General features: G+C 33.8%; 10 protein-coding genes across 24 annotated transcripts in view; 3 read left to right on the top strand and 7 right to left on the bottom strand.

The window, feature by feature from the left end:
* Positions 1-5154: 5154 nt before the first annotated feature.
* Positions 5155-7204, top strand: LOC18013689 (UDP-glucuronate 4-epimerase 6). Its single transcript, XM_006418770.2, has one exon. The coding sequence runs from the start codon at positions 5377-5379 to the stop codon at positions 6760-6762; it is 1386 nt and encodes a 461-aa protein (XP_006418833.1). The 5' UTR covers positions 5155-5376; the 3' UTR covers positions 6763-7204.
* Positions 7205-8189: 985 nt separating this feature from the next.
* On the bottom strand, positions 8190-9652 carry LOC18013793 (glycine-rich RNA-binding protein 4, mitochondrial). Its single transcript, XM_006418769.2, has 5 exons — positions 9521-9652; positions 9156-9278; positions 8982-9050; positions 8598-8704; positions 8190-8507 (listed from the first exon to the last, which is right to left on the bottom strand). Exons 2-5 carry the CDS (start codon positions 9274-9276, stop codon positions 8388-8390), a joined length of 417 nt encoding a protein of 138 aa, XP_006418832.1. The 5' UTR covers positions 9277-9278; positions 9521-9652; the 3' UTR covers positions 8190-8387.
* Positions 9653-17584: 7932 nt separating this feature from the next.
* LOC18013792 (protein ECERIFERUM 26-like) lies at positions 17585-19812 on the top strand. The gene is made up of 2 exons (XM_006418768.2): positions 17585-18056; positions 18684-19812. Exons 1-2 carry the CDS (start codon positions 17622-17624, stop codon positions 19536-19538), a joined length of 1290 nt encoding a protein of 429 aa, XP_006418831.1. The 5' UTR covers positions 17585-17621; the 3' UTR covers positions 19539-19812.
* A 479-nt stretch (positions 19813-20291) lies between these two features.
* LOC18013791 (serine/arginine-rich splicing factor 4) lies at positions 20292-23637 on the bottom strand. Of its 3 annotated transcripts, XM_024153963.1 has the most exons (5): positions 23398-23636; positions 22727-23258; positions 22195-22632; positions 21590-22115; positions 20292-21484 (listed from the first exon to the last, which is right to left on the bottom strand). In XM_024153963.1, the coding sequence occupies exons 2-5, from the start codon at positions 22791-22793 to the stop codon at positions 20386-20388; spliced, it is 2130 nt and encodes a 709-aa protein (XP_024009731.1). In that variant the 5' UTR covers positions 22794-23258; positions 23398-23636; the 3' UTR covers positions 20292-20385. The 3 variants fall into 3 exon arrangements, with proteins under 3 accessions (XP_024009731.1, XP_024009729.1, XP_024009730.1); XM_024153961.1 differs by having other exon boundaries at positions 22727-23637; XM_024153962.1 differs by having other exon boundaries at positions 21590-22103; positions 22727-23635.
* A 1628-nt stretch (positions 23638-25265) lies between these two features.
* On the top strand, positions 25266-28196 carry LOC18013777 (probable magnesium transporter NIPA1). Of its 2 annotated transcripts, none has more exons than XM_024153964.1 (9): positions 25266-25404; positions 26125-26374; positions 26485-26541; positions 26636-26726; positions 26828-26988; positions 27095-27222; positions 27307-27444; positions 27553-27645; positions 27743-28196. In XM_024153964.1, the coding sequence occupies exons 2-9, from the start codon at positions 26245-26247 to the stop codon at positions 27944-27946; spliced, it is 1002 nt and encodes a 333-aa protein (XP_024009732.1). In that variant the 5' UTR covers positions 25266-25404; positions 26125-26244; the 3' UTR covers positions 27947-28196. The 2 variants fall into 2 exon arrangements, with proteins under 2 accessions (XP_024009732.1, XP_006418829.1); XM_006418766.2 differs by lacking the exon at positions 25266-25404 and adding an exon at positions 25527-25811.
* On the bottom strand, positions 28124-29331 carry LOC18013776 (F-box/kelch-repeat protein At3g23880). The gene has a single exon (XM_006418765.2). It carries the CDS (start codon positions 29310-29312, stop codon positions 28197-28199), a length of 1116 nt encoding a protein of 371 aa, XP_006418828.1. The 5' UTR covers positions 29313-29331; the 3' UTR covers positions 28124-28196.
* A 1700-nt stretch (positions 29332-31031) lies between these two features.
* On the bottom strand, positions 31032-41961 carry LOC18013775. Of its 12 annotated transcripts, none has more exons than XM_024153460.1 (19): positions 41819-41961; positions 41620-41734; positions 40970-41051; positions 40591-40681; positions 40333-40508; positions 39791-40243; positions 39358-39453; positions 34882-34966; positions 34696-34798; positions 34477-34540; positions 34198-34299; positions 34028-34092; positions 33801-33899; positions 32954-33033; positions 32665-32881; positions 32446-32501; positions 31894-32022; positions 31596-31779; positions 31032-31349 (listed from the first exon to the last, which is right to left on the bottom strand). In XM_024153460.1, the coding sequence occupies exons 6-19, from the start codon at positions 39855-39857 to the stop codon at positions 31194-31196; spliced, it is 1503 nt and encodes a 500-aa protein (XP_024009228.1). In that variant the 5' UTR covers positions 39858-40243; positions 40333-40508; positions 40591-40681; positions 40970-41051; positions 41620-41734; positions 41819-41961; the 3' UTR covers positions 31032-31193. The 12 variants fall into 12 exon arrangements, 3 of the variants coding, with proteins under 3 accessions (XP_024009228.1, XP_024009229.1, XP_006418827.2); XM_024153461.1 differs by having other exon boundaries at positions 41626-41734; XM_006418764.2 differs by having other exon boundaries at positions 31033-31349; positions 39892-40243.
* An 892-nt stretch (positions 41962-42853) lies between these two features.
* On the bottom strand, positions 42854-43546 carry LOC18013676 (glycine-rich protein 5). Its single transcript, XM_006418760.2, has one exon. It carries the CDS (start codon positions 43468-43470, stop codon positions 43069-43071), a length of 402 nt encoding a protein of 133 aa, XP_006418823.1. The 5' UTR covers positions 43471-43546; the 3' UTR covers positions 42854-43068.
* A 2071-nt stretch (positions 43547-45617) lies between these two features.
* On the bottom strand, positions 45618-47750 carry LOC18013675 (transcription factor FAMA). The gene is made up of 4 exons (XM_006418759.1): positions 47733-47750; positions 47024-47623; positions 46530-46943; positions 45618-45707 (listed from the first exon to the last, which is right to left on the bottom strand). Exons 1-4 carry the CDS (start codon positions 47748-47750, stop codon positions 45618-45620), a joined length of 1122 nt encoding a protein of 373 aa, XP_006418822.1.
* Positions 47751-56898: 9148 nt separating this feature from the next.
* LOC18013674 (receptor-like protein kinase 2) overlaps positions 56899-59207 on the bottom strand; it is a 3777-nt gene continuing 1468 nt past the window's right edge. Inside the window, 3 exon segments of the mRNA XM_006418758.2 lie at positions 56899-57581; positions 57691-59198; positions 59200-59207. The exon segment at positions 59200-59207 is cut by the window's right edge and continues 1468 nt beyond it. Coding sequence (XP_006418821.2) covers positions 57061-57581; positions 57691-59198; positions 59200-59207 — 2037 coding nt within the window. The 3' untranslated portion in view covers positions 56899-57060.

Here is a 59207-nt window from a genome sequence, read left to right as displayed (position 1 = left end):
CTGAAATTCTCATACCTTACAGCTTTTCTTCCTGACAAAGCAATATCATTCACTGCTATGTCAGCTCTATCTTATATACATAATTACATACAGAAATTCACATTTTCGATGAAAAATATTTATAATATTGTATTTAGTTTATTCACGCGAAATTTCCTATACAATGGTTGAAATCGAATCCTAAGTTGTAACAAAATTGTGCTCTTGATAGTATTAGATTTACCATACATTTGTTACTCGAATTTGCAAATGGTTACCAAAATTTCAGTGTCTAATAGTGATCGATTTGCAACCAACTAACCATCAATTTGGCTCAATTGTTTTGGTAGCTATTCAGTGGCTAATCGGTGGTCTTTACGTGGCCACTGGCAAATTCGTTGTTCTCTTATTGTGCTACTATATATATCTATATCATCATTCTAGTATTCACGCTTCGGGTTATTTGGAAAATACAACACTATTGTCTATGAGACTACCAAATTATTTTTACGTTCTTATAATTTTTATAACTAATTTAATATCCCCAAAATTCAGAGACCCAAAAGAATATTCTTCTATTAAACAGTAGTTTACGACAATTGACATTTTACAAAATACTTAGTTAGTACTTAGTACACACGATGGTTTTGGATGACCAAAACGCATATTCCATATTCAATATCTATAAACCATCAAAATCATTCACAGAACTGTATAAGTGTACCGACAAAGAGTTCCGTTTTCAACATAAAATAGGCGACTCCACTACTTTACCAAGTCGCTTTCAAATTATTGGCGACTAATTTCAATTTGAATTCTTCGGAATATGGCTGAGACCACCGACAGTTTTTTTTTTTCTTTTTAATAATCATGTTGTGAACAAAATATTCCTATTTTTCACCAAAATTTTCCAATTCCGATTAGTAGTACATGACTAGCTAGGTATAATTAACTAGCAAAGTCAACTCTAAAGGGGTAGAAGCATGTCCCAAATAACCAATATTTTTTTGATGTTAGATATATGTTGCAAAGAAAATATGTCACAATTCGTATAAGATTTTAAAATTTGGAAATCTTCAAGGCAGAAATATTACTCCACATTCCAACGAGAGAATTAATTACAGATATTCATATAAATCTTATTAAAAGTTAAGAAAAACAATTTATAACAAAACACAGTGATCAAAAGTATTTCTAAGATTTGGAAAACGCCAACCCAAATACGTTTATCCACTTAAATTTGATAAACAAATTGTTTCACGGATTACAATTTATTAAATGTTATACAACTTTACCAAGTAAATTGTTTTTAACCCGATTCTTATTTAATTCTATTCTACCCAACACTTATTTCTTAGCTTCTGTTTCGTTTGAAAGTTTCAAGGTAAAACAATGATTTGCTGCTCAAAGTGTTAATCTAACCTCTTAGCAGCAAATAGATCTCCTTATATACCCAATACCCAAGATCCTAAAACCTAACATCTTCTAGTATCTCGATCCATGCGTATATACCAGATGAATATTTCTATGATTTTCTCCAGAATATTTTCGAATACTTTCATGAAACCTCTCTTTGGTAGAGCTCTAAGACGTGAACATTTTCCACCTTTGACAAATCTTTGCCTCCTGACGCGACTCTAGTGACTTCACTGGTTACTCAGAGAATTTGCATGTTCATCAACATGACATTCATGACTTTATTTGAACATCGAGGTCAATATAACTTATAAGCATACTATACTACGCAAAGTTTAGTTTTTGTGCTTTGAGAGACATCCCATAAATAAAATAGATCTGCTACTAACACAACTAGCTATTATAATTAATTAACTTAAAAATAATTATTTAAGCTGAACTTAGAGAATATATAATTCTGGAAGTTTTTGTCGGTGACATGCCCGTACATGATACAACCACTAATTGTTACAAAAAATAGTAAAACACATACCTATCTTTAACATCAACGAAATTATTTATAACAAAACACAGTGATCAAAAATTATTTCATTGTTATGGGTGTCCTCTGAAATAATTAAAAACCATTTAACAAAAAAAGAAGAAATAATTAAAAACCAATTAGCACGAGCTTCTGCATTAAATGTAGAACATGGTGAATCGTCTACGAAGGCAACCAACGAGGTTTTGGGCTCACTTTTTAGAGAAAACTGTAAAACGAAGTCAATTTATTTCTCTTACATACAAGAACGATAGAATCTTGAGAGATATACAAAACTTTTTTAAATTTGACAGCTTATAATTCTGACTCCTCGACCAATTTTTTATTGCTAGTAATCATACTGCATGAATGATTATTTTTGCTATTTGCAAAAACTTTCTATCTAATTAATTAGCAAGTAGGATGTCTCGTAATTAAAGAGAATATTGACACCCAAAATGAACGAAAAAAAGAAAAAAAAGGGTAATATCGAGGGACCTATACAATATCGCATCCAATGAAAGAAGCTTCGAATTAGACATTTTAGAGAAATGATATGATTACAATTAAGAAACCACATGTTTCTCCACTCTTAACTTTTACATGCACAAATTTTTCTTCTGACTTTGAAATTTGACCTAACGTTTTTTTCAACTTGTCCATACTCTCATTTCTTTTCCTATCTTTTTTGGTCTCTATAATATCCAGTGTCAGTCCAATAAACATAAAGGTCCAAATTAGAGAAAAGTATTTGTGGTTTTTTATGTATAATATTTAAAACTTTAAATAATATTAACCTTCAACTATATGTGAAATTATACTAAAATATTATTTACAGATAACTTTTTAGTAAAAATAAAATTGGTGATCCTAAACATAGAGTTGGTTTTAAATAACCTTCAAATATGGTTTTGATAAACTAAAAAAAACGTTAATGGTTCTAAGCCGTTGCATAGCCCGCTTGTCTTCTAGATCGAACTTGATAACATCACATAAAAAATTTGAATCAAAAAATTAATTCATAAATTCAAAGATATCAGTTAAAGCAAACCATTAATTTGAATTGTTTTCTCTGGATTTTTTCACTTCAATATAGATTTTTACTTCTAAAGTACATACTTATCTATATAAATACATGTATTTTAATCTTGCAGTAGAGTATAGAATATTGTTTTGCTAAAGAAAAGGTCAGTTTTGGCTCTACTGTTTTTGTGGTAAGTTTAGAAAAACAAAGCGGAGTTGTAAAGATAGAACTTAATTTGTCTTTTTATTTTTAGATTATAATGGCTAACTTATTCGCTTTTTTTTTTTTTTGTCGATTTCTCGAATTGAAGGTTCCTTCCATGTTTTTTTGGATAAAAGGTTCCTTGCAGATTTATTTCCCCAAATTTTGCATATATATCTATACTTGCTAATTCAATTCAGCTTATGCTTTTGCTGGAGATGAATATAAGAATATTGGTGTCAGCTTAAAACTATGATTTTGCTACATGTAAACTCCAAATATCTCTAACAAATAGTTGATATATATATTTTTTCTTTACATTACTTGATGCTTGGTTGTAGTAGATACTAGAGAGTCTATTTACACTAAACACATTAACTTAGTTTTAGGATAGAACCACATTATAACATTATAACATTACTTACAAAGAATTGATCGTTTAAAGTTTTGAACTCATACAAAGATCTATAACAAAAAAAAAACTCTATATCGATTTAATAGTTATATAAGGTTGGCGAGAAACAAACTCTAAAAATAATTATGGCAGAAGAAATTATCTAAGTGATAAACTAACGACGGTGATCTGATCAGATCTCTAATTTTAATATTTCAGGTTTAGCCTACATATAGTTTTATAGTTGTATTTGCGTAGAATATAAGCATCTTTAAGAAAACGCGTAGACTATCAACAAGTCGGCTATTTTACAGTTCTCTTGTTTTTTTTTTTGGTCTTAAAAAGGCTTCATTTATTTTCTACCTGTACTGTTCTTATAACTAAGTTGAACCCACCCAATTTCACAAATAAATGATTATAAAAACATAATGTGTAGAAAAAAATAAGTCAGCAAATAAAATTAGTCCAAATGTTCACACATAAGAACATGTGGAGGGAGTCACATGGGGCACTCTCCTGTCATTTCCTCACACCACAAGACAAACCGAAGTGGGGTTGTCTTCTTGCTTAACCAATGTGTTAAAATTCCTTAATTATTTGAATCATTTAATTAGTTATATACTTTGACAACGAAGGTCCATACTTTACTCATATTATAATTCTTAGCCAAAAAAAATCCATATTAAAGTATGCACACTTTACTGTTAAGTCATAGAACAGTCACTACTATTGTATTAAAAAAAGCCAGATAGTTAGTTCATCTTTTATAATCTCAAATATTATTTAACTTCATCATTTTTACATCTCTCAAATACTTTCTATTTTGATACATATATTAAAAACGCATTTAAGCATATTAAAATATATTTAGTTTAATATACCATTTTCATTGTTCATTTCTAATGTTGCTCTGAATATCAAATTATATATATACATCATATTTATTGTGTTTAAATAAATGATTTCAGTTAAAAGTAATCTTGAAAGTATTCATATTTATTTATCAATATCTCCTGAAATTTAATTTTTCATCTTTAAAATTATGAAATAAATATTAGATAATAAATGAGAATTTGATTGAGTACAACTTAAAACTTTTTTTTAATCATAACATAATGTGTCTCTAAAGATAAAGGAAACGACAAACTTTGATATCTAGTAGTAATGAAAACAAACTTAACAGTTAATAAACAGATCTTGACTATAAAAATAGGTAAATCGACAGAAAAAAAAGTAAATAACTAAAACACTTTTTAAAGATAGCAAAAGTGAACTCTGTTAAGAAGTTTCCATATGGTTTTTGTCAAAAAAAAAAAAGTTTCCCATATGGTATACTGGTATACTAATGGAGAACAAGCTAACTCTCTCCGATATTGGCATAAAGCCTAACTTGCACATCCTTCTTATATTTCGGGTAAAATCACACACACACACTCGTGTTAACAAAAAAAAAAAAAAAAACAACAACAACAGTACTTTTATGTTTTTTTGGGTAAAATACAACAGTACTTTATTATTTTATTATATTTTAGAAATTAACTCGTTTGATTTATATTATATCTTTATTAGGGAAAGAGAAAACAAAAAAAAAGGTGGTTTCCGACCAGGAAAATTTCTATCTTTTTCTCTTTATAATCATCAGATCGTTCCTTCACTTGATTTTCAGGGCTCTGAAGAAAGAAAAAAACTCTCTCAAACCCTCGTTACTAAAAAAATAAAATTTATTCATTTCACGAATCAAAGTCTTCTTTCGAGCCCATTCGATCTAAAGAAGAAGAAGAAGAATCCACAACAAGATCATCATCAGTTAAAGAGTTTCCTATTAAAACAAAAAAGACGAAAATGCCCCTGTCGGCGACGGCGGATACAAGCAAGACGGTGAAGCTGGAGAGATACAACAGCTACCTCCGCAAGATTCACAGCACAAAAGTCCTAAACGCTTCTTCCAAAGTCCTTTTCCGAGCAACCCTCCTCGTCGCTCTCCTCCTCGTCCTCCTCTTCGCCATCAACTACCCTCCACTCTCCGACAGCCGCGCCGCCGCCGCTCACCATCTCCACCGCCGCAGCTTCTTATCCACCGGCCTCTTCTCTTCCTCCTCCTCCTCCTCCTCTGCCTCTCTCGGAGCCGCTTGGGAGAAGCGAGTAAGACAATCCTCCACAGCCAAAAGACCACACGGCCTCTCCGTCCTCGTAACCGGAGCAGCCGGATTCGTCGGATCACACTGCTCAATCGCTTTAAAAAAACGCGGAGACGGTGTCCTCGGCTTCGACAACTTCAACGATTACTACGACCCTTCACTCAAAAGAGCAAGACAACAACTTCTTGAAAAGCAACAAGTGTTCATCGTCGAAGGAGACCTCAACGACGGTCCTCTCTTACGTAAGCTCTTCGATGTCGTCCCTTTCACTCACGTCCTCCACTTAGCAGCTCAAGCCGGAGTTCGCTACGCCATGAAAAACCCACAATCTTACATAAGCTCCAACATCGCCGGTTTAGTTAACCTCCTCGAAGTGGCTAAAGCGGCTAATCCTCAGCCAGCGATTGTATGGGCTTCTTCTAGCTCCGTTTACGGTCTCAACACCGAGAATCCTTTCTCTGAAGAGCACAGGACTGATCAGCCGGCGAGTCTTTACGCGGCGACGAAGAAAGCCGGCGAGGAGATTGCTCACACTTACAACCACATCTACGGTCTTTCGTTAACCGGACTCCGGTTTTTCACGGTTTATGGTCCTTGGGGAAGACCGGACATGGCTTACTTCTTCTTCACTAAAGACATCCTCCACGGGAAATCGATCGACATTTACAGGACGCAAGATAATCAAGAAGTGGCGCGTGACTTTACTTATATAGACGATATCGTTAAAGGATGTGTCGGTGCTTTGGACACGGCGGAGAAAAGCACCGGAAGCGGCGGGAAAAAGAGAGGTCCGGCGATGTTACGTGTTTATAACCTCGGAAACACTTCTCCGGTTCCGGTCGGGAGATTGGTTTCGATTCTTGAAGGGTTGTTGGGGACGAAAGCGAAGAAGCATCTGATCAAAATGCCGAGAAACGGTGACGTGCCTTACACGCATGCGAATGTGAGTTTAGCGTATAGAGATTTCGGGTATAAACCTACGACGGATCTCGCGGCGGGGCTGAGGAAGTTCGTCAAGTGGTACGTTGGTTATTATGGGATTCAGCCGAGGGTAAAAAGGGAAAACTCTCATGCCGAAGATTCCGCTTAATATCTCTTCTTTCTCTTTCTCTTTCTTTTTTCTTGCTTCATCATCATCACATGCTTGTTTTTTTTCTACAAAACAAAAAAAGAAAAAAATTATTTACAGGGACAGATTTCTGTATTTTTCTGTTTTTATTTTTAAATTGCTAAAACAAATCATAAATGTTTTTTTTTTTGTGGTGGTCCTTTGTTAAGGGGGATCAAATTTGTGGGGGAATTAAATTGTTACAGCTGTATGTTATAATAGAAAAGATATATAGAGAAAAAAGTGAAAGGGGGAGAGGAAAAAATGGGTAGAATTGGAAATATATGTGGGTTTGTTATGTAATAAATGATTTGGGGTTATGATCTTGCTGGAAAGTGTTTAGAGCAGATCTTAGCCGTTGGATTTTTGTAACCAAGGAATGAAACATGTGATCTATTTACCAACTGTAACATAAGTAATTTTATTCTCTCTTTTTTTTGTTATATCTCTTTACTATAATTTATTTTCTTTTACTTTTAATGTTTTTTTTTCTTTGCTATTTCATCCTAAAATCGGATTTGATGTCGACAAGTCAATTTAGAAACTGTATAAATCCGAATCGTAATGAACCAAAAAGAGAAAAGAAGAGAACCATTGACATTGGATAATTGGACCACAATTTTTTATCGTTATCCTCTTTTTCCTTTATGTTGTTTTTGTCTACAGATTTATAAATGATAATATAAGTTTGGGCAGTTATTACTTATTGAAATGTTCCCTTTTCAACTTTAACAAAAAAAAAGAAGAAGAGATGTTCCCTTTTCATAATACGATGCCTTGAAACATAATAAGTATTGCTTTATAATTAAAATTTTGTTTTATTTTAAATAGAAGTTTTATTTTCAATACAAATTTACATTGTCATTCATATTCCTTTAATTTATCAATTAGTAAAGTCACATAATATATATATATATATATTTTTGGAAACATTAGAATTGTATAATTTAAGCTTCCACAGTTCAGCATACAGTGTATAGACACCATACTGAACATCTTTAACACTGCTTAAAACAAACTTGAATTACTAGAGGCAGACCTTACACAATCATGTTATTAGAAAGGAAAGAGGAGTATTGATTTAAATAGCGAATTAATTTAGTCTCTTCACATTATGGTAAAAGCCTAAAACAGAGAGTAAGAAAGAAAGAAAAAATTGTTCTATCTTTTTTTTTTTTGGTAAGCAAAATTGTTCTATCTTTGTGAAACTAAAATATTTTAATATCTAAGTTAATTACTGAATTTCTTGTTCACGGGGGTGATAGAAAAGGATCGTATTCAATTCAGAATCTTAAGTAAGACCTTGTTCATTAAGATCCCAAACTTTTGTTCGATCCTTGAAAACTGGCAAGAACGAATCCAAAGCACCAAAACAAATAAAAGTCGAAGACCACAAATGGTAATATATAAACGAAATAAAACATCGAATCAACTCGATGCAAAATAGATTTGCAGAGAATGGAGCAACATTACGATATTCATTGAAAGATAAACCAAACACAGGGTTAACAAAGGTTTTTGTTTGTTGTAGTAACATAGATAGCTAACTAAATACTACTTGAAAGATGATTAGCAGCTCTCTCTCTCTCTCAAACCATCTAGCTGATTTAGTAGCCACCACTACCTCCACCACCATAGCCACCACCACCACCACCACCAAATGATGATCTTGGAGCACTAGGTCTTTCGTTTGCAAGGTTTACACGAATGTTCCTACCATTCAGCTCCTGAGCACACCCAAAACCCACAAAACACAATAAGAACCAAGCTTTTACAAACAGGACAATTCAACAACACAACACAGTATTATTTCTAACCTTCCCATCCATTTCTGTTATGGCAGTGTTTGCAGAATCCTCACTGTCGAAGCTGACAAATCCAAAACCCCTTGACCTCCCTGTCTCTCTGTCTGCAATCACCGTTGCTGCACATTCAAAGCCACACATCATTCGAATGAGGAACATCACCAAAATAAAGAACATTACTAGGACCCTAGGCACAACGAAGCTATAAACACTGAGACCATCTCACAAAACGTTCATCATCAACCTAAATCATGATTCCATCGTATAAGACTAAAACAATTCAAACATTCTTGAAATACCTTTCTATATACATGAAGTCACATAGCCATTTAGAATCAATCCAAAGGAAAACACTTTCTACTGTGTAATGAAAAGGAGACAGAACCAATGGCTTACCTTCTGTCACTTCGCCATAGTTAGAGAAAGCTTGCTTTAAGGACTGGTCATCAGTACCCCATGAGAGACCTGAACGCAAATGCGCATAAGAAAAACGTTTAGAAAACACATCAAATCAAAGCAAATGTACAAGCAACAAAACCAGTTAAGCAAGGGAAAATATACAAAACTTACCACCAACAAAAAGCTTGGTGGACATGTAACGAAGAGAGCCAAGCATAGATGTCATCGGAACATTTGAGCTCTGAGAAACCCCTTGTCTCAAAATACCACTAAGCTTGTTGCAGAAAGCCATTTCTATAAAACCAAATCAACAAGGCATTACTAATCAATCGGTTCCACTTTCCAGAAAACGATACTCAAACAAGCTATAAAACATCATTTAATTTTCAATTTGACGATCAAGAATCCAAAAAAGCTCGAGCCTTTACAAGAGCAGACAAAGATTCGATGAAAATCCAACGCACAAATGATAATAACAAAATGCGAGTACCAGCCATTTCTAAAGCTATGAAAGACATTAAAGAGAAAAGATAAACCTCAGCGAAAGGAAAAACCGAAAATTAGGGTTTTTTGCTGAAGAATCAGTGACTGAGAGTAAAGGAGGCAGTGAGAGAATGAAGAAGACGAAGTGTAGGGTTTAAGAGATTTTATATACAGAGCTCAGAAACTCTCATTTTTCTTAAAAAAGAATCTTTTGTTTTGCCCAAATTAATCACATGTGACTAAGTGTATTGTAGTAGTATGTACCACGGTCGTTTTAACGATACAATAAACTGATGAGAGAAATAACAGAGTCAAAATAGAAATGAAAGAACGGTGGTGTATAGAATATAGAATGTTAGCTGGTGTAGAGAAGCAAGTTCCCTGATTTATTTTTCTTCTTCTTCATTAGTGTCCACGTCGGCTTGTTTATCTATTTGTTTATTCACATAATTACATCAGCTTCATTCAACATAGACCCAAAGCCCATTATATGGTTGAATAATAAAAGCCCATCTGTAACTTCAACAAGAATTAAAAGGTCTACCAACTTTCTTTTTTTTTTTCTCTTTTTTTTTGTTAGCTCCAAACTTGTGTTTCAGTTCAGTGTATAATATTTTAAAAAAATATATATCATTTTATAATTTTGATTTCTTCTTACATTTCAGTAATTTATTCTAAAAAAACCTCTTAAACTTTCTGATGGTGTTATATATAAATGGTTAACAGAAACTAAAAACAATATACAACAAAGTGAATGTTTAAATTTTACATATTGGTTAAAAGTAATGTTTAAAGTTAGGTGCTGATTAGGTGTTCGGAGTAGGCTTAGCTGCTAGCAGAAAAATCAAGGATAGATCATAGATCAGACGTTAAATATATTATATAAAGAGTGAGTTGAGTCTCACAAATTTGACACCTAAGCACTTATCTTTTTGACACATCATCTTCTAAACAATTATTAGATTTTTATTATTTAATAATTTAAAAAAATCTTTTCGTAATTAAGCATCAATTTATTACTTAAATAATTGAATTCAGTGATAAACATATATTTATTAAGATAATTTCCTAAAAAGTGTGATTCATCTTCCTTAAATTAACTAATGTATATCTCCTTATATACAAGTTATTTTAGTTAGATTACTGAACCAAAAAAAAAAAAAATAGGAGCAGTCATAAGAGGTCGAGAGAGAGAAAAAAATAAATAAGAAAAAAAAAGAGGAGAAAGAGTCGTGAAAGGAGGAAAAAAAGAGAAGAGAGGACAAGCCTTGAGTAGGAGAGGGAGAGAGAGGAGGAGATTAATGACAAAGAAAAAAAAAGAAACAGAGAGAGCACATAAACACGAGGAAAGAGAACAAGTGTTAGGAAATCAGAATAGATGACGTCGCATAGAAAGAATGGACCATCACCACCGCAAAGGAGAAGAATTGAGAAAGGTATATCTGTTTGTGGAAGTAAGTAAAAAAGGAATCAAAGCAAATCAGAATGACTATTAGATACGATATCAGTTACTAACTCAACAGAGAATCAGCGATGACCTATAAAAGCTTTCGATTTCTTTATTTCAGTAGACATCAAAATATCTATGCGAAGGCTAAGCATCCACTATACAATATTCCTTTGCATGGAGACTGCCAATAGAGGTCTATATTCTATTAGTCTAATTGTGATTATGTGTAGAATATACTAGCTGGGTCAATAAGTAGCAGTGTTATTGTATAGCTTAAGAATTCTTTAATTATAATTTATCAAAAGTTTATTTATTTGCTTATAATATAAAGTTTATGTAAATGTTTGTGGATATGTATGACAGTTTGTTTAGCTAATTAAAATAAAAAATCTACTAATCATTTTAATACATTCTATAGAAATGCTTGTGACCTACTAAACAGAGGTTAAAAAATTTTACCATGTTCAAAAAAAGAAAGATTGTTGAAAGTTTGGCACCAAACATGTAGAAACTAAGTGGAACATAAGATGAAGAAATGAGTAGTAAAATGTTGTCGTTTAAAGAGTCTATTTGAGTGTGTGTGTGTAGTGTTTAGAAAGATTGGATTAGGATTGTGTTTTGGTGATTTCATTGGCAAACGTTATCGTATAATTAGGTTTTTTTAAGAAAATTACAAATCCAAAATACAAAAAGAGTTTTCAAAGTAGATTTAGAATAATATTTTAATAATGTAACGATAATTTTTAACAATGTGAAACAAATAACAACTATATCAGTGTGGTTAAAAGAGAACTAAGAAGTTTTCATAGGAGTTGAGAGAAGTGAGCACAACATGATATAATTTAAAATATATCAGTGCATTCGATTTAAACTATAGATTTTTAGAACAATTTAATATTTTTTAAAAAATCTTTCTATTTTTAAATATATATAACAGAAATAATAAATTTTTACACAGTATTAAGGTCACCAATTTGTTGTGAGATTTAAAAAAACACATTACAAAAAAGACCTCCGTGTATACGCGGGTATTCATCTAGTTAAGATTTATTTTAGGGTTATTATTCACATATACATTTATATTACTTTAGTGCATTTAAAACGTTGGTTTAGTCTTGTCCAATTAGTGGAAACATTTTTTGTGGTTTACACAGGTTTAATTTGGTCCAATTGGTTTACTCTGGTTGTGCTTTCAAGTCGATTTTCAAGCACCTATGCTCAAATTTTGTCTCCTGAGTTGTAGAGCAGCAATAAGTAGACAACAAATCTTTTTTTCCGAAAAAAATAAATTCAAAAATTTACTGGGATTTAACATCGAGAATTTGATAACTTTAAATCCTAGGTGAAACATAAATTATGTAAGCCCTCGCGGCATTCATTATCCCTTTTGGGGTAACATAGTCTGGCTATTGGCAAGAGGCGTTTCTCCCATATTATGTGAGAAAATAAATTCATGAGCTGATAGCTGTTCCTCATCGAGTAAGATCTATTTGCTTCTTATCTTTATAATAAGATATGATGTGGCTTGTCTTTTTTTTCTGAGAGTGTTATTTTATATTTTTAACAAAACAACTTGAATGTTGAGGCAAGCAGACATGCTTAAATGTACATACTTTGGACACTATAGTTCTCTTTTGCGAAGTCTGTTCTTTTATCTATCAACTAAGTTTTGTGGCATATTAGCTGTAAGAAAATTGAAGTAGAAGTTTGGAATAAAAGAGAGAGCTTAAAGCAGAAAAATGTGGAGAAAAAAAATGATGACATGAATTTGAGAATAAAATAAAAACAAAGCGAACATGACCATGATAGCGTTTGCATGTCTTCGTAGAACTTTGAACATGACCAGAGCAACAAACGAGAGAGCAAAGAATCAGCTCTGAGTCTTGGGAGCAATGAATGGCTTAGCAGCAGAAGAGAGGTCTAGGCTCTTGGCTAAACTCTTGGAGGCAAGAAGCTTTTGATAATTAGCTGCGTCAGAGTTTGTGAAAGTGCGTTGGCAAGTGTTGACATGCTTCGTTACATCATATCCTCCTCCTTTCCAAGGTTAAACAACTTGCATGTGGATATGTGATACTCTCTTGAGACCTCTCGTCCTTGGTTTCTTATTGTCAGCAAGACAGGGGAAGATCACTTTCATCCTTCTTCCCGATGACCAAGTTAAGGACAGAAATCTAGGGTCGCAATAAAGTATTACATTACAAAAAAAAAATCTGCATATACCAGATTTCTAGAGCTTTCTTTCACTTAATTAAATGTAGAAAGCCTATTTTAGTTTGTCAACCAAGATACAATTACTTACATATATATATATATATATATTACCATACAGTTTGCTAATTTATCGATGTTCAACGATAAGTTCATGTGATATCCATCCAACATACAAACCTACCGTACGTGAAAGGTGGTTGGATCATTTATTGCAGTTGAGTTATCAATAGTTATTGGACCAACCTAATCTAAAGCAGTTCACAATTCACAAACATGTAGTTGTAATATATATATATATATATATATATATATATTATATTGACCATTAATATATCTATTCAATCTATACATATCAACTATGATAAATTGGAACGACATAAAATGTATGGAGGCAACTGTAAAATTTCAACGTTATCGTTCTTGGTGTTATAACCGTGTGTTGAAATTTAAATAATTCTTTATTTTGATTAAATGTGTAAAAATTATCGATGCGGAAATAAGCGATTATACCCAAGTAAAGTCAGCTCAACAGGTTAGAACTAAAAATGCTTTTAACAAAAAAAAAAAAAAATTGAAGATGCTATTTCAGTGCTATCGGATCTGTGAGTTCGAACTCTAGATGCATACTTAGAAAATAATGATGATTAACGTTAATTTATAGATCCTGCACGAATACTATCATGAGGCTAGTCTCTAGCGGTTTTTTTTTTTTTTTTTTGTCGGCAGTCTCTACCGGTTTAATATAAGCGATATACAAATATATGCATAAAAATAGTATGTATGTACGTATTACGTATAAATATGGTATATGAATGGATATAACTATATTTACACTTACCTACGCGCAACTAATGTTCGCAGCGATTGATGCAAACATTGGGTGGTCATTTGACACCGGATAAATACATAAAATCTGTTTTTAATTGCACACCTAATAATTCAGGTAACGTGTTCAATGCACCCACTCTTCATATTTTTTTTTAAAGTTTCAATCATATATAATTATTTTTCTCTTAAAAGTTATTAGCGTTCAGTTTCCTTTTTCAAAGTATATAATAGTTCCTTCTTTCAACTATTTTTGTTAGAAAAAAACTATAGAAAGACATCATTAAAATTCTTGTTTTTTCTATGATCAAAGTTACTAGTTTCTCACATAAACACCATAAAACTAACCTAAAAATAAAGTTGTAATAAACTAGATTTTGTTTTTAAATAATATATTATATATATAATTTATATATTTTATTTTCGGACTCTGATAAAAAAAAAATACTTTTCTGGATATCACGAGACCATGGAATTTAATGGTCCACAATAGGATACCTAGTTATGCATCCTATATTGGGAAATTTTCTGACATAGAAACTCACTAACTAATAATCAATTAACAATTCTTTCAAATTGCTTAAGCAATAAATATAAGACTTAGTTTAATTGATACGTAGATTAAATTATCATCTTTGTGAAATACGGTGGCCAAGACTTAGCCCTGTAATTTAATAAGACTGAAACAACGTTACTCTTTTATTAAAACTAACATGTGAGTTTAGATTTATAAAAGCAAAGAACAAAAAGTGTTTAATTGCGATAATTAATCACATAAAAATTGTCTTCTACAAGTACCATCAAATTATATAACGAGCGATCTGAAGATTACTCAATTAAGAGAATTGTTTTGAGTATGATCAAGTTTTTGATATTGATGAGTTCTATTATCCATGTTTTTTTTTTTTGGTAAAAAGTATTATCCATGTTATACTTATATGAGTATATCTAATTAAACTAAGATGAGGTGTGTAGATAAGATCTTTTAGGTTTGGAAAACACGTGAGAGAGAGAGAGAGCTCGGATTGGTGATTTCTAATGAGGCTTCACTATTGTAAGTATTCAATTATGGATCCTTAATTAATAAGTTTTGGCATAGTGACACCAGTAGATATATACTGACACCATTAGTGTCGATACTCGATAGCACTCGTTAAATCTCATTTGCTTTTCCAAATTGTTCTATTTTCTATTCTCTAACATTAAAAGTAGGGAGATCAGATAATTCTAAACTCATAAGAAACTCCCACAGTATTATTATAAAGCATTTCAGATAGATGAACTTATAAAATTAAACCAAATTATATGTCGGTCTGTAATTAAGGGAGCTAGCATGCGATTACAGGTGGTACCGTAATAAATGTTGAAGTCATATAAGCGACTAACTTTTTGGTGGTGGTTATTCGTACACTTCACATTTGTTTGGCTTAGTGTTGCTATGCTTAACTAAATTCCGAAATTATAAGACCGGTGGTGATTTTTTCCTTTTCCTTAATTAGATTTATATTCGCAGCAATGTTTTCGGTGATATATAGGCTTCTCTACGTAAATACAAGTAAAGAACCTTCACCTACTCATGACGCCACGCTCTTGTCTCTATATAATACTACACACAAGTACACAACAACCTGATTACGTTGCATGCCAGTGATGCCAGTCACATCGATTTATACCGAGGATGCACTATAGACAAATATCTGAGAAAAAAAGCTTAGAAAATATAATTATTTATTCCACTTAACACACACACACGCTTATATAGATTTTACTGAGAGTTCAAATCATTTCATAATTTTTTTTAACTGATAGAACTATATATATTTGGGTCTTAAAACATCACCATATTTTGGATACTGTTCAAAAGTATTTGATTGATTGCTAATTCTCATATACATATTCTGAAGTCTGAAGCAAATTGATTTTTTCAAAAATGTTGAAGATAAACACCTGCAGGTCCAATTAATATATGGTGATTAATTTTCAAACGTGCATATCTAAGCTCTAATAAACTTAAGAGCATCTGCAATGGTGATATCTAGGAGAATTTCTCATTAATAAAATAATGAAAATATTAGAAAAAGTAAGAAAGAGGGTGAGAACCGATTCTCATTTTAAAAACTATAGAACTCTTATGAGAGACTCATTTGACACTTGTTTTTTTATGATTTATTCACTTAAAAATATTTTTCAATTAAATTTGTGTTCACATTATAAATTTTGTTCACTAGACCATCTTTAACGGTAGTATCTCAATATGGGCATTCTAAGTGTTGATGGTCTAATACTTTCAATCATTGGTTAACTATATAAAGTACAATCGATCAATTAATTACTAAATATCGCTGGTCGGCTTTAAATTATTGACTGTGTCTCTTCACTAAGTTTTTGGTACATGACATGACTCGGATCAGACCCCATAATTAAAAGGCTAGCTGTATTTCCATATCTTATAGAGCTGACATTTAGCAATGTTTTTCCACAAGAAACATGTATTTCCAAATCTCTATCCTAAAACAATTCTCATACATACAGTAAAACCTCTATAAATTAATAAATTAATGTCGAGACTATAATATTTTATTAATTTATTGTGATATTAATTTATTTATAAATTAATAATTATTAATTTATAGAAAAAATTTAATTTCTACCTATAATTTTAAAAATTTTATTTGAAATAATGTTATATTTTAAAATTTTAACAAATTTTGTAGTGCAAATTATAATTAACAATCATAACTATCACAATAAAATAATTTTTAATACCATATTTGATTGTCCATGTAAAAATATACATATTCATAAATTTAAAATTTATAAGAAAATCATGCTATTATCCTATTATTGATGATAAAATTGATGATAACACTACAATACATTTAAAAATATTTACAGGTAAGAAAATCAATTATCACATCAAAAAATCATCATAAATTTTGAATGTATATAATAAAACATTAATAAAAACTACTGATATAATAATTAGAGATATAAGATCCAATGAGATTTCAACATTAAGTAAAAGCAAACACATAAGTCATATTTTAAAATACTATATTACATATATTTGCATAAATATATATATATATAATTATTAATTTATATTTTGGTTAGGACCATATATTTACATAGGGTTTTAAAAAAAATTATTATCTTATTATCTTATCAAATTTGATAGAGTTTTACATTGGCCCGACTTGGGATCAGTAAAATTTATTAATTCATAGTGATTATTAATTTATTGAGTATTAATTTATAGAGGTTCTACTGTATTTACATATCTGAGTTATATTATACATAAATACAGCAATTCACAAAGCATTGTCGTTGGTGATATAGCCTTCTATCTCATAGTGAAAACAATTAAGAATGGGGTCACATTGATTCAGCTACACGTGACGCAACACTAGCGTCTCTACTATAATATCAGTATTCAGTATCAAACATAACAATGTAATTAAGTAGATTCCAGTCTCAATCTTATATAACAAAGATGAAAGGAAGAGAGAGACACGTGGCAAAACATTGAGAAATTTGATTAAAAAAAAGCTGTAGAAGATATCTAATTCTTCCTATATAATACTTATATAGACTAGACTGAGAGATCACTCACAAATCAGTTTTACCAATATTCCTCATATATCTATTCCTCTTGTCTACTCATACACATGGGTCGACTTCAAGAAGAGGGAAGCGGTCCGGTTCATGGTTTCCGGTTATCAACCGTGAGTGCATCCCGACCAACAGAGACCGATACGACCCAAGAACTCACCGGTTTAGACCTTGCGTTGAAACTCCACTACTTAAAGGCGGTCTACATTTACTCGGCCGAGACGGCACGTGACTTGACCGTGACGCACGTGAAAGGTCCTTTGTTCACAGTGTTCGACCAGATCCCATGGATCACTGGCAGGTTCAGGCGGCACGACTCGGGACGTCCTTTCATAAAGTGCAACGATTGTGGCACGCGTTTTGTTGAAAGTCATTGCGATCTCACCGTGGAGGAGTGGCTTCGTGTACCCAACCGGTCCGTTGATGAGTCTTTGGTTTATCATCAGCCAGTTGGACCGGAGTTGGCATACTCTCCTTTGGTCTATATTCAGGTACATATATATATACTATTTTACGTAAGATACATTAAAGTGCCAAAAGAATAACAAAAAAAATATATTAAAAAGCAACAAGAATTCCACATTGACAGACAAACATATGTGAATGATGTGATAAAGTGAAACACCTCGATGATTATGGACTTTGATTCATTACCATATTATAAAAACATTTTTTCCGACTCATAATCGTATTATATAGATCATCGTTACCGTATTATACAAATCATGGGATAAGTATGATTTTTAGTCATTTAAATCCAAATATACAAAATTAAGAATTATAAGAAGAAAAAAACATATATGTGAAAGGAGATGGCCTTTCCGCGACCTGACCATCAGGACCAGTTCTAGACTAAAGATGTTCCTTTGCATGGGATCCGTGACAAAACAAAAATTTATTTACATCTTTTTTTTTTTTTGCAGAATTTATTTACATCTATTTTAGTGTTGAAATTAACTTTCGAAAAAGTATTTTTAACATGTAATCAAAATCTATGTCCACATATTTAACATGGTCTAATATTGGCATGAAAGTGAAAGAACTATAGTTTCCAACCAACGCAAAACAAAATTAAAATTAAAAACAGAATCGGTTTAATTCGGTTTTTGTTGTATTAGATGACCCGGTTTAAGTGCGGTGGATTAGCATTCGGCTTAAGCTGGGCCCATATCATGGGAGATCCATTCTCGCTTTCTCACTTTTTCAACTTATGGACTCGGGCCTTAGCTGGTGAAGAGATCTACTCCCCTAAAACCTCTGATTTAGAAAGAGGGTTTTTAAATCCGAATTCCACGGGCAAAGAACCGGATTCCATCAAACGGGTTGACCCGGTCGGAGACCTCTGGGTCGCTCCGAGTAACAACAAAATGACAACATACTCCTTCAATGTAACGGTTCACGAGATACAACCACACTTTCCGGCGAACGGAGATAAACAGATTCCTCCGTTCGAGATTCTCAGTGGGATCATATGGAAATGCATAGCAAAGGCGAGAAGAGAATCGGAGCCGGTGACGATTACGATCATCAGATCGGATCCGAATGGACTGAAACCTAGAGCGGTGAGAAACAGTCAGATGATTAGCTCCGTTCGCGTCGGGTTTTCTGTCGCCGACGCGAATTTGGAGGAGATTGTGAAATCCATCGGAGAAGCGACCGACGAGAGGTCTGAGATCGATGCGATTGGTGAGAGCGATGATGGTGTTTCGGATTTGATCGTTTACGGAGCGAAATTGACGTTTGTGGATCTGAGCGAAGTTGATTTCTACGAGGCGAAAGTGAGGGAGGCGTCGCCGGAGTCGGTGTATTGTAACGTTCAGGGGATAGGAGACGGCGGAGCTGTGGTGGTTTTGCCGGCGGCTGAGGTGGAGGAAAGGGTTGTGACGGTGACGTTGCCGGACGAAGAGATGGAGAAGGTTAAATGGGAACTGAAGAATTGTGGTTTGATCACGGCGTTAGTTAACGGAGAATAAAATGTTATTTTTAACTCCGTTAAACGTATTCAAGTGTGTAATGTTAGTTTGTCTAAATCGTAAACAAGCAAAAACAATAATCGTATGCTTTTTAATGATGTTTATTCGAATGCTTCATGAATATAATGATGGAGAAGGTTAATTCGGAGCTGAAGAAGTGTCGTCTGATCACGGCGTTAGTTAACGGAGAATGAGATACTTTACTCCGTTAAACGTACCAGTGTTTCTTTACTTTATCAAGTGTGTAATGTTTGTTTGTGTGTTTGAATCAGTATAATGGTTTGTCGTACTTTTCTTTTTATCAAGTGTGTAATGTTAATTATGCTACGATGGCGAACATTTTTGTGTGGATTGGAATAAGCAAAACAAAATATAAATCGTATGGTTCTTTTATTCGGATGTTTCATGATTATAATATCTATTAGTTAGGAGAGAATACAAGGAAGCAAAACTATGCACACCATCGTTTTTCTGATTGCTGAAGAGGAACTCACTGCGTATTTGGAATCGCTAAAAATATTTATTTTTCACAATGAACTTTGGTCAACGACACGACTTGATAGATATTATTCAATCATTCATGTCTTGATGTTCAGAGCTCTGTTGCTGTTGCATGGTTGATTGTGATACTGAAATTTAGAGTCTGAAATGAGGTTTAAAAATCGACTCCTTTCGTCAAGAACTGGATAAAGGGATAAATTCAACCGTTATTCTTTGGAAGAGGCTGCAAGTGAAAAGTCAAAGAAGGTGAAGCAGAAACAACTTTGATAATAATGTTTTTAACAGTTAAATCGAAAGTGGCATAGACAAAATTCGAAAAATACTTCGTTTCAAAGAAGGGTCTCTGCTATTTGCAGAGATGATCTTCTGAACTAACAGGAGATGATGATTTATCGTCTCGTCCTTTATCGTCGTCTCCATGGCGTTTCGATCTTTTATCTCTTGAACTCTTCTTTTTCTCTATCGATCTCGACCTAGTAGAGTGTTGTTGCCTATGTCTTGATCTCCTTTCATCAGGAGATGCTGATCTCGACCGTCTTCCACTACGATGCTTGGACTTTTTGTCCCTGCTTCGACTCTCCTTGCTATAACTACTACGCTTACCTTCCACTGATTTTGACCTCGACCTCCTTCTTCTACGCGATCCTGAGTTTTTATCTTCATCAAGCTCATTTTTCCCAGAAGACTTGTGTTTAGTTTCCACTGATCTAGACCTGGACCTTCCCCTCCTCTTCTCCTTCATATCACAGTCCTCTTCCACTGACATTAACAGATCATCGTCTTCAGCAACATCAGTATTCTCATGAGAGCCATTGTTGATTTCCAATGATTTAGACCTCGACCTCCCTCTGTGTTTCTCTTTAGTATCGTCAGAACTCGGGGACGCGTCTCTGGTTTTGTTCCTACCTTCACGAGATCTTGACCTCGACCGCTTTTTGTGATGTTTCAACTCCTCATTTCTACCTTCATCCTTCTTTTCTGCAGAATCTTCCACTGATCTGGATCGTGAACGTGTTCTGCGTTTACTATGTTTGCTTTCTTCATCGTCTCTTGTGGTTGATTTACTTTCCTTGCGTCGCCTTGGTGATCGTGAACCACCACGAGATGATTTCTTATCTCTACGCGATCGATGTCTCCACACCTCTGAATCATCCTGCTGGGACTTTCTCTTCTTGGGGCTTACGCTTCTGCTTCTCCTTGAACTAGAAGAATGGTGTTCATCTGATCTACCGTATCTCCTACTCTCAGAAATATCCCTAGAATCTCTATATGACCGTCTTCTCCCCTCGTAAGTTGATCGTCCGCGATATCTCAACGGTGATCTTGATCTATGACTTCTGGGGCGACGAAACGGTGGTGAATAAGACGGAGATCTCCTCCTTCTCCTGTAACTAATTGGTGATTTTGACTTCGATCTCGACCTCGCAGGAGAGTTAGATGGTGACCTGCACAAAGAGAAGTGACCATCAGTTCAAGCTCTCAAGAAAATGACAATAGAGAAAGGAGCGAGCCTTAGGTCATGGAGGGGGAAATGTCTATAGGAAGCCCACCTAGATTTCTGTTCAGCTACCTTTTCATCATTTCCAACTCCATCAGGTTTTAGTTTCTTACTTATCTCTGCAGCTCTAGCCGCTGCGAGCTCCGTGGCAGACTTCATGGTGGCAGCTCTATTCGCCGCCTGCTGAGTAGCCATGGCTTGTTGCATCAGTATAGCTTGTTGGAACTGCATCTGCTGCATAGCGACGGCCTGTTGCATCATCATTGGTAGTGAGGATGAAGAAGAATTATCCGAAGATGGTTTCTGAGGAAGCGATTTCGCAATCTCAACATTCAAAGGCCTACCACAGACTTCCATATTGTTTAATGCCAAAGCCGCCGTTGCTTCCTCGGGCTTTGAGTACTCTATATAAGCATGGTGCTTTGAATCAGTTATAGTACAGTCAACTACTGTGCCACAGAAGCTAAATAGCTGCCTAAGCTGCTCAGTTGTAAGCAGTGGACTCAGGTTGCTAACTTGGAGATATTTCTTTAATGCCTCTCCATGTACTCCTTCTCCTATGGAACCTAAATGAGAAGCTACCTTGAACTCATGAGTATCATCATCACAAAAAGGAAAGCAAACTAGGAGAGACCAACAACGAAACGACAACAATACCTAAAGAGCCTTTGTTTGATCGAGCCTGAGCTTGCATTTGAGAAGCATGTGCTTGAAGGGCTTGTGCGGCGACAATGGCCTGAGCAGCAGCCATTGCTGCTGCGGAAGGTGCCATAGGAACCTGACTAAGACTACCCATGCTTGTTGTTGCAGCTATAGCAGTCATCAGCAGATTCTGAGGAGGATGGTTCAACTTACAAACAGTGTTTGCACATCTACCATTAAGATATTCCCTGCAGACTTCACCAAGTGAAGCTCCAACACCAGGCAAAATAGCACCACCTGAAGGACCAGGTGCAATACCTGGAACCATTCCCAATAGCCCCGGGAATGCACCCGAGACCGAACCAGTGTAATTGGGCATGTTTGGCATTGTTTGATTCACGAGGTTCGAGTATGAAGCTGGAGCAGAACCAATCAGTCCAGTCGAAGAAGAACCTGTTTTTTCAAGATTTTTCAAGATTTTGATATTGTCCCATCAAAACATTCACGAACAAGACTTTGTTGAAAAGTGAGATGAGAAAAACAGTACCTTGGCTAAAGAAAACTGGAAAAGGGCTTCCCATAATCGGATTCCCATTGCATTCAATGTTCACCATATAGTTCCCTCTCTTAGGCACAACGTAAGTAACAGCATAACTCCCATCACCAACATCTTTAACCACTCCTTCTTGATCTGTACCACCAACACCTACACCAGGAGACACTTTAACCCTAACCAAAGCTCCACCATTAGGAACTTTTCTTCCATCGGAGTCTTTAGTTATAACTACAAACGTAGACGGTACGCAAGCCGTTCCTCCACCGATCCCAGCTCCAGAAGCCGTGGACTTGCTCGGATCCACGGGACCAATTGGTTTCCTTGATAAGTAATCAGATTCATCGTCCGAATCGCTGTCAGATTCAGGCGCAGATTGCGATACTATAGAGGAAGGAGCTGCTTCGATAAGAGGTGTAGTTTGGTCGATGCCTTTGAATGTAGCTTCGAAAGCTGCTTTCGCTGCAGCGTCTTTCTCTCCTTCGTCCTTGATTTTCGCGTCTTCCGCGTGTTTTACCCAGAAGGGCTTACCAGCACCAGAAGCCATTAGAGAAAGTAGTGATTAATTAGCACCAATTCGATCTCAGATTGAACACCGACGAAGTGAATCTGCAGAGCTAAAATCCCTAATTCGGAAATAGCAATTGGTAAGAGCAGAGCCTAACCTAAGCTTCCATTACCAAAAATGGAAAGGTAGAATGCAGAACAGTGAAATCGAAGGTAGATCCAGTGGTTCTAGGGTTTCTAGCAAATCGAGAAAAGCAATAGAAGAAGAGGAAGAAGAAAGAGGAAAAAAGTCGAAGAATATCTAAGCCGCAAGTGGGACGATATCTCTCTCTTTGGAAGAGAGGCTCTCTTCTAATCCTAGGTTCCCTCCTAACTTCCTATGGTTTTACTATTTTTTACTATATTTGCACACTGGTCTTCATTTCTGCCAATCTTACATATTAAACATCACGAGTTACAATATTTAAAATTTGTTTAAGTTTTTACCATTATCCTTCTATCCAATGTTCAAAATAATTAAGCGCTAAACAGACGTTGACTTAGTATCTAACATCTAAAATATCTAATCGGGTTTATGCGATTTATAGATGATTTAAACGTTTACAAAATAAAGAAATATACATCTATTTGAAAAAATTAAGAATGTTAAACTATTAAATAGAATTAGGCAAAAATAGCAATTCAATTTCAAATTAAATAACATATAAATTTTACAATGTATTTATGAAGTTATTACTTATAAATTTAATTATATTTAGTTAAAAATTTTAAAAATATTAATTAGTAAATGACATTGTATCTAAAACCGCTTAACTCCGTGTAATAACATAAATGTTTAATAACGATGGTTATAAAGTCGAACAATTTTAGGTTCAAATGATCAAATATTATTTCAGATTCAAGTAACAAATAATAATTTGTGCAAGTAACAAACTGGATCAAATAATTTGCGGGTATTCAATTTTTTTTGCAAGTACTTTGACCACAAATCCAATAACTTGAGTACTTGTTTGACCACAAATCCAATAACTTGAACAGATCAAGCCAAATAGCAAATACATGAAATTTAGCAAGTACTTGTCAACCTAAAGAACATGTCAATATCTACGCGTAGCATCTAGACACCGTCAGACCGTCTTGGCCATTTTGTAGAACATTACTTCTACCAAAGCGTTACAACTTGTTCTAAGCTTCTTCTTCTTGATCATTGTCAATTAGTCATTTGTCATCACATCCCCAACATTTCTGATTTAACGGCTGAATAGCAAAGTCTTGGATCATCTTGCACGTTGCTTAGTGAAAGGTTTAACATTCTTCCCTGCAAGCTATAGAGGGACATACAGAAAAAAAAGGTCAAGTAATACTCAATGTTATGGTTTACTCACAAGTTTACAATACTCTATTACCAATAAAGAGTCTTAAATCATCAGTAGATATCAACTTTTTCCCTCTCACAAGTTGCATCAATCTGATAAAATATCATACATCTTATCATCATCAGAGACCAAATCAATCGAATAGAGATTCTAGTGAATCTTTTGCTTTGTCTACAGAAATTGCCCAACAGCTAAAAAAAAGCCTCCTTGATTACAAATTTTACACTAAAGTAATCACATCAAAACTCCTTAAGATTGTTTGACCGTATCTACATTATTAAATACTTCTTGTTGGTTTTTAATTCGGATTTTAACTGCACATCCATAATCGTAGAAACAACAATCGGATTTTGAAGATTTGTTTTTTCTGCCTTATATAACAAGATTGTTTTTGGTTACGGAAGTGTAAATTTTCCAATTTTGTTTTTGGAAAAACCATAAATTTGTTAAAGAAAAGAATAAAGGCAATTAAAGAAGGTGGCGAGCATGTAATCGTTAATTTATGATATATTTACATATATACACATGTTAACACAATAATGTGCATTAGCAATTTCTGAGCTGTTGCGTTACCAATATCCGCTGGATTCCAAAACTCTCTTCTCTTTGAATTTTAATTTCCATCAAAAACAATAAAAGCCCTAATTTTTAGAAATTGTTTCAACAGAAGAACAACTAGAAATCAGTTGTCTTTCATGGCGTCTTAGACTCACTTTCTTCTTCTTCTTCTTAGCTTTTTTCTAAATTTTGGGTTTTTTTTTGGGAACAGAACGTGGCAAAGAAAAAGAGGTACCTTTCAAATTCGAATATTCTTAAAAAAAAGGCACGTTCTTGCTTTAATTCATCGTTTGTTTCTATTCGCCGTAATCGTTTTTTTTTCATTGTAAATCAGAAATCGCGTTTGGGTTCCGTGAATAATTTGATGAATTTGTGAAGTGATTGGATTTAAGTCATTGGCGTGTTCTTCACTTGCTTGTCTCTATTTTTAATTACTGACGATATTTGTTTTTTTTTTTAATTATTGATTCGAGAATTAATAGTTAATGTGGATTTAAAGGTAACGTATATGAGAGGGTTTTGAGTTTTCATACGTTAATTTTGCGGCTTAAATCAGAGAGAACAAGTCTATCAAATTTCAAAACTTTGAAGATTCGTAGTTTCTCCACGAGCATCGATTTTGATTCTATTTTTGGCGAGTAAAAACCATGTCTCTTCTTCTTCTTCTTCATTTTGGGTTTAAAGATTTGTCTTTTCTTTTTTTTCGATATGATTCTATTTCTCTCTCTGTGTTTCTTTATTTGTCTCTTCTGCCATTGTTTTACGCACTGGGAGTTTTTAAGATTTCTTTTGTTTGTTTTTGGTTGATGAGCTAATTATTAAAGTAATCAGTCATCATTTGAATTTTTATGAGGCTAATTTTCTTTCTAGTTTATAAGAAATCAGATTCAATTGTAGTCAAAAGCTCATTTTCATCATGTTTTTGTGTTTCTTTTTTTGTTTTGTCTCCAGATGCAAGAATCTCTTTGAAAATTTGGAATCTTTATCCCCAAAATTCTTCTGGGAGTTTTGGTTATCTTCCAGGCTGATTCATCTTACTTATATATAAACAACTATATATATAAGCTAAAGATGGATCAGATGTCACCTGATAACATCAATGGACTTATTCTAGCAGTCTCTTCAAGTATTTTCATTGGATCTAGCTTCATCATCAAGAAGAAAGGTCTCAAGAAAGCAGGTGCAAGCGGTGTACGAGCAGGTATTTTATTTATATCAGATGTTCTGTTCTTGATTTCAAGACTCCAATTTTGCAAGATTAGTTTTTAAGTAACTTTTACTGCTTCTTCTTGTTGATTTATCTGTGATCAGGTGAAGGAGGACATGGATACTTATATGAACCATGGTGGTGGGCTGGAATGATAACAAGTAAGTCTTTGTCGTCAAAATGCTGCAAAAAATGTTCTTCAAAAACCTCAAGATTCTAACCGAATTTGTAAAATGGCTTTTTTACTAAATGTAGTGATTATTGGGGAAGTAGCAAATTTTGCGGCCTATGCATTTGCTCCGGCTATTCTAGTAACACCTTTGGGAGCTCTTAGCATTATATTCAGGTATTTCTTGTTCTTGTAAAAAACCTTGCAATGATATAATTTATATCAACAGACTTGTGGTTTTTCTTGAAAAACGGAAAAAACACAACTGTTTTATGCAGCGCAGTGCTCGCACATTTTATCTTGAAAGAGAAGTTGCATATATTCGGGGTTCTTGGTTGCGTTCTCTGTGTTGTTGGGTCTACAACGATAGTCTTACACGCTCCACACGAGCAGAAGATAGAATCAGTCAAGCAAGTATGGAAGCTAGCTATTGAACCAGGTATATATATATATCATGTAACACACAAGTTTTGGCCTTGCATTTTGATTTTCTTACAAAGACTGATATGCAAAAAGTTTATGAATTTTTTTCTGTTTTGATTCAGGTTTTCTTGTGTATTCTGCTGTGATTTTGATTGTGGTGCTTGTACTGATCTTTTACTATGAACCGCGTTATGGGAAAACTCATTTGCTAGTTTATGTTGGAATCTGCTCGTTAATGGGTTCTCTTACTGTAAGTATTTTTCATCTTTTCTCTTGATTCTCGCTCGCTCTCTCTCTCTCTGTTCCTCAAAGTCTGTCTTATGTGTGTTTTTAGGTGATGAGTGTGAAAGCTGTGGCTATTGCCATAAAGCTTACATTTTCAGGGATGAATCAGTTCAAATACTTCCACGCTTGGATTTTCATTTTAGTAGTCACCATGTGTTGCATTTTGCAGATCAATTACTTGAACAAGGTAAACAAAAACTTCTTGATTCATCGATTATCGCCTTCACACATTTCATTTTTCTTTTGGGCTCATCTGTTTCTGAAGTTTCTTTCTTCTTTTTGTATTGGCAAAAAGGCATTAGATACATTCAACACAGCGGTTATTTCTCCGGTTTACTACGTTATGTTTACAACTTTCACCATCATAGCTAGTATGATCATGTTCAAGGTCTCAAAATTTCTCTAATTTCCTTTTCTTCTTCTTTCTTAAACCAAACTCCCATCTGCTTTCTCAACGCTTCTTCCTCTTATGTGTGTGTTTACAGGATTGGGCCTCGCAGAGCGGATTAAAGATAGCCACAGAGTTGTGTGGTTTTGTGACGATTTTGTCAGGAACGTTTCTGCTTCACAAGACAAAAGATATGGGAAACAGTGGAAGTGTAAGTGGTCGTGGATCTGTCTCTATGCCAAGAGACACTCCTGTCTTCACCAACTCAGGTTCTGGTCGGAGCTCCAGCCCGGAAAAGTAGCTTCCTCGGACAACGATTGATCTAACGGCTCAGATTCCTCTCTGTACGTAAAACACGAGCTCAAAGCACAATGATGAATGTATTTTTGATAATGGTTGAGGAATTTGTTAGGAATATATTTGATTGATTGCTTCCTTTTTTTCCCACATGAGAATGTAATTTTACGACTAAACAGAATCAAGAAAATGATTTTTAACTAGATGTATAATAACGGTGTGCATATATATAAACTGAACCAAGTCTTAAAAGGTCAAAGATCACATGGAGAAATCAAAGTCTTGACATAAACTTTGGCGTCGCGACAACTACTTAAGCTGTCTGAAACTAGGTACTGAAACTTTCCATTGGCACAGTTATAGAGAGCTAAACCGGATCTAAACTCCAACAAAACCACTAAACCGTTTGAGATCCAAAGCGGTCGAACAAAATCAGTCAAACCGGGAATGCTCAAGAGTTTAGACCAAGATTCTCCTCCTCCAAACTCCTCCTTCATCACCAAAACATCTGCATTTACACCTTTGCAATAACAAACCATCGAAAGACATCCTCTCAAATCTCCAAGCGTCAATGTAAAACATCCTCTCTTGCAACAACTTGGCCCATGAAGCTCCTTGAACACATCTCGTGAAATATCATACGATAAGATGGTCGACAATGAGGATGATGAGTCAGAGTGAGTAGCTGCAAAGTTTAGAGTCCCATTAATGTAGATTCCGGATCTTGATTTGTCAGCAACAACAACTCCAGATGGGAAACAAGTGTTGCTGCTTCTACTCCATAGCTTTTGTCTCGTTGAATAAATCATTGCCTCTGTCTTCAGTTGTTGTTGTCTTTGTTGCAACAATGCAACCACTTTATAATCATCTTCAGATTCATCATAACCAAACCCATACGTTACAATAACCTCATCGCTCGTTTCAAGATCCGAACCAGATAATATTTGTTGAAGCTTGAGAGTCGGGTTCCACAAGTAGAAGCTTTTGTTGTAATCTACATGGAAACAGACCAATCCGTTGCAAGTCCCCGCCACTTGATAGTAATCTCTGCCTAAAAGCTCACCATCATGCTCTAAAACGTTGGTCGTTGACTCATTGTACAGAGAGTCGACGCAGCACGACTTGAGATGGTACCGAGAAGTTGTGATGACACCGTATGGGCTCTTCTTACGAGTGGTTGCTTTGGACCCCTCCAAGAGTAAAGCGTGTTTTAGAGTAAACAGAGTCTCTGAGATCAAAGATCTCCACGAGATGCAAACGCTTTTGAATCGCGTTAATGACTTTACGGGTAGTCTTAAGAGAATCTCTTCCATCATTTCAGGAGGAAGATTAGGAGGAGAGAAGAAGCTCTCAGTGGTGGTTTCCTCCATGAGCAGAGGAATCTAGAGCTTCTTGGCTTCAACCAATAGTCTTGCATATACAATATATATAAAAAGAAGAATGTGGAGAATTATATGCACAAGTGGGTATGTAAACAAAACAAAATATATATATATATATATATATTTATATATGCACAAGTTGGTGTGGAAAAAGAAGAGATGCATGTATGAGGATAATGTTAAATATGAATTATAATGTGCATACATTACATTATGATTATATATATATATATATCTATATGCGGATGATAAGATAATGTAGTAAAGATGTTGACATTGGAAGGCAACTTGAGGACCAGAAAAAGTTATAAAGTTTGGCATTTTCATGTCTAATCTTTTGTAATATTTGTTCTTTCATTAAGTATAAAGCAGCAAGCTCTATCATTAGATATGATTGGTGTGGCATAAATTAATTTCAATTGTATTATAACAAAGAGTTGCAGTAAACAAATTAATACAATGTTATGTAAATCTAAACTGAAGACAAACCGCAGAAATCTCCAAAAAAAAATTAAGTTAAGTCAAAATGTGGATAAACTGCAAAAACTTTTCGAAAGAGACTAAGTTATGGTGTTACTTTTACCATATATAATTTTAGTTTCATGTGAAATAGCAAAATGAAATCATTTGCTTTAAAAAATCAGTTTAGTAATTTCTTTTGATTGGGTTATATCAGGTACGCTTTAACCGGTTTGAACACCCATTAATTGCGCTTAAGATTTTTGAGGTTATAAGCTACTAGTGATAAGTCCAACTATTATTATTACAGAAATCATAAATATATTAGTGAAATTACAATCGGCCTTTTGTTTTTAAAGCACTATTTTTGAACATAACATTTTGACCAATCATCATATTATACTTATCATATAATTTATTTAGTCATCAAACTATTGAATACTTTATGAAAATATAAACAATTTTGAATGAAGATCTGAATTGTAAGTAAGATTTGATTTTTGTGTATGTACATTATATTTTTTGAAAGATAACAAAAGTTGCTTTTTTTTTGGTGTTTCATTAAGAAAAACAATCTCAAAAATACATGAGAATCTGTGCAAGTATGCTGATTATCTCTGGCGATTATTCCGACAATGATAAATTGGTAACTATTGATGGCGACTATTCGATATTTTCTGATTTCTTATTTTTTTAGCAAAGAAGAAGAGTCACGTGTTATAAATTGATTAGGCAAAATGAGTTATTTGCATCTTTAATGAATGATAGCTTTTCAAAGAATGTCTTATATTTGTCAATTTTTACTTTTTTTTAGTCTATTTAAGATAATTGCCTTTATTTTTTCTTTTTTGATGATCTCTTATACTAGTTACATGATTATATATTTAGATACTGTATATGATTATGTTTATATAGTTACCATAACTAATTTTATACATGTTGTAGATATATAGGTTATACGTAGAAAATGTAGTATATATATGATTAAGAATCATATATTTATATTTTAAAAACTGTTCTTTTTATTATACATTAAACAAAAAAAAACTAAAACAAGAAAACTAAATAGATTATAATTAATTTTACAATAAATTTAAACTATGGGCTATAGTGAACACAATTAATGTAGAAAAACAATAACTTTACGTGATAAAAAGAAAAGAAAAAAGATTGAATGTCTGAATACATACAAAAAACAAAAATTAAAAGAACGAGAAGAAATATAGACGTAATAGCTATTTATTGACCTAAGACTTTATGTTGTGATCATAAAAAAAGTTTCGAGATACTGTATGAGTAGTAATTTGGTGATCAAAGCTCAGGAATAAAAACTTAGCATAGACCGAATATAATAATATATTTTTAAATTTGATTTCTAACTTTTACATAGAGAAAATTAAGTGACATAGGCTAATGTTTCTTTACGTCTTCAGTGGCCCCCCTACTTGTGGGAGAATCATTGGAGTGGAGTTCCTCACGAGTTTGCTGTACAAGTATTTTCTCAATAGCATCCATGAAGCCTGATAAGTTTTGTCGGGTCTGTAAATCCAAGGAATTCGCTAGCTCCTGACAAATGTATTAGATCAAGATATAAATCGTTAAGCTTATATCAAAACCAGAAAACTTGCTCAATGTCAAATCAGTGGCTTAATCATGTGAAACTATCTTACATGTTCGATTTGAGAGATCAAATGTGACTAACATCAATAACCAGAGAGAAGAAAGTAACTATTGCTTTTAGCAAACAAAAGTTTTCTTATGGTGCAAATTGTAAAACCGAGAAGTGTTGAATTCAAAGATAAACGGTCTTACTTCAACTTTGCAGATTAAGCTCAGCGAAATTCCATTTGACTGATTGTCAGAGTTCTTGAGAGATGTAAGCTTCAATGGAGTACTCAGCAATGGCCAACCAACAGAGACTTTTAAAAATGCATCGATACCTCCGGTTATATGAGCCACAATTGTCTCATCTTTGTCGTAGTATTCAAACGTGTGCCTGTCAAATGATTCATAGATCATGCAGTGCATTGGCTTTCTCAAACAACTCAAAGACATTAGTTTCCCTAGGAAAAATATTCAGCTCTCAAGCTATTGGAAAGGAAACGCTAACCTGATTGTTTTCGAACTTTTCACAATATGTTTTCTTAAATTCGTCGTAATAATTCTTTCTTGCACCTTGGCGACAAGCCACTGGAGTGAAGATCTTGTGTCTAGCAATGCAGAGTGTAACCTTATCTGCCTGCAGTTTTAAGATATGTTATGGCAACTTTGGTAACTGACGCTGATGTGACTCAGCATTAAAGGATACCATCTTTTGCTTAGACATTAATTCAAACTGTTGAAAAATGAAATCCAGATCTAGAGGTTGGATGCAGATACATATCTTAGATTAGGAGATTCTAATGAGGCAAAAGGCTATAGATGCAAAATTCATATACCGAATCACAGAACCTAGGTTTTCTTGCCATGTGGTTGAAATGGTACATACAACTGGGAACACTCAAGCCAGAAGCTGAGTAACCTTTTGAAAACCAAAGTTATCAAATCGAAGGCTCTTGGTAACAAGAATAAATAGGCTTATATCATCTTATTGTCTCTGATTCCTAATTAGCCTGAAAATTTAAGTAGCCAAAATTTCAAGATAACACCAAGAGGCACAAACCTGAAAGAATCAGCAGCGTCTGTGATGTCTCCAATGTATACATCGTTTGGAAGCATCTGAGGAAGAAAAGCACATTTCGATTTTATTCACGGAAAGGGACGGGAAGCAACAAACATATACACTTATTTAGTAGTTTTGTCCTTAAGAGGCGTGTTCTTAAACATAAGCAATATTAAAACTTAAACAAGCCAGCAATGAAACTCAGAGGCTTGTTCTTACCTCAACTTTTGTAATCTCTGTAGTTTTATCCTTAAGATCAATTAGCAATTCATGGATCAATTCAGATGGCTCAGTATTGTGTAAAAGTTTGTGCTGTCCAAGCAAGCCATCTAGTTTTGGAATATATGTTCGCAGTTGGAGCCTAATGAAGTTTCCATCAAACTCAAGCACCTTCAAGCCTGTCAATGCGTCCTCAACCTGTTCTGCAGCATCAAACCTGACAGTAGAAAAGTGAAGAACCCAAACAAAGACAGGGTAGGATGTAAATCTGAAAGCACCTTTCATTTACCTCTTACATACAGAATCAAGATTTTCCAATGACTTGAGAATCCTCCTTTTCTCCTCAATCTGATTCTCAAGTTCAAACATCTGAAAATAATGTGAAAAAGGGTGTATTAAGACTATGCAGAGAAGTGGTACAGCTCTAATCTTTTTCTATTAAAACCGAATATGAACAAATCTCTGCACAACATAAAACAACATGAAGACAAGCAGTAGCAAGCAGAAAAAATGAGCACCCAAACTTCTGGAAAATAGATGTCTTTTTGATGTTAAGTCTTAACCTGCACTGCACACGGGTACGGGGTCGGGAAACTGGGACGGGAACGGGAACGGGAACGGATACGGGAACGGGTACGGCCCTATGGATACGTCAAGCATACATATATACCGAAATAATATACATACAATTGGGCTAAATTTTTGTTTTTAATACTTCCAGAGAGTTTTATCATCTCCTAAATCCACAAATACTGTACTACTACGGGAAATAACCACTCCTAATCATTAATATTAGGAGAAATTTTATATTAATATAACCCGTCCCCAATTTCCTCGAAAACGTTTCCGAGCCGTCCCCAATCAGTACCCGTCCCCAATCAGTACCCGTCCCCGAAACGTTTCGGAGACGTGTACAAATTGCCGTACCCGTGCATCAAGACTCTTAACCTTTGAGTATTGAAAAGGAAAGTACTTTCTGCCACATTAGATCTTATCAATCAGGCCAAGCAAGAGTTGGACTGACTGGAAAGACTATATTTTAAAAGGTATAAAATTTTGTTGAGACATTAGTTTATATGTTCACACACACACACCCAAGCTTCTTCTCCTAGAAACAAAACTTTAAAACCACGCACCTTAAATTTCTCATCATCATTCACATCAATCCAAGTCGACGCATCACATCTTTCCATTGAGCTGGTAGATGGTGGATTCTCTTTTGATTTCTGCACTTCCTAAATTGAGAATCACATAACACCTAAACATAAGTCTTCTGAGTCCAGCAAAAAAAAACTTTAACTGGAGCATTCAAACCAGTCAAATTATTGTCAAAGCAAGTAATTCATAATGATCATTAAATAACCTGAGATGACAGAAAATCTAGTGACAGTAGAAGACCTTCAAGATCCCTATCCAGCCTACTAGAGTCTAACAAATTCATAAAGAAAACTCATATTAAAAATAAAGATAAAAGAACCTTGATGCCATACTTATTATACATATGAAATCAGCACAAGAAATCAAATATCAAACCTTCGGCATGAGAGCTAGAAAGACGTTCAATTTCTTCAGAAACCTTAGCACTTTCAGCCTCCACAGAATGAAGCTCCTTCCTCAAGTACTCCAAGTAAGCATCTGTGAGATTAACATCTTTTCGCATCAGTTAATTTCGTTATTGGCTCACAGAAATTATATTTCATCAAATATATATACTTCTTTATCTAGTCTTAATTTCCCAGGAACCAGTTAGCATCTCATCCTTGAAGTATCTATCACCAAGCTTCAAATTTTGAGAGAATACAAGAGGCATACCTGAATCTTCGAATTCCAATAAATCAACATCGCAGTACTCTTCAACAATCTCTTTCACTTTTGTCTACGCAAATTTAATAACACAGAGAAGAAACCCGAAACGTAATTTAGCCATCTATCGCAATTTATATCATAAATTCACTCCAAACCACGAAAGGCGGAAATTATACAGATGCGAAAAACAAAAACGGGAAAAGGGTTCTGAAACTCCCGAGTTACCTCAAGTTGAAGAGAAAAATCTTTGACCATAGCCTCGGAATCCGATGAAGGACGTGGTTCGTCTCTGCAATTCCGGCGAAGGAACTCGAGCTCTTTCACGCGGCTGAAAAATTATACGGACAAATAAATGAATGAACAACCGGCACAAAATTCGAGGAATTGACAGACGAGAGAGAAATAGAAAACCTGCGAATCTCTTGAAGATCGATAGATCCTTCGTGGGTATCTTCCATTGCAGGAGGCTTCTGCTTGAGGATGAGTTTTCGCGCTACTGTTACAAGTGAGAGAGAGTAGAAGTGAAGTTGAAAGTTGATAGCAGCGATTTCAATTTTCAAATGGGAAAGGCGAAAGAGAAACAAAACCTTGGAAAATCGCCACTAGGTTATACTTCTCTTAACATTCAACCCCCAAATTGTTTTTCTGAGTCAATCAGACCCATAGAATTAAACTCGATGCAATTCCGGTTCAGTTTATCACCAATCGGTCTGTTTATGTATTGAACCGGACTTGATTTATTCAGTTTACGAGAAAGATGTGACTGAATTAGCTTTTTAAGTCATTATATATTTGATTTTAAAACCAAAAAAAAGTCTTTTTTTTTAAATCCAAAAATAAGAAGTCCTTATAGATTAATAAATTTCATAAAGACTGTGGAAGAATATACTGTTTGGCTCTTTTAATAAGAGGCTGATGTTCGTCTCACCCAATTTCATAATTTAGTAAAATTCTCTTTTACTCTATCTGTTTTTTTTTTAAAAATGTCTAAAAAGGTAAAAATTTGTATGAGTAATCCAAATCCCACCTGTGTTAGGACTTGGGAGACAATTTTTTTTTTTTGGTACAATTAATCAAAATCCCACCTGTGTTAGGAGACAAAAAGGAAATAATCAAAGAAAAAAAGGAAAGAATAGGAGTAGCCTTAGATCTTCCTTTTTTACTATATATATATAGAGAGAGAAAAGAGAGTCTCAAATCTTTCTGTATATGTAACAAAGAATCATAAACAAACAACAACAACAAAAGTGAGAGAAAGGTGGAAGGCGATTTAAAAGCGATGGAGAACGACAATGATGAGTTAAGTAAGATAATCACTCTCGGTAAGTTCGTCAGTGAGAGAATGAATCCATTGGAGTTAAAATCCTTGATCGAAGACTTTGATAAGCAGAAAATCACACGCAGCGAATTCAGAAAATCTGTTCAACTTTCGTTCGCGAAACGAGGTCAAGAAGAAGACGTTGAATACAGCGAACTTGAAGAAGGTGAAATCCAACAAGATCCAAAAGGTTATCTTGCGATTAGGGCTAAAGTAGATGGGAACTCGAAAGAACAACCTACTACTCAGATTAGGGTTAAAGAACACGACGTTTCTCACAAGCGAGAGCGTGAGAAACACGTTACCAATGAATTCAATTCCGAAGGAAAGAAGAGAAGAATCTTGGAGACGGACACGAACGAGAGGTCTCTGAAGGGAACGAGAACGTCTAAGAGGTTAGACGGACGAGTGACACCAAGCTATAGACTTATTCCCGAGGAGGAACAAGTGTGTACCTTCTCAGACACGGTACTGAACAACAACAAGTGTTGTCTGGTGAGATTTGATGATGCTTCGGGAGATAGCAAGCTAACCGATTACCAAGAAGCAATGGCGAGATGCGAAGACGATATGTTTGAGGCTGATATGTTGATGGAAGCTCTGAAAAGTGCAGTGGACAGAGCGGAAAAAGTTATGAGCGGAGAGATGACAATGGAAGATCTTGGAGTAAAGTTCTACAGATGCATCGAAATGCTATATCGTGGAGATATGTCTGAGATTGTGAGAGAAGACCACAAGAAGGCTTTACCTGTGATCTTACCTCGGTTAAAGCAGCAACTAGATAAGCTCATGGTTGCTCGGGAAAAATGGAAACCTGGCTGGAAACAAGTCTTGGAAGAGAACACTGCAAAGCAAAGAGGTTCCACTGCACAAGGCCACAAGAAAAGGTGAAAGAAAACAACAAAACTAACTGAATCAGATTTTAGATGAACAGAAATGTGAATCAGGTTATTATATTTTCTATTGGTTTTTTATGTTTCAATACTATAGGTTTACGAATCAATGAAAAGCTGATTCTAAATTTTCATCCCAAATCTATATCTCGCTATATCTGTATTACACCATCATAATAGACCTAAACACTCAGAGTAGTCTTGATCCAAGACCCTGAGATTATATGTTTCCAAGGCAGCTAGTCATTTTACACGGTCAAGTAGCAAAGTTTGGAGTTTTAAGAATTAAACAGCAAAAGACAGAAGACATCCTAGAATGAGACGCACATAACCCTTTAGACAAGCCTTTTGATTCCAGCTAATAACTTCTACCGAGAAACTACAAGGAAATCATGAGTTCAACCCAGTAGATTCTCGTTAAAGTACTGAGAAAAGAGCAATGAACATTTACCTGAGATGAAATAAGACAATAGAAGACCTTCAAGATCCCATTCCAGCCCACTAGAGTCTAACATATTTATATAAGAAGACTCAAATTATAAAGATAATAGGACTTGAATGCCATGCTTTTCTACATAAATCAGTAGAAGAAAGCTAATATTGAACCTTCCGCACAATACTTAGAAAGACATTCAATTTCTTATGAAACCCCAGAAATGAATCTCCTTTTTCAACTAGTCCAACTAATCATCTGTGAGATTCATAGATTCTTGGCGTCACTTCATTTCCTTATTGGTTCAGATACATCCTTGTAACATTCCCCAGAGGAAGGAGTTGTCAAAACACTCAAAAGAAAACTGTGAAAGGGTTCAGAGCAATAGGGGATCTAATCATCCCAGCTTGAAACTTGTAATTTGAGAGCATGAATCAACATCACAGTACTCTTCTTCAACAATCTCTTACACCTTTTTCTACGAAATTTCAACAATATGAAGGATAAATCAGCCATTTATCGAGATCATGTAAATAAAATTCACCTCTAATTTCAGATAAGTATACCTGAAAATATTTTTAAAAATCTCTTCTACATCGCAATACTCTTCTCTTTCACCTTTGTCTATGCAAATTCCAAAAAAAAAAAAAAATTGGGTTAAACCGAAACATAAATTAGCCATCTCTCGAGATCCTGTACATATAATTCACTGCACAAAAACAAAAAGGCGAAAATCATACAAATGTGGAACCAGAAAATTAGCTCACAAACTCGCAATGACCTCAAGCTGAAGAGCAAAATCTGGAACCAAGAGTCTCGGAATCTGATGAAGAACACGATTCTCCAAGTTCGTCTCTGCGATTCCGGTGAAGGAACTCGAGTTCTTTCACGCGGGTGAAAAATGCGGACAAATAAATGAACAAGCAGCACAAAAATCGAGGAATGAAGATACGAGAGATAAATAGAAGACCTGCGATTCTCTTCGACATCGAGAGATCCGCCATGGACAGGAAGCTTTCTGCTTGGGGATGAATTTTCGCAGACTAAGGTGAAGTTGAAATTCGAAAGCAGACGATTTCAATTTTGAAATGGGAGAAGACAAAACCTTTAAAAAAACCGCTCCTAGAGTTTAGTTCTCTTAACATTAAGCCCCCTAATTAAACTTTTAGTCAATCAGACCCAGGAAATTAAGATTTACTGCAGCTCCGGTTCAGTTTATAATACCAATCGCTAGCGTCTAGCGTTCAGTTACCGAACCGGACTTTAAACAATTTTAGGGTTAGTTTCAAGAATTTTTTTTCTCGACGTCTGAATTATATTGGTTAATTTAAAACTATATAACGTTAATAAAAAAGGAGTCGCGTGTGTAACAAGGAAGAAAAAAAGGAAAAAAAAAAAAAAGAAACTTGAAGGCGATTGAGAAGCGATGGTGAAGCAGAACGTGCTTGAGTTATGGAGTATCTTCAAAGAGAGATTAAACCCACAGGATTTGCAGAAGACCACATCCTTGTTGAGAGACTTTAGGCACCGCAGAATCGAAAAGAGCGAAGTCATTAAATCTCTTCTTCGTCTGTTCGCGAAAAACGAGTTTCTTCATCGACGCTTCACAGACTTTCTCTGCGGCAATAAGTCTCAAAAAGAAGAAGGTGAAGTTAGCGACATTGAAGAAGGTGAAATTCGAGAAGATGATCACCATCTTCTTCGACGTAATCCAAAGATTGAAGACGACGAGGCGAATCATCTTGAGATTAAGGTTGAGAACCTGAAAGAAGATCCTTATCTTCATGGTAATCAAAAGATTCAAGAAAACGCGGAAGAAGATGATTCCTTCAAGGGACGAATCTTGCAAGAGGTTCTTGTAAAGGACTCGAATAAACAGATTGTTAAGAGGTCTCTGAATGAAACAGATTTGACACCAAGCTATAGGCTTATCCATGAGGAGGAACAGTCTCCGGTCTCAGAAAAGGAACTGAACAACGAGTGCTGTCTGATAAGATTTGAAGGTTTTTCGAGACAAAAGAAACTAACCGGTTACGAATTAGCAATGGCGAGATGCGAAAACGATATGTTTGAGGCTGATATGTTGATGGAAACTCTGAGTAGTGCAATGGAGAGAGCTCAGAAAGTTATGAGCGGAGAGATGAGATTGGAAGATCTTGGAGTAAAGTTCTACAGATGCATCGAAATGCTATATGGTGGAGATATGTCTGAGATTGTGAGACACAACCACAAGAAGGCTTTACCTGTGATCTTACGTCGGTTAAGGCAGCAACTAGTTAAGGTCATCATTGCTCGGGAAAGATGGAAACCTGTCTGGAAGCAAGCCTTTGAAGAGAACACTGCAAAGCAAAGAGATTCCACTTCACAAGGTGCCACAGGAAAAAAGTGAAGGAAAACAACAAAACTGAACCTAATCAGATCTTAGATGAACAGAGATGTTAAACAGGTTTTGTATTTTTTTTTTTTAGGTTTTTTTTGTTAAAACTATGTAAAACATGAACAAGAGAGTTTTATGAATCAATGAAAATCTCATTCTAACATAAGAATGTCAAAGTTTTCAACTTATATCTCTATCTTACACCATAATAACAGACCTAAACACTAGTCTTGATCCAATCTCAAAAGATATATTACATAAAACTATATAATATATATCTCAGGCAGCTAGAGTTTTACCAAAATTAAGGGTTTTATGAAGACATGAAAAATAGAGCACGGATGATTCGTGCATTGTGCTTAACATATCTCAGAAAGTGCAGTGATCCTTTAAGACTTGCCTCGCGAGATCAAATGCTTCACTGTGCTTATAGATCAAATGCAGACTGTGGGAAGCTTCTTTGCGTAGGTCACAGTTAATAGGTTTACGCTCTTCCGCAACATTTGGATCTCCGTTAGGGAGTTTCGGCATCTGATATTCTTTCTCGTAAACCGCTAAAACCTTGTCGTAGTATGAAGCCGCAAGAGTCACAAGCCCTACGTGCTGATACCCCCGAGCAACGTTATACAACGCCTCTCGACTGTTGTTACTGCAGATTCTAAGATTGTTGTATAGAAATGCAAAGCCTTGAGCAAGACACTCAAGCCGGTTCTTAAGTCGAAAACCGAGGGCTAAGTTGATTGAAGCAGCTCCTAAAAAAAAAGAAGATAGAAAAGGTGAGAAACTCTATCTAACTGATTAGGTAACTCGGGAAAAGCCAAAGAGAAACATGCTTGCTTACCTACACAGAGGTTAATCAAGGGGCTATCGGGCATTAGTTAATATGCTTCGAGGTATTTTTCTCTTGCAGCATCTTGATGTCGGCTTGTCTCGGTGAAATGATGACCAGCAATCAGAATACGCAGGTACGCAATCTCTGTACTTGCTTCGTAAGTGATGCATGAACTTAGCTTCAGTCTGCACATAATAACAATATTGATATATTCATAGTCCAAACTATGACCGGGTTTACAAGAGTGAAATTTGTCGCCCTGTATACCTTGAAATTACTTTGTAATAGCAGTTCCAGGCATTCAAACGATATGGAGGTTGCAGTTATGGATCAACCGGATCACTGAGTTCATGTAAAGCTGAGGGGAATTTCAGTCAGCAACATAATGAAATAAAAGCAAATGAGAAACTGACAATACAATAGACACACATTATTAATTTGCAAGACAGAGAAAATCGTAAAAGATTTTGAGGTTAAGAGACCTTCTCAAAACATCCCATGCAATTAACTATGGACATATTTTTGTATCTTTTACGCTTGACAAGAGGGAGCTAGAGATATATGTATCTAAAACTCTTCCATTCTAGAAAACACATATACACAACAACTAATTCGAACTCTAACTAAACGAAAATTAGGAAAGTACCTTTGTAATAGAAAACAACGGCCTCTTCTCGTTTCTCCAATGACATATAACAGCGAGCAACTTTCACAAACACATAGCCATTCTACAAGGAAAACCACAAAACTAGTTATGAAGCAAAAGTTGCAAGAAAACAAAAAAAAATGGAGCACAACTGGTTGTCTCTTTACATTCACAGGTTCACTGATTGCTAATAAATAGTATTTGAGAGCAGAGTGAAAATTCCCAATGTTTGTTAGCTCATCAGCCAAATTGGTACATCAACATATGTCAGAATTATTGTCAATTATATAGGCAAGTACAAGATCACGAAAACAGAAATCAATTTAAAAAAAAAAAAAAACAGAAACATCATGTATAACAACGCAAATCATATTAAAGATCATAGCATCTGAAAACCACCTAGTTACATTAGTACTCCAGCTCCAGGAAATCTCATCAGCCAGAAGATAGAAACTTTATACCAACTCAATATTACAAATTCAATTCATGAACCAGAAATGCATAACCATTGATAACCCTACACATTTCTCGCTCGAAAGCATTCTATCAGTGGAAGCAGTATCCATGGCAGATAGAAGATTGAAGCTAGATTAACATACTAATTTCAAAATAAAGCTATCCTTAGCACATCAAATCTTCACTGATGTTACCTTTACCATTCTCGGCTGCCTCATCTCCATTTTCTTCTCCATTCACGTTATAATCACCTTTTTGATTCAACTTTCTGCTCCAACGTTTTCATCATCTTTCTCAATGTTACCATCACTGAAACAACAAACCAAAAATTTCATATGAAAAATGAAACAGTAAATCTCGCGTGTAACCGATAAATCCGATCCAGAAGCTCACCTAGAGCTCGGGGAAAGGAGAATGAGGGCTAGAAGATGATCTATGGATAAGAAGAGATCACCTCGGAGCTCCAGATTCAGGTGGAAAGGAAGATGATGATGATTCAGAGAGAAGATAAGATTTGGGAATAAAATGTTCTGATTGATTCTCATATTTGGCCAAAGAGCCTTACATATAGCGTGATTAAAGTTTTATGAACCGGAATTACAAACCGTAATTAATATAACTACTAAACCAAGATAAACCAGAGGATAGAGAAAAATCCTGTAACAAAAAATAACCAAAAAAATACTCATAACAGCGGTATTTCACAAAGAGAGAAATCAAAACACCATGAAAACGACAATTACCTCGTAACAATGGCGAGATTATAATCATCATCATCCATGGCGACCTGCTACTGCAACAAACACGACCTGCTCGCAACAGGACTTGCTCGTTCTCGTGACACAGAACCGTTCAAATAGGAAATTGACCAATCCCCAAATCAATTTTGACTTCACAATTTTTAATTTTGACCAATTTCCAAATCCAAACCTGTTTTCGGTTAAAGGTTTGGTATCGGATTGGGCTTTGTTAATTCGGTTTTGTTAAATTTGTGTTTTATTTTATTCCGGGTCGGATCATGGATAAACGGACATTACAAAATACCGTTTTTTTTTTGTTAATTGATGGCAGATTACAGAACTGATTACAAATGGAATAATTAGAATTATATATTTTTAAAATAATAATCAATCCATCCTATAATATTTTTTGTTAAATAATCCATTCAGAATTTTGCTATAATTTTTACTATAGTTTTAATTCAACGGTCACGAAATGACGACAAGAGACCTTAACGGTGGGAGACGATTGAATCATTGAATAATGTTATACCTATTTAAAATTTTAAATTGTAAGATTTTACACATTTTTTATCACTTTCTTCCGTCCTCTCTCGCCAATATTCTCATTCATATACGCTCACCTTTTTTTTTTAATCAAACATGGTCACGTTAATTAGTAGTATGTGTCATAAAATATACCACACGATTTAACTAAAAACCAGAAATTATTAAAGATAATAAGCAAGGAAACACACAACATTAAACCATCATAAACCGATGATGAGAAAACCAACCAAAGACGAGAACACACAGAAGAAACATACAACAAGAACGATGATGATCGAAACTAAAAACACATAAAAGAAACAAAAACACACGCCTTATTAAAAGCTAGAGACCAAATCATCTTATTTCTCTTTCTCACGGAGACACCAAACCACTTCCCGATCTTGGAACAGAGCCACCTCCATTAGCTTCACCACCAGGAAAGCCCATTGCACCGCCCAAACCACCAAAGGACCCACCAAGAAGCGGCGGCGTACCGGTCGGGAGTGGCAATGTCAAACCGGTCCCACTACTTCCACCACCTGGCATCCCCATGAATCCACCTATTCCGGCCGCACCACCGACTATGAAATTCTTACGGTCTTCGAGAGGTGCATTGACGGTAGGAGACTCAGCTTTGGTTGGAGCAGTGGCTCCATGGAGAGGCAGAGGAGTCTGAGATTCTTGCAAATTGCGAGCACTTGCCTGGACCAAAAGCAACGTAGCTGCAAAGAGAAGCACGAGGTTGGTGAGCGATGATGAGAACCTCATAGCCATTTTGTTTTTTGCGCACGTTCGATTGTTTAGAAAAGATCAGATCTAAGTTGAGAGATGTTTTTATGGTTTGGTTTGAATGCATGCATGCATGGAATAGGATAGATTATATAGAAGAAGGAATTAGAGGTACAGATTACAGTTGAGGGTAATAAATTAGATTTTAGAGACATAAATTGAAGAAAATGAATGAGTTTAATGTCTTGTCCTCAAAGATTATTGGTAAGGACAGTCCTCTTTTATGGGAAAATGTACTTGTTATGTGTATAGGGGCTTCGTTACTTCGTAGCTCGTGACTCTGATCGATTTACAAGAAACTATTGCTTGATACAATTTATCAACTTCGTAGCGGAGTAGTTTTATTAGTTTGACTATGACATTATGACGCTAATATAAAGTCCAAATCCGAATTCCAAAATGCTCTGTGTGAAGAGCAGAGACTGACCCACTTGAAATTAAACAGTACTTTATCAGTAGTCTGAAGACAATTTATTGTCTATAACACATTGGAGAAACATTAGTTATTAACCATTTTTTGCTTCACCTTCGTTAACTTCACTTTTTTCACATCCCATCTTCTTCCAAGACAAACGGCGGGTTTTTCAGGTAAATTTATGATGGTCTTTTTGAGGGAAACAATTTTCAGCTTTTTACTCTTTTTTTTTTCATAGTAAAACTAGTAAAAGGCAACAAAGCTAAACGTATTTGGCCATACGGCGAAGAAGGGAAAACATTTACAGGTAAAAGACACTTTAGAAGGAGCAAAATATTGAATTTATCTCTTATATTTACTTTTTGACAAAGTCATGTGAGTACTAGATTCATCACCAAGAGCTAAGTTTTTTTCATCAACGAAATGTGGTGTAAGCAATTCTAGTAGGAGTAGGTCAAAATGTAAAAGAAAATACAAAAAAAAAAAAATTTGAAATGCTTCCATTGTGACAAAAATAGCCACACTGCGAAAGAATACAAACATTAGAAGAAGAATGTAGAGGTCAATTTGGTATGAAAGATCGTTGCACGTACCTCTTGTATCGTCTAATTTTATTCAGCGAGGAAATGACGGTTACCGAGGACACTTTTTTTTTTGTCATTGGATGTATGGCTTATTGGTCCAATTAAGAGCCACATGATATATATATATAATTATGTATATAGATAAAATACTTTCATTCACCAGTATCAATCTGTCTAGTTCAAGCGTGAAGACTATCTATGTAGAATGACACATACTTATCTTCAAGAGAAAATAAGGCTATCCTCTATTTCCTGAAGTCATGGTTAACTCACCTAATAATTTTTTAAAGTGTTATATTCTTAATTTTAGTTTGTTTTTTAGTTATCCTACAAATTCAGCTTTTTCCAAATTCTTATAATTATAAATATATATTTCAAAAAAAAAATTAAAACCTTTTTAGACTACCTAAACTATCTCCAATCCAAAATTCTTAGAGAGGTTCTTAGGTGGTAAAAGTATTTAAAATAAATAAAAAATTAATTATAAGCTAAAAACCGATGCTTAGATCATTATTAACGCAAATATCTAATGATATCTTTTAATAATATTTTCGATTAAAATAATTAAAGTTTTAGTTAAGAATTGTTTCTTATTTAAGAACGTTAAAAACGTTTTTTATTACAGCTTTTTATCAAAATTTGATACGAAAAAATACATAAGAAATCTATAAGGGTTACTGGGTTAATGATGCTTATCATATTTCATTTGTGTATATTAAGTTATTAACTACTGTTTGGTAGTAAAAACATGTACACATAAATGGTGACTTCTGAATGTGTGGTAGTAAAAATTGCTGCCGTACATTCAAAACTCCTGTTCATTTAATAGACATTGGGTTTCATGCATTTATAAAACATTAAGACTGTTTCAACATTTAGCACTTAAAACTAATTTAATAAAAATGTCACAAGATATATTAAATTTAATTATCTAAACAAAAAGAAATTATTAAGAACTGTAAAAAGGTAAAAAATCAAATAAAACAAAAAGACATCCAACATGCATCCAACATACATTTTTGTTTCTAAGGAACACGATCTGACCAAAAAAAAAAAAAGAAGGTCACTAACATAAACTTATTAAAAGCATCTTTAATCGAAATAATATTAAAATAGGACAAATATATAAATCCTTAAATTATGGTATTTTCATGAATAAAACTAAAGATTTGTTGGATGGAGCCCGCTATGTCTTCTGCCGTAAGCCTCGTCTCACTTGTAATCTGCACATGTTTTACCCCACATCTTGTTAGCCTTTATCAGTTGCTACATTTACTTCTTTTTTTTTGGTGACATGTACTTCTAAATTAAAAGGATTTTGTTAACTAAATCGACGAACAAGAAATTTCACAAAAACAAAAGCCGCAAGAGTAAGTTTTACCACTACGACATATACTTTACAACAAGACTTATCTTCATGATAATGTCCAGCTAATGAACAAATGAAAAACATTTTCTTTAGGCCCTTTAATATTTTGCAAAAATTTTGGCCTCAATTTTTTTAATTATTTGCTATAATGGGAAAACATAATTTTTAGTACTACCTTTACTGAATTTAAAAAACTCCCTTTCATTAATTATCTTATAATATTTTGGAAAACATATTTTATATCAATTTTTAATACCCATAATGTATTACAAAATTTATAAAACGTCTAATTTCTTTCGCTTTCATTAGTCTTAGCCTCCAAAATTCTAAGAACGAATATGCTAATATTCCATAGTAAATGCCTACTATGGCAAAACAATATAGTAATCAAATATTTTTAAAATTGTCATTTATGACTAGTGTCCATCTAGGAAAGCCGAGTACCATACTTCATTTTAATTTTCGAACATGCAATCATCCACCTAGTGAAATGTTCTGCTGTCCAACCCAATGACTTGACGAAACCACAAGACTATTTGTTTTTGCCCCTTCTTGTTTACTAAAACACATTAAGGTAATTGTAAGCAATCTAACCATAAGTATATGCGCTCAAGAAACTTCATATGCATAATATATCTAAGCGCCTATGACTATAATGTAAGCAAGTGAAACTTGCCTTGACATTGAAGGAGTAGAGGACGGTTTGTTCCATGGTAGTGATGTTAGTGTGAAGGATAGAGAGATGAAGATCCTCCAAGGCAGCTATAGTCTTGATCAGTTGTCCTGGTCTTCTTCTTGAAAGTATCTTGATCATGGCGTCAAACCCTAGTAGCTTCACCTCCACGTCAGCCAAACACGACTTGTTCTCCGCCGTCTCCTCCCTCCGCCCTCCTCCGCCCTCTAGCTCGGTTACATTTTCGATTTGAGTTTGGTTAGCTGCCACATTTTTTGGTGTGGTCATGTCCCCTATTTGGCTATGAACGGATTCTCCCAAGATTCTCCTACGCTTCTGTGATTCTAGACATTGTAGAAGTTGCTCGAGCTCTCTTACAAATTCTATTACTCCTCCTATGATAGACGCTTTGTCTCCCTGACGTATACATTAACATTAGTTTGATTTAGATATAGTGTGAGATGTATTGATATAATTTTTGATAATGAATGTCATACCTTTTGAACGTAGGAGCCAGGCATAAGGGACCTGAGGACACGTAGATGCTCGTTCATTTGCTTTCTACGGTTCCTCTCGACCGTGATATGAGTCATTCTTTGGCTTTCAACTTCTTCGCTGGTCTTGCTTATTTTAGCTCTCTTCCTCTTTCTCCTCACTTCCTTTGTCGTAACATTATTGTTCTCCTTATCTTCTTCGTCTCCCCCTCCAATAAAATGGAGTTGCACGGAGTTATGGTCATCGTTGCCTTTGTTTCCTCCACACTCACCTCCTTGAGAAGATATGAGATGTTGGGTTTGGTTATGATCTTCTATCTTTCCGTTCAAGACTGGGAAATTCAAGAAGTAAACCGGGTCAATCCTGGTTTCTTGATCGTCAAGGTTCCTGGTCTGGCTCAACGCCAGTTTCGGACAGAAGTCCGCGAAGTGCATCACGTCTGCAAAGCTCATTTCATCTAAAGAATGGGACACTAGTTGATGCGGTTGCTGTTGTGGCATCGATTGCTTTTGTTGTTGAAGGTTTGTATTGAACGTATAGTCTATCATACAGGCACTGTTATCGTCATTGCCATCTAAGACTTGACCGAAAAAACTCGGAGCCTGAGAGGAATTGAATCATATCATAAATTTGTAAATATATATATATATATATATATATATATATATATGAGAAGAAATTAATGATTGAGATATGGGAAAACGTACGTACCGAGTAATCTTTATTCATTGCTATTCTTCGTACTTGTTAACTCCTTGACCTAACGACAACAATCCATGAGCTTCGGAGTCAGTTGAAAACATAAACATGAAAGAAAAAGAAAAAACACACGTACGTTTAGAATAAGTTAAGATCAAACGTACGAAGGCAAAATACATGCATTACAATATGCATATAATTAAATGTATCTCTATATAAATATTTAACGATTAACTACAACACACACATTATAACTAGTTTAGTATGGGATGATTAAATAAAAGACAGCTGACCTTGTATGGTTTTACTAGGGTTTACGAGAGAATGTGTTTGAAACATAAGACATCCAAGAGTAGCAAAAGGCGAAAGAGTGAGTGGGAGCTTTCTGTCTTGAGAAGTCACAAATGAGCTCCCCTATATATAGTAATATAGAAATCACGAATAAGCTCCCATATACACACACATATAAACTATATATAAAAAAGTTTTTAAATATGTAGATTCTTAGTAAGTTGTTTGTATACGATGATTAAGTTCACAAATTAATAAATCATAATATTATAACTTTTTTTTTGTTATCAGCCTAAACCGAAGTATCTAGAAAGATTTGATTAACCAAACCGATGGTACCAAGTTTACATTATAACATTTTTTTATCTGCATTAAAATACATGAATTAATACTTATTTAAAACCCATTCACCCTATCTTCTTATTTGGTTAGTTTTTTTGGTTAAATGTTAAATAATTTTTGATATATTAGTTTCCTTAATAATTAGTGTATATTCTTAATAATATATTTATATATATATAAATTATTATGTAGACACTTTTGTGATTTCATTATGTAAATATTAAATATTAGAGGAACTTGGGGTAAAGATTTCTTAGATTTAATATTGAAAATTACATCTTTAATTACTTTTTTTAAAATACACTTTTTTTTATGTTAATTGAATAAATTATCCATACTATGAATTTGTATTTACTTTAATATTTGAATTAAAAATTATAACAGAAAATAGAAATAAATTTTTGAAAAAATAAAAATTATTTGTTACAAAACAAATTAATAAACTCTCGATTTTATTTTTTATTTTAATTTTAAAATGAAAATTCTTGGTTTTATACGTATGTAAAACATGATATACAGGCGGTTCATTAAACCTTGTTAATATATATGGATATAAAATATTAATATCTCATTACAGTTGAAATTGTCAGAAATATGATATTTTTTACAAGGATATAAATATGATATTGTAGTTTTTTTGTGCTAATGAATATTTACTGTAGTTAACCATGCATGATTGAAACAATGGTCCGAGAACAATTCATTCAACCATGTGCCATAATCAACCGGGTTCATCTCTCAAATTCTTGAGCTTTTCCAGACTATCTCTTTTTATTTATTTATTTATTTATTTTGTAGTAAATACTGTACTGTACTCCTTTTTCCGAAAATGTGAAAGCGAGGACCACAAAATACTGAAAAGCTTGAGCTATGTTAACACACGTGTAACACCTTCCGAACCATTACCTAGTAGATGAGTTCACAAGCCAAGCCGCTCTTTTCTTCCACCGCTTTTCAGCAAAGCCTTGGAGGATCGAAGATTAAGACTTTCATATAAAAAAGCATTCACTACAAGATTCGAGACGGATTTTCAAATCTATAATGGTTATACGAACAGTTACAACAAAGGTTACATTTAAGCGCAATACTCTAACAAAAAATATGTTACATTTACGCTCTCAATAATATTCAAACGGCTAAATACCCGTTTTCAAATTTGTCCGAAATTTACGACAGTTCCTTTTTGATGATAAACAGACGATTTTTTTTAGAAATTGTCGATGGATACTGTACACATCGAAAATTTTTGAGAGCTTCAAGCCTACTAAAATCCGTCAGGAACAGATCATCATAGTAAAAATATCGTTTGTTTTCATTTTGTAGTGATTCTTTCAACTCGAAAAGTTCAGATGAGAATTAGATTCATGTATTCTATATCAATAAAAAAGATAATTATCTATCGATCCCGGACGAGATTCTTCTTTTGACACGTGGCAATTGCATGTTCTTCACCCATCATTTAAGGTTAATCAATTAATGAATTTGCAATTTACAGACAGATAAATTGTGTACGTCCCATTTTTGTAATATTTCTTGGAACCAGAGTTACAGACAGATTATTCACAATATCCGGGAGAATCAAGATATTGGTTGGCTCACTCAAAATGATGTAAGAGCATGTTTATCAAATAAATCCATTGAAATTTCTTGACAATTATTATATTAATAAAGTTGAGAGAATAAAAAAAAAAAAATCATCAAAAACCCAAAAGTGACCTCTATCCAATAGGAAAGCGCCACATCAACACATCAGCCACAAGGATCACTCCTTCCAATCTTTATATAGGAATCGATCCTCCTCATTTAGTCTACCTTTTTGATTAAAACTGATTTTTTTATTAGAAGAAATTTATCTCAGTTTCTTTGATAATCATGGTCTAAGCCAATCGACTAATAGAGGATGGGGTCTCAGTTTTAAAGCTCTACAAACTCAAGCACAAAAATATGTTTTTCTGGAACATAGTTAATGTTAGGTTAATTAAGAAGGATAATGTTTTCATCAATTTTCCAAATGAACGCAGAACGCCTCGCGGCACATAGTGACCTAGAGATCTTTCCAAAAGATAATCCAAAATTTGAATAAGTCAAACCAGTTAGGGAAACATTTTGTGCCGACAGATAACGCTTATGTCTCTAAAAGAGTATATTCATGTGATTATATAATCATGTCTTAATAATTAGTATAAATATAATGGCTATAGATATATATCATGTGATCTTATTATAAATGTAAATATATAACGTGATTGTATATAAATATAAATTTTAACAAAATAAAATAATAATTAGTATAGATATGTGAAACTTGATATAAAATATTTATATAGATAGTATGATATCCCATCAATCCACGTAACCCAATAGTATTACCAACAATTTTTTTACTGCAAGTTTCATTTTTTTAAAAAAGGCTCAATTTTTCTACTACAAGTTTCATTTTATGGCTATAGAAATGTTAAAACACAAAAACAAATAGAATGGCTATAGATAAAAACAGACAAAATAAACCAAAAAGAAGAAAAGCTGTGGATCGCTCGCCCTTTCTTCCTGCCGACTTTTTCTTTCGACTTTCGTCCTTTTTTCCCTTTGTTACTTTTACTTTTAATTTCTTTATGTATGTATGATACATATATATATTTTTTAACCACAAAACTAAAATTAGATTAATCCATATATCACTATAAATTCTTGCTTTTATTTCCTTTAGTGATGACTGATGAGTCTAATTGATAGTGTATAAGGATCTAAAATACAGTACGATAGTATATTTGAACATAAAAATGAAAAACAAAATTCCTCTATATCTTTTAGAAATTTTAAAATATCACATATATTTTTAAAATATGTAAAGGTAAATTTAATGACAATATCCCTAATTTATTTTCTGCTTATTATTTATCGTGCATTTTTTATATTATTTTTTATTAAACATATCTAAAATCATATATTAGTTTTCTTATTTTTTTGCTAATTTTCGAAAAAAAATTCACCAAAACTAATTTTTCAATTTATATGAAGCATTTTCTATACTATTTTCGCTTTAGTTGTGATGGTAGTTTAGTAATTAATGCAATGAGTTGGTTCTATTGTGTCTCTTAAGTTTAAATCTCTTTAGAGAAAGAAGATTTACGCCAAATCATGGTATTATTAAGTGTACAATTCCGAGCTCACGGAAATGTATGTTTTCGACTCCAAAATTTGAAGTTATAAATAAAAAGTCATATTTTTTTAGGTTTACATGTTTTTTTAGTTAATCAGGAAATTTGGACTTTGGCTTAGGATCAACCTTTACTAATATTTTTATGAGGTGTAACTCATTCCTCTGAAACTGTAATATTCGAAATTTCGAACTAGAAATGCATTATTCATCTTTCCTTAGAATGAATAAATACAATACTACAGTTCACCAAATATTTAATAAATTAAAGTAGTAAAGTACATATCTTACTTGCATAGACAAAAACAAGGGTTTTCCATTCTTTCTTTTTTTATCAAACAAGGTTTTTTCACTGTTGAACTGGTAAACAAGGAAAAGAAAATCTAACACAAATTTGTGATTTATTGGCGGTACAGAAGTCTAAAAATTAATGGTTAAAAGAGATATTTTTTGTTTTGTTTCGTTAAAGATGGTTAAAAAGGCATAGTATGATTTTACAAAAAAAGACAAATATAATTTTTTTTGTTAAGAAAAACAGATATATGTTTATGCTTATTTAAGATACACCAGACAAAAAAAAAGATTAACTAAGATACTCGAAAGAAATAAGGGAGAAAGATGTTGCGATTTGATTGTGATAGGTGTCACGGTAATCTTACGATGAGATTAGTACGTAGTTTGGATCTCCAAAAAGTCATGCACTTTTTCTTTTGGTCATGCACTTTATTTTTCAATTAACATAAAGCTCATATATGCATTTTTTTATAAGTTGTGTTTGGAGTTTTCAAATATGATGTACAAGTTCGTTATTGCATGTTCACGACTCGTGAATCACGAGTGTGAAATACTTTTTACAAAGTGATAGCATTCGGTTTTAAAAGAAAAACCATCTAATTAAAACTGGTATAATGTAGATAATTTGCGGATAGAGCTATTATCTGGATAATGTCTACCTTTTAATTTATATTTTATTTGTTTAGGAGCTTAGTAGGTTTAAGTTTCTGATTGTCTCCATAGTTTATGAACTGAATTTCAGGTTTTCTCGACGCTTACTAGAGCAGGTTTCCCTAAAACCAATTCATCCGGGACAAAATTGACAAAAGCAAAAAGAGAAGAAGACCTATCGTAATCATGAGAAATAATGTCTTGTTATCGCCAAAAGTGTGAGAGTCACCAAATAAAGAAGAGTTATTTCACATTTTCTAATTTCATTCTTACAAAAAAAATACTTATATTTTTGTTAATCCAAAATTACCCCTCGTAGATACGATAAAGTGGATGCGAACTAATAGATAGCAGATTAAACCCAAATTTCAAAAATTGTAATTATTTTTTTCCATCTATTTTGTTTTGTATTTTTCTATATTGTGAAAGACATAAAATATTGTTTTTTGTTAGAATGAGTTATAATTTCATTTTCTCATTGTTTTAAAACCTATTATACTATACTTTATTTATCAAACAATAAACTTTTCAAAAACATATGTATAATTTTTTTTTAAAAATCCACTCAGAAAATATGATGTGGATGATGGATAATGGACATATAACATGGACTTGATTGCATGGATATGTTTTCATTGATGTATCCATTTAGAAAATATGATGTGGATGATGCATAATGGATATATAACATGGACATGATTGCGTGGATAAGTTTTCATTGATATATTCAACATGGATATACATTTTACATTGTTCATAACCTATCCATATGATCCACGTCCACCTTATGGACAATGTAAAATGTATATCCATGTCGAATATATCAATGAAAACATATCCACCCAATCATGTTCATATTGTATATCCATTATATATCATCCACGTCATATTATCGGAGTGGATATCTACCTATACTTCTGATTTTTTAAAATAATTTATACATGTGTTTTTGAAAAATTTATTGTTTGATAAATAAAATATAGTATAATGGGTTTTAAAACAATGAGAAAATGAAATTATAACTCATTCTAATAAAAAAAATTGTTTTATGTCTTTCACAATACAGAAAAATACAAAGAAAAACAGATGGGAAAAAATAATTATTATTTTTTAAATTTGGGTTCAATCTGCTATCCACTTCTTAGAATCCGTTTTATCGTATCTACGAGGGGTAATTTCGGGTTATTTGGGCGTAAACAGTGTAATAAGTTACCCAATAGCTGAAAGTTACTATTTTTGTTATTTGAGTTATAAAAGTGTCTTTCAGTATAATTATCTCAATAAAGAAACCCGTCTATATTAAAATATTATTTGTGCGGGAAATACTTTTGGTTTGATAAACTTAGAACATCTTCATTGATGAAATACTCTAAAGGTATCTCAAAAATATAATATTGATATTTTGATTTTTTTTAAAAAATCTCATCAAATTTTTTTACCTCCATTGGTGAGATATTCACTAAAGTATCTCATCTATACAATATTATTAATTTTGTAAAAATTTATATTTTACTATAGTTAATACACTGATTATAACAAATGACCAACTTTAAACTCATATTTGCAAGAATGACCATACACTATTTGAGTAACTATTCAATTTTTTTTAATACTAATATACTCTTACACTCCTCTACTCACGTCTATTATATCTCTTTCTCTTTCTCCTTTCTCCTTCTCCTTTCTCCTTCTTCTTTCCTTCGTTTCTATTTTCTTATCTCTCTTTTGTAATTTTGTTCACTTTCATCTTCTCCATCATTCATCTCTCTATTTCTTTAAGTTTTTCTTATAATTTTCTTCACATTTATCTTTGAGATTGTTTGCTCAAAAAAATATTTTCCAACAATATGAAATCACCATCACAGAATCTTCTTATTGGAAAGCCATATCTAAAGTTAATTGGATATGATCAAACCTGGTTAAAATTTTACCTCTGATCTGAACTTTCAATCAAAAATGAACATTGATTTGATTTCTTTGTAAGTAAAAACAACTTTCGTATTCAATTGCTAGAACAAACAATGATCCTATTAGATTGATGCTAATGTATATAATAGTGTGTATCTATCTAAATTACTCTTATAATTCTATTTTTAGACTGCTAACAATACATATAGAGTGTTATATATATTTGTAGCGCACTAACTACAAAAATAACACCTATAACAATCTAGATAATTCATTATTGTTATCAGTCTAACATATTTTTTACCTAGTTAATTATAGAGTTAGACGTTAATTTATATTTAACGTGCTAAGTATATCAATAACATCTTTAATCATCTATATAACTCATTATTGTTATCAATCTAACATACTTTTTGCCTAGTAAATTATAATGTTAGACGTTAATTTATATATAATGTGCTGAGTATATCAATAATATCTTTAATCATCTATATAACTCATTATTGTTATCAATCTAACATTATCTTTATCGTGTAAAACATAATGTTATATCTAAATTCATATGTTTATATATGATATAATAACTGTTAATCTATAACAAAATATGTAACTTTTTATTATAATGTATATGGTGCGTTTAGGGACAAAAATTTGTGTGACTGTGATTTCCTACACAAAGATATTTCATATTCTATTATATATTTAGCTACCCTATCCAAAATCATGATATTTATTGTCAGACGCTTGTGTTCAAGTTGGAAAGAATTATCCGGGGGGTAACATCGTCCTTGCCGATGACCATAGACACAGTAAATTCAGTTTTCGATGTGTCATTGGTCATTCTCCCAATTTCCTCTCCAATTTGGTATATTGAGCTAATTGACTCTAGTTAATATTGAAAACTTAGGTTAAATATTATCTTAAATCAAAAAATCTTTTTTTTTGTTTTAAAACATATTAAATTACATCTTAAATATATTTAATTATGTTAACTTAGTATATTTATTTATATTATCTATAATATTAAAATTAATACAACCGTAAATATTAATAATGTTAACAAAATATTAATAATACAATAAAAAGTTATATTTTTTAAATAAGACAATTAAGCATAAAATTACATTAACTTAAACTTATAAAAAACACTTAAAATACTAGAAAACATAGATAACATATAAAACAAAGATCAATAGCATAACTAACTTGATATTTTAGTTTATAACATAGAAACCATATAAAACCAAGATCAATGGTATAACTAACTTGATATCTTAGTTTATAACATAGATAACATATAAAACCAAGAGTTATCTTAGTTATCTTAGTTTACTTATAAGGGTTATAAGATTACTTATAAGAGTTTATAAAATTATTTATAAAAGTTTATAAGATTATTTATAAGAATTTATAAAATTAATTATAATAATTTATAAGATTTCTTATAAGAGTTTATAAGAGTATAATTATTTTGTTATTAATTACCTTGTCAAAATATCTATATAAATCTATTTTTTAGAAATAAGGGGATTATAAAGAATCATACAAACAAGCAGAAACCAATAAGGTAGAACTCAAAAAACTTATTATAAAGTAGATGACATTTGACATGCATTTTTAAGATATAGAGCATCTCCATTGATGAAATACTCTAAGGGTATCTATATCTATGCAGATACTCTAAAAACTTTTTTTCTCAAAATATTAGTATTATATTTTTGAGATATCCTTAATGGAGATGTTCTATGTCTTAAAAATGCATGTCAAAGGCCATCTACTTTATAGTAGGTTTTTTTAGTTCTACCTTATTGGTTTATGCTTGTTTGTCCGATTCTTTATAATCCTCTTATTTCTAAAAATAGATTTATATAGAATTTTCACACATATTAAAAAAATTAATATTTACTCTGAACAATTTTTCTATGACTCTGAACCAATAGTAATTCAAGATATTAATTAATTTCAATAATTGCTTCCTGAATTATAAAATTTCTTACCAATAATTGGTAAAAAATGCATAGAAACTTTCAGAAAAAAAACAAATTTCTAATAAACATATATTAATATTAAAAAACAGAAGGAATATGATATGATCCATTCCAAATCAATATTAATGATAGAACAAAGATGTTTAAAATAATTTTAGCTGTATGCTCATCCAATTCCCCCCCCCCCCACCCCCACTCGACTAGCCAAAGAATAAAGAAAACATGCTTTAAAAAAAGTATTTTCTTTGTGAATATCTATGTTTCTGATTAGAAAATAGTTGGCTGCTCTAACAAGACAATGAATTGCAATAACTAGAACCAAACAATAGGTTATTATCAGGCCCGCCCACGTATTCAAAGGCCTATAGCAAATGAATAACTGATAAAGATTATAGCTATAGTTCTCAAAGAAAATAGAACTAGATTCAGTCTTGATTTGATACCTTCTAAACCCAAATCAATTACTTGGGCATAAAACTTGAGAAATTATTGATTTCAAACCGCCCAGAAAAGGTACAATTTCCTGTCACCTTTTTGCTAATCACAATTTCACAAGATTACTGACTCATTCTATTCTTCATCTTCTTTACATCACATATCTAAAGATTTTAAATGATAATTAAATAAAAGTGAAAGAAAAAAAAAAAGCTCATTTCTCAAACAACACACAAAAGCTTTCCTCTCACTCACGTAACCTTCAAACCCTAGATCACTCAATCGAAGAAGAAGAAGAGTAAAGCAAAGAAGAAGCAGAGAAACTCGTGTTGTTACTCTTCACTAATCTCTCTTCTCGTCTCATCTCTTTAGAAGACGAAGCTGCAGCCGCCGTCATCTCATTCTTACGACCTTCTTCCTCCGCTTTGGTTGTTGGTGGAGGAGATTTCTTGAGAAGCAAGTCAACTTTTGCGTACTCCTCACGCTCTTGCTTGATCTCCTTGAGCATAGCCGCAACGTCTTTCATGGTCGGTCTTTCTTCAGGAGACGCGTTCACACACAAAAGAGCAGTGCCCAACACTTGCATCATCTCATCGGCTTCAGACTCGGTTCTTGATCTCAAGCTCGAGTCAAGAACTTCGAGGCTGCCTCTATTTTGCCTTACCCAATCAACTAAGTGAAGCCCTTCCGGTACCGTCGGATCTATAGGTTGTTTCCCAGTTAACACTTCAAGAACCACCACGCCGTAGCTATAAACATCACTCTTTTCTGTAATCTTCATGCTGTAACCATACTCTGTAGAAGCACAAAGACCGGTTTATAAGAACCGGTTTTAGACAAAATCACAAAATGAATAACTAATATATGAAACTTCTAAGTTGTAAGTAAAAGTTCTTGAACATACCTGGAGCAATGTAACCATAAGAGCCAGCCACGGTATTAGAACACCGGCCTATGTCGCCTTCATCAACAAGCTTGGCTAATCCGAAATCCGCGATATAAGGCTCAAAATCGAGGCCAATCAGAATGTTGTTGGCCTTGATATCTCGATGAACAATAGGTGGGAGACAATCATGGTGTAAATAAGCTAAACCTTGAGCTGCACCGAGCAAGATCCTGTATCTAAGATCCCAATCAAGTGAAGAGCCTCGTCTCTCGTGAAGCAAACTCCCTAAGCTCCCATTAGGCATGTAATCATACATCAAAAGCCTTGTGTTTCGGTTCCAACAACATCCAAGAAACCGAACAATATTCTTGTGTCTGATCGTCCCAAGTGTCTTAACTTCTGCTGAGAATGAATCTCTCACGTTACTGTTCTTCTCATCGTGACCACCGTTAACCATCGCTGGCCAAAGCTTCTTCACGGCTATAACCTCGCCGTTGTCCACGTCAGCACGGTAAACTACACCTGAACATCCTTTACCAATCACATTTGGCTCAACTAAACATCTTATGATCTGATCTACTGAGAAATTCAGCTTCTGAAACGGTGTGAATTGCCATTTATATGTTTCTCCAAGCTCTGAATCTCTTTCGCTGTCTATGTTCCTCCTCGCTCGGATAACTGCAACCGCGCCAAGAATCATCAACACAATCGTCATTGTGATCAAAAGCGCGAGTGCTAACCTGAGCTTTCTTGTACGAGAAGAATCCTTATCACCCGCAAGTCCATTGCCATTTCCGTAGGTGAGAAAGCAAGAATCTTGAGCTGAAGAAGAACAGAGTTTCTTGTTTCCTTCGAGATTTTGAGGAGGTAATTGTCTGAAAAGCTTGTTGTCTGGTAGATAACCAGAGAAGCTGTTGTAAGAGATGTTAAGAGAGACGAGATTCTCGATATTGGCTAGTGGAGCAAGATCTCCTTCAAGCATGTTGTGTGAGAGATCAAGAATAGAGAGCTTGTTAAGAGACGAAAACTTCGAAGGAATCTTCCCCGTGAGTCTGTTACTACTCAGGTTTAACGCGATTTCAAGATTCTCAATATCTCCAAGCTGTGAAGGAATCTCACCAGAGAGCTCGTTGCTTCCAAGATCAAGAAGTTGAAGCCCTGCACACATGCCTAGAGAACTCGGTATCGATCCCGAGAACAGATTCTTGCTCAAGATCAGTTTGTTAAGCGACATAAGCCGTCCCAAACTCGCCGGAATCTTGCCGGAAAACCGGTTAGACGAAACATCAAGAACCTGTAAACCGGAGAGAGAAGAAACCGGATTAGGCAAAGAACCTTCAAGAGAGTTATTGCTGAGATCAATCATTTGCAACTCCGAGCAGCTTCCGATTTCATCAGGAACCATCCCGTGTAGCCTATTGCTCGAAAGATCAAGAAAGTTTAGCTTTTTAAGCGACCCAATACCAGAAGGAATCTCTCCAGTGATCCTGTTGAAACCTAGCCTCAATCTCACCAAAGATGTGCAGTACCAATCT

This window comes from Eutrema salsugineum, unplaced genomic scaffold, assembly GCF_000478725.1.
Source record: "Eutrema salsugineum unplaced genomic scaffold, Eutsalg1_0 scaffold_4, whole genome shotgun sequence".
In the NCBI taxonomy this organism is placed as follows: Eukaryota; Viridiplantae; Streptophyta; class Magnoliopsida; order Brassicales; family Brassicaceae; genus Eutrema; species Eutrema salsugineum.
This window is presented reverse-complemented; position numbering and strand designations above follow the sequence as displayed.

Coding starts and splice junctions, on each gene's coding strand:
- LOC18013791 (XM_024153961.1), bottom strand. CDS start 23,279: ATGGCTTCTGGTGCTGGTAAGCCCTTCTGGGTAAAACACGCGGAAGAC. Junction 22,116..22,194: donor ATCAAACAAAGGCTCTTTAG/GTATTGTTGTCG, acceptor AGTTCAAGGTAG/CTTCTCATTTAGGTTCCATA. Junction 21,485..21,589: donor GTAGCTGAACAGAAATCTAG/GTGGGCTTCCTA, acceptor CTCTTTGTGCAG/GTCACCATCTAACTCTCCTG.
- LOC18013775 (XM_024153460.1), bottom strand. CDS start 39,857: ATGTTAAGCACAATGCACGAATCATCCGTGCTCTATTTTTCATGTCTT. Junction 34,093..34,197: donor TTCTAGCTCTCATGCCGAAG/GTTTGATATTTG, acceptor TGAATTTGTTAG/ACTCTAGTAGGCTGGATAGG. Junction 31,350..31,595: donor GCTTAATCTGCAAAGTTGAA/GTAAGACCGTTT, acceptor TACATTTGTCAG/GAGCTAGCGAATTCCTTGGA.
- LOC18013793 (XM_006418769.2), bottom strand. CDS start 9,276: ATGGCTTTCTGCAACAAGCTTAGTGGTATTTTGAGACAAGGGGTTTCT. Junction 8,705..8,981: donor CTATGGCGAAGTGACAGAAG/GTAAGCCATTGG, acceptor TTGAATGTGCAG/CAACGGTGATTGCAGACAGA. Junction 8,508..8,597: donor TAACAGAAATGGATGGGAAG/GTTAGAAATAAT, acceptor GGGTGTGCTCAG/GAGCTGAATGGTAGGAACAT.
- LOC18013777 (XM_024153964.1), top strand. CDS start 26,245: ATGGATCAGATGTCACCTGATAACATCAATGGACTTATTCTAGCAGTC. Junction 26,727..26,827: donor GCTCTTAGCATTATATTCAG/GTATTTCTTGTT, acceptor TGTTTTATGCAG/CGCAGTGCTCGCACATTTTA. Junction 26,989..27,094: donor GAAGCTAGCTATTGAACCAG/GTATATATATAT, acceptor GTTTTGATTCAG/GTTTTCTTGTGTATTCTGCT.
- LOC18013689 (XM_006418770.2), top strand. CDS start 5,377: ATGCCCCTGTCGGCGACGGCGGATACAAGCAAGACGGTGAAGCTGGAG.
- LOC18013675 (XM_006418759.1), bottom strand. Junction 46,944..47,023: donor CTGGCTCCTACGTTCAAAAG/GTATGACATTCA, acceptor TGTATACGTCAG/GGAGACAAAGCGTCTATCAT. Junction 45,708..46,529: donor TCTACTCCTTCAATGTCAAG/GCAAGTTTCACT, acceptor AAACATGTGCAG/ATTACAAGTGAGACGAGGCT.
- LOC18013776 (XM_006418765.2), bottom strand. CDS start 29,312: ATGGAGGAAACCACCACTGAGAGCTTCTTCTCTCCTCCTAATCTTCCT.
- LOC18013792 (XM_006418768.2), top strand. CDS start 17,622: ATGGGTCGACTTCAAGAAGAGGGAAGCGGTCCGGTTCATGGTTTCCGG. Junction 18,057..18,683: donor CTCCTTTGGTCTATATTCAG/GTACATATATAT, acceptor TTGTTGTATTAG/ATGACCCGGTTTAAGTGCGG.
- LOC18013676 (XM_006418760.2), bottom strand. CDS start 43,470: ATGGCTATGAGGTTCTCATCATCGCTCACCAACCTCGTGCTTCTCTTT.